Source organism: Macaca fascicularis, chromosome 20 (assembly GCF_037993035.2).
Source record: "Macaca fascicularis isolate 582-1 chromosome 20, T2T-MFA8v1.1".
NCBI classification, from domain to species: Eukaryota; Metazoa; Chordata; class Mammalia; order Primates; family Cercopithecidae; genus Macaca; species Macaca fascicularis.
Genome location: NC_088394.1, coordinates 20,146,847 through 20,197,858, shown reverse-complemented (window position 1 = coordinate 20,197,858; position 51,012 = coordinate 20,146,847). Strand labels below are relative to the sequence as shown.

Sequence of the window (51,012 nt, the reverse complement as noted above, 5' to 3'; positions counted from 1 at the left end):
TGGTCCTTCTCCGAGTCAGGTGCACCCCTACTAAATTAACACTATGAGCTAGTGTTCAACCGACCACCCCCAATCTTAACTCAGATAAAAGGGGATTTAAAATAAATTGGGGAATTGACCTTAAGAAGGCAAATGTAATCCTTAGGTGAGACCATGCAGGAAACACAAGAGTGGGTAAGAGTAAGAATACCCGTTAGCCTCACAGATGCAGTACATCCCTTCCAACCTGGAGACTCTGTCTGGGTCAAACGACGGAATCCAACTACCTTAGGGCCTTTATGCGATGGTCCCCATGTTGTGATCTTGTCTACCCCCACTGCTGTTAAAGTTGCAGGTATCACACCTTGGGTTCATTATAGCTGGCTGAAACCAGCAGTGACCACAACTCAGGACCAGTGGACCAGTCAACAAAACGCAGCCACCCGACACAGTTGATCCTGCAGCGAAATCAAGCCACTGCTGACAAGAACAACTGCCCTGGTCTGACCACACCAGACGCTGGTCAGTCCGTCGACGGCTGAAGCTTAAGGAAACATCAAGCCCTGCTCTAGTCACACAACTGGAAACTGACTAGTCTACGCATGGCTGAAGCCTGAGGAAGTCAACAATAGATAAGTAAGTGTGGATTGAATTTACAAGCATAGTTATACTCTTACTTGTACTGATTATTTTACTGTCATGTTATCTTTGCAAATGCTCCCAAGCTTGTTGCCCAGAAGAGTGCCCATGCATAGTACAAGTTTAATCATATGAGTAACACTGAAGCCACTGACACTTTCACCTATGGTTATAAAAGGGGACCAGGATGGCTGCCATCCCTGTATGATAGAAGCCTGGTCTGGAAAAGGTGTGACTAAAACTCTGTTATACCAGACCTACTATGAGTGTACAGGGACTCATACAGGAACTTGTGTCTATAACCAGACTAGTTATTCAGTCTGGGATCCTGGAAACGGGCAGCCCCAAGTATGTTATGACCCAGAGTTCTTGCCCTATGACTTCTGGTATGAAGTCCAAACTGGCAAACCCCTAATGCCATCATATACAAGCCCCACAGAAACCAGGGTCAGTAAACTTGAAAACAAAACAGAAGTATTCCCTTACTTGCATAAAGGGCCTGTCTCCATATATTTTGATGCCTGCCAAGCTGCACATCTCAGTAAACTAAATAATATTGGGATGATCTGTAAAAATCTAGGACAAGAAAGAGTCAGCAGCAGAGCTGCCAAGGCCATAATAGGAGAGTCCAAAAAGGACGGCCCTGATTATGATAATCAGTGGACCACATATCAATTTAATCACCACCTATAGACAGGAAAGGTTGCTCTGTTTGCCAGCCAAGAGGTAAAGACAGGGTGCAAAACTGGAACATGGAACCCACTCAATCTGACAATACTAAAGCCAAATATGCCTTTGTGGACTGAAGGGCTTAAAGGGCTACTAACCTTTAATCAGGCAGATGCTCTCCTGGGACTTGGAATTCCTCTGGTCATCATCAAGAAAACCCAAAGGACCCAAGTTCAAGTTAGCCCGATGCAACAGTTTAGGTTTCATAAATCTTTCAACAAACACTTTAATCCTGAAGTATCAAAAATTCAAATTCCTCCTATATCAGCGGAAAATCTGTTTGCCCAGCTAGCCAAAAGTATTGCTAACAATTTAGGAGTTACTTCATGTTATGTATGTGGAGGTACTAATACGGGAGATCAGTGGCCCTGGGAAGCCAGATAATTGATGCCACAATTTTACCTTGCCCGAATTTGTTACAAAATTCAATGGAAATCCAAGTGTTTGGCTAATAAGGAATCCCATCAACAGAAAATACTGTATCGCCCATTGGGGCAAGGCCTTTCAGAACCAGGTAGGGGAAACAACTTGCTTGAGTCAACAATATTTTGAAAAATCTAAGAACAGAAGACAGTGGAGAAGCTTTATAGACAATTCCTCTGTGTCAGACTTTAATCCCTTTTTGCAGTTCCCAACACTAAATCACTCATGGTACCAATTAGATGCTCCAGCTGTTTGGAGAGCACCTGCAGGATTGGTTATACTGGATCTGTGGAACAAAGGCTTATCAGTTACTACTCAATAAATGCACAGGGGCATGTGTATTAGGAACAATAAGGCCATCCTTTTTCCTACTCCCACTGCAGCAAGGGGAAGATCTAAGCTATTCAGTCTATGATGAAGGCAGAAAAAGAGTCAGAAGAAATGTGTTTATAAAAATAAGTACTGTGGAAAAAAATAAATACTAACATTAAAAAGGACATTAAAATAGGGAGCTGGCAAGATAATGAACGGCCCCCTGAAAGAATTATCAAACACTATGGGCCGGCCACCTAGGCACAAGATGGGTCATGGGGATACAGTACTCCTATTTATATGTTAAACCGCATCATAAGGTTGCAAGAAGTTCTGGAAATTATAGTCAATGAAATAGCCCAAGCCTTAGACTTGCTAGCCATACAGGCGACCCAGATGAGAGATGCCATTTATCAGAACAGGTTAGCACTGGATTGTCTTTTAGCTGCAGAAGGAGGAGTTTGTGGAAAATGAATTTAACAAATTGCTGCTTACAAATTGATGACAATGGAAAAGCTATCATGGAAATCACTACCAGGATGCAGAAGTTAGCTCATGTTCCTGTCCAGACATGGTCTGGTTGGAACCCAAGTTCACTCTTTGAAGGATGTTTTTCATGGTTTGGAGACTTTAAAACTTTAATAATAGGCTTTGTAGCCATAATAGGTGGATGCCTACCACTTCCCTGTCTCCTGCCACTTCTCACCAGAAGCATCCAATCTACCATAGAAGCAATAGTAGACAGACATACCACCACCTGAATAATGGCTCTGCAAAAGTACCAACTGGTATCCCCAGATGAGTATGTACCCACTCAAGAAATAGCTAACTGTGGTGCTCTTTACTAATCTACATTTGTGTTGAGCACCAAAGGGGGGAAATTAAGAAGGAATTAATGAAATCAACTATAACCTAATAGTAGTAGTAATAGAAATTTTTAAATCCTCTTAAAGTTGCTGCGAAGTGCGACCCCCACCTTACACACTCAAGTTAAAAGAGAGTATTAACGGCCTGTCTTCTCTCTGTGGTCAGTGGACCTTATCTATACTCTCCAACTCCACATTCCTCAAAGTTTATTATAGGCCCATTGAGTTCCTGCTTACCTCCCTAGCACGGCTGCAGGATCACAAGACCGATAAGTTTAGGTTGCAAGACATATTTTTCTCAAGATGTAAGAAATGTTGTAATGCTTGATTAACTGCCTTCATTTCTCTCTTCTGTAACTTACTTCCCGCCTCACATGGTTCCTGCCTTAAGATGTTTAAAAGTAGGGAAAGCCCTTAGTTCGGGGCTCCAACTTTCTGGACATATGTCCGGCTGAGCCAGTGATCACCTTAATAAACTCTCCTGAACCTTTTTCGGTCTCTCCAGTCTTGGATTGTCCCGCAACCAAGGAAGATGATTTTCCTACAGAATGCAACTTTTCCCCACAAGAGATAGCTTTGCAGGGCTATTTCAAAATGTGTCAAAGAAATATATTTTGGGGTAAAAGACTTTGATTTTCTTCAGGGCCTGCTATCTGTTATGTGATGCTGTACTGGAGTCATTTTAGAATTTGGATCCTATTGCTACAAAGAGTCTGTTTTGTCAGTTTTAAGATCTCTGTTTTAATGTTAATGTTGGTCGGTTGTGCTTGAACTCCAAAAAGGAAGAGAGTATAACGAGGCATGTCTGTCCCCCACACCCCCGTAGCTGCCCCTGCTGGCTTTCCATCATGGCCTGACTAATTTTTCAGATTTTCTTGGGTCCTCTTGCTCAAAAGGAGGGTCAATTCAGTCAGTCTGGGGGCTTAGAATTTTATTTTTGATTTACAAGTCCCAGGCAAGACTGCTCCCCACTTCAAGTGCCATAAGATTTGAGGTTGTAATCTGTACTTCTAACCCCTCTCCTTGAGTTCAATTAATTTGTTAGAACTACTTATAGAACAAAGGGCAACACTTACATCAACCCATTTATTATAAAGGATATTACAAAGGATACAGATAAACAGCCAGATTAAAGAGATGCATAGGGTGAGGTGTGGGAGAAGGGGCACAGAGCTTCCATGTCCTCGCCAGATGTTCTACCCTCCCAGAACTTCCTCATGTTCATCTACCCAGAAGCTCCCTGAACTCAGCCTTTTTATTTTATTTTATTTTATTTTATTTTATTTTATTTTATTTTTGAGACGGACTCTCGCTCTGTCGCCCAGGCTGGAGCGCAGTGGCGCAATCTCGGCTCACTGCGAGCTCCACCTCCCAGGTTTACAACATTCTCCTGGCTTAGCCTCCTGAGTAGCTAGGACTACAGGTGCCTGCCACTACACCTGGCTAATTGTTTTGTATTTTTAGTAGAGACAGGGTTTCACCGTGTGTTAGCCAAGATGGTCTCGATCTCCTGACCTAATGATCCACCTGCCTCAGCCTCCCAAAGTGCTGGGATTACAGGCATGAGCCACCACGCCCAGCCCCTTTTGGGTTTCTTAGAGGCTTCATTACACAGGCCTGATTGATTAAATCATTGGTCATTGGTAATCAACTCAACTTTCAGCTCCTCTTTTCTCCTATGAAGTAGGGGGATGGGGAGTGGCGTGGTGGTGGGGTGGGGGAGAAAGTCCTAACCCTCTAATCACAAGGTTGGTTCTCCTGGCAACCAGCCCCCATCCTGAACCCCTAACCCCTGGTCATCTCACTAGCATACAAAAAGGCACTTATCACTTCAGAAATTCCAAGTGTTTTAGCAGCTATGTACCAGGAAACTGGAATGAAGATGAAATATATATTTTACAGTATCATACCATCCACCAAGCTTTTGACTTCTCATTGAATTTTTTAGTTCTAATATTTTCATTTAGTTGTTCTTGATATCTTCTATTTTTTGCTGATTTTTTTTTTCATTTATTTCAAGCATACCTAATTGTTCACTGAAGCCTTTTTGTCAAGGCTACTTTAAAATCTTTGTCAGATAATTCTAACATTTCTGTCATCTCAGTGTTAGCATCTATCCATCATCTTTCTTCATTCATTTGAAACCTTCCTGGTTTTGGTATGAGGAGTGATTTTTAATTCAAACATGAACATTCTTGTAATAAGACTCCGCATCTTATTTAAACCTTATGTTTTAGCTGGCTTTGACATTGCCCAGGTAGGGGAGAGGGGAGGGGCACTACCTCATTACTGCCAGGTGAATACAGATGTCTAGCTTCTTTATCCAGCTTTAGATGACACCTGAGTTGCAAGGAGCTTCCTGCTGTTGTTGGGTGGGGACTAGAGTTCCAGCTCCCCACATGGTCTCCACAGACACTGGCCTGTTCCCTGCTTGGCCTTCTCTCACACCGTCCCCAGCCTGTTAGGACCTTCATCACAGTAATTCCTCTGCCCCTCTAAAATCTTAAGTCCACTGACTTAAACACATCTCCTTCATACCTTTACTTACCTTCTGCCCAGCTTGGATTATCTGTGCCATTCAAATCCTTTGTACTGCTCTCCCTCCACCATACTCATGTGGGAAAACCCAGCTCTACGCAAAACTCCAGATAAGTCTACTTATTTTGTGACACTTGAGAAGCTTAACATGGCTCTGGAGAAGTGCACATGGTATTTGTTGGTGGTCCTAAACTTAATGGTTACACTTATTATAAGATAGACTAAGGCACACTAAAAATTTAAAGCATACATGTGAGCAAACTGATTCATGAATCAGGCAGTTCCAAATGGGAAGTAATTCAGGGCTCTATTGCAGGGCACAAAGAGAGGGTGTTTATAGGGTGAATGTGGAAGCTGAGCAAAGAAATTACTTGATTGGTAAAAGTTTGAACAATTGCCTTATTTGGACTGTTCTGGTGGGAAGTTCAAGACAATATACTAAAGCCCAGTTGGCTGCCTGTGACTGGCTGAGCTTATATTTCATTTTCTTTTAAGTTCTGAGTTAGGCTTTAGTTTGCTTATGTGGGAACCCTGAGTATTGGAGCCACCTCAGTCTAATGGCCTCCTGTTTAATTATTTTAGCACACTTTAACTTCCTGACTGCAAAATATTCATGTGGGCCCTTCTCACCGTCTGACAGCCCCACTACATTTCTACAGTTGGAGATAACCATTTCACTCCTTCCCCCATTTCTTTAAACTAGTACCTCTCCTTCTCCTCTCTTATTTCACTGAGATTTATAAGTGAGAAAAGCCAGAAGACAATGTCCTTATTCCCCCTAACCAGATAACCAACCAGTACTCCTACAACTCTGCCCATACTTTCTGCATTAATTGTCCAAGGTCCTAGCTTGGGCCACCCTTTCCACTGTGGACTTGACACCATTCCCTCTCCCTTACTCCAGGATATTACTCCCTCAGCTATCCTTCCTGTCTCTTGCATCATCAAATTCTTTATTTTTCTCCCTTCCTTCTTTCCTTCCTTCCTTTCTCTTTCTTCTTCCTTTCTTCCTTTTCCCTTCCTTCCTTCCTTTCCTCCCCCTTCCTTCCTTTCCTCCTTCCTTCCTTTCTCTTTTTCTTTCTTTCTCTCCTTTCTTTCTTTCGTTCTTTCTTTCTTTCTCTTTCTTTCGTTCTTTCTTTTCTTTCTGTCTGCCTTTCTCTTTCTTTTTCTTTCTTCTCTTTTCATGTCTTTTTTGAATAAGAGTTGTAATAGAGAAACAAAGTCAGCCACAAATACATGGTAATATTTCCCATGTGAAAATAAAATTTCTTGGGCCATTTGTCTCCCTCCACCTCTTCATTCCTTGTCTCCTTTTTACAGCAAAATTTCTCAGAAATAGTTGTCTATATCTGCAGTTTTTACTTCTTTATTCTCTGTCTCTGTATCTGTATCTCTTCTCTCCGTCTTTCTTTTTCTTCCTTATTGTGGAAAATCCTTATGTATCTCTAAAAGATAAGGACTCTTAAAACCTAACCACAATACCATTTAACACCTGAAAAAGCCATACTAATCCTCTATTAATATAATTTTTAAAATTTCATGTGTTTCCAGATTCACTCTTTTTTTTTTTTTTTGACAGTCTCACTCTGTCACACAGGCTGGAGTGCAGTGGTGCAATCTTGGCTCACTGCAACCTCCGTCTCCTGGGTTTAAGCAATTTCTGTGCCTTAGCCTCCCAAGTAGCTGGGATTAGAGGCATGTGCCACCATGCCCAGCTAATTTTTGTATTTTTAGTAGAGACGGGGTTTCACCATGTTGGCTGGGCTGGTCTCAAACTCCTGACCTTAAGTGATCTGCCCGCCTTGGCTCCCAAAGTGCTGGGATTACAGGTATGAGCTATCCCACCCAGCCAGCCTTTTCCAGATTCAATTTTGTTTTACACATTTTTTTTTCAACTCAGTGTACAAACAAGGGCAACACATTGCATTTTATTGATATGTGTCTTAAGTTTTTAATCTATACATTCCATCTCTCTCTTCTTTTTCTTTGTAATTCATTGTAGAACATAGGGCATTGTCCTCTAAAGTTTCCCAAATTCAGTGTTGATTTTGCTAATTCAATGTGGTTGAGTTTAACATATTTTTCTGTCCCCTGTAGTTTCTATAAACTAATAGTTAAATCTAGAGGATACATCCATTTATAGCAAAAAGATTGCATAAATATCTTTGCAGAATTCTATTGCATCACATCTGGAGAATCATAATGTGTTGGCTCTCCTTTTGTGATGTTAAGGCATCACCTGATCCATTCATTATGTTTCCAGAAGCTTTTCACCTAATGCAGCTATTGATAATTGTTATCTATATCTATTATTTCATGAGGATCTCCATTTTCTCTGGAAATAGATCAGGTTTTCTTCTCTAGCGCTCAACTTAAATCTAATCTCCTTCAACCCCTACCCAGTTTTAATCCCAGAGAGTAACCTAGTGCCACTGAGGCTTTATGTAAGAAGGATTCTGACATAAGTGATTGGAATAATTCTTATACTCAACTGTCTTAAGAAAAACTCTAATAAATAAATGTAGTTCCCAGCCAAGACCAGGCTTTTGAGAGAGTCTTCTAACATCATTTTCCTCAACTGTTTTCTTTTATCATGAGACAACCACAAGAAAAACAATGGCAAGGAACAGCAACTAGGGTTGGGACCATTCTTTACATGGAGTAGAAGTGAATTTTTTTTTGAGAGACAGAGTCTCACTATGTTGCCCAGGCTGGTCTTGAACCCCTGGGCTCAAGTGATACTCTGGCCTTGGCCTCCCAAAGTGCTGAGATTACAGGCATGAGCTACCACACCCGTCCGAGTAGAAGAGAATGACCACTTTTGGAATGTTTGCTGTATGCCAAGTGTTTTAGATAGCTCATATCATTTATTTCTCACAGCAGCTCTGTAAGCTAAGTAGTACTATATATACATTTTTTTAAAATATGAGGAAACAAAGTCTAGTAGAGAGCAAACAACCTTGAAATAAGTCATAGCTTGAAAGTGACTCTGACAGAAGGTTAATGTCCTTTTGTTTTAATGTCAACTTGTTTGACTATACCTAGAATCAGTTTGGCTGGAGCAAAGATTTTGACAATGAACATGTCAATATATCCCTTAAATGTGATTTTTGCCTTCTTGTAAAACCCCCAAGGGAAGAGGAATGGAGAAGCCAAGGTGACATAACTGATGTGTAATGAAATCCTATCTTTCCATTCCTTTTCTTCCCAAGAGACCCTGGCTCCCACACAGACCAGCTCTGGTACAGCTAAGCAGAGGAAGAATGGCAGGGCTTCCAGAGCCCCACTGGCTCTAGTATCACTTGGCAGGGGGAGGATGAGGAGTGTTTCATGGAATTGGCATAATTTAGTCAAAATGGGGAAAAAAGGCACCTGGAATATTTTCCCAATTTCTCCTGGGTTTCTATCTATCATCAGCCAAGTTTGACTACATCTTTTCTTAAATGTAAAATAGCTTGAAGTTATGAATATTTTTTTCAAATACTTTAAACAACAATCAAAAAATGCTTTAAAAAGAAAAACATTTTAAAAAATAGTTCTACAGGGAAACAAGAAACAGGAAAAAGGACAAAGCTTTATAGAACTGTCAACTATTTTGTGAGTTACATACAGATAGAAGACCTTGAATTCTGTTTCATATACATTTTGTAAGGAAGGGGGAAGAGGTTCCTCATAGTGTTCTAGCAGAAATACAGAGGGCTGGCCACTGGTTCAGGACTTTCCACTGATTCTACCAAGAAAGTAACAGATCTAGACTTTCTATTAAAATCTGACACCAACTGGGCACAGTGGCTCACGCCTGTCATCCCAGCACTTTGTTAGACTGAGGCAGACGGATTTTGAGACCAGCCTGGCCAACATGGTGAAACCCTGATTCTAAAAATACAAAAATTAGCCAGACATGGTGATGTGAGCCTGTAATCCCAGCTACTTGGGTGGCTGATGTAGAAGAATTGCTTGAACCTGGGAGACAGAGGTTGCAGTGAGCCAAGATTGCACCACTGCACTCCAGCCTGGGCAACAGAGTAAGACTCTGTTTCAAAAAAAAAAAAAATCTGACTCCAAAACTCATATTGTCTCTACTACATTATGAGGTCTCTTGCTCTCTTAATTTGTCTGAAGCACAGTGTTTATAATCTTATAAAGTTATAACAAGAATAGTGAAGACACTCTGAACAAACTCTGGATTCTCGGTGTATTAGTCAAGGTGTGCTAGGCTAGGCTGCAGAAATAAACAAATCTAAAGCTCAGAGGCTTAAGTCTGATGCAGAATTTTTTGATTAATGGGCTTTCCTAGGTGGCTGTCACTTTAAGTAGTAGACTCAGGATCCTTATATTCAGAGGCTCCACTCTCCCCTAAGCCTGAGTCCTGGTTGGATCCTCTGAAATCAGATAGCTGACAACAAACAAGAGAGAGAGGTGTTTGGGGGAAAAGGGATGCATTTGTGAAGGATCTCATGAATTTAGGCCTAGAAGTAGCATGTATCATTTCTGCCCACATTTCAATAGCCTCACCCTGACTTTCAGGAACCTGAGAAGTTAGCCTATCTGAGGACCCAGGAGAAAAGAGAAATACTTTGGTAAGCAACTACATCAGAAGTAGTACATCAAGAAATAACACTATATTAACATATAAAAATAATACATGCATATGGTTAAAATATAATAAATTTTATATAAAATAAAGAGTAGTCTCAAGGGAATAAGTGGGATAGATATATGTAACTAGTTTTCCAAGCAAGTCTTAACACTTTTTCCCCCAACTTTTGTTTTCTCCCTTTTTTATCCCTTAATGTAATGACCTTTTGGAATGATTCCACAATTTCACAATCACTTTGTTTTTAAAAGTCGGTCCACTCAAAAATTTAAATCTCAAACTCAATGTATGTTGTACCTGTTTGCCTCTCCCCAGCATAGGCTTGACCTGTACTTCTGGGGACGTGTGGTGGGCAGTTTGGTTGTCCACTCTTCTCCTCTGGCTCTGACACCTGGAATAGAGACACGTGGCCTTATTTATCACTGACACCTTTCCCTTCTCCTTCTTTTAAACTCTGGATCCTCCATTGTTGAGGGTAAGGAAACAAGATTAAAGTAAGAGGGCTTACTATGCTGGGTGTGACTTTCACCCTCTGTCTGTTGGGTCTACCTGGTCAAGCCCAGGCACCTTCTGAAGATCCATTTGATGTACCAGATATGCACATATACTTGCAACACTCTCTCTTATGCTTCAGGCCTCTCCTCTGGTGTCCTCCAACCCTGCTCTACTGTCTCTGCCTTGCCATTCATCTCTACTTCTCTTTCTGGCTCAGTTTCTCACTCAGTCAGGCAGAAGGGGATATCAACCAAGGAATGTGATGCCAGTCTCTTCTTAGAACCATCTCTCACCTTCACAGGGGATTCCCTTGGTATCCCTGACAGCAAAGGGGGTGAAAAAAATACTCTTTTCCATTTTCCCCGGCTTCTAATGTAAGCTGAGAAGCAGGATGGTGAGTCTGGGAAATTGGTCGGAGGTAGTGGGGCCAGTTGAGCTACCTTTTCACAAACCCGGAGAGAGGTGCTTTACTTAGTCCTTGTTGACAATTCTCTTTAGAATGCAAAAATCAGAGGTTTAGTGTCTCTTCATTCCTATCTTTGGGCTTTAGTTGGGAAATGTGGAAAAATAGTAGGTCTTACTAACCATCATTTTGATATATATATATAGGATTAAAATATAACACACACATATATAAATTTGTGTGTATATATGTGTACATAGATATATAGATATTCCCCTTTAAAACATAAATTAGTTCATATTACACATACCTCACTTTGAAAATCTTTTTTCTTTTTTTTGGAGATGGAGTTTCGCTCTTGTTGGCCAGGCTAGAGTGCAATGGTGCGATTATGGCTCATTGCAACCTCCACCTCCTGGGTTCAAACGATTCTTCTGCTTCAGCCTTCTGAGTAGCTGGGGTTACAAGTGCCCACAACCACACCTGGCTGATTTTTGTATTTTTAGTAGCGATGGGATTTCACCATTGTTGGCCAGGTTGGTCTCAAACTCCTGACCTCAAGTGATCTGTCTGCCTCGGCCTCCCAAAGTGCTGGGATTACAGGTGTGAGCCACTGCGCCTGGCCAGATCTTTTCATATTAACATGTTTAGATATAATAGGGTATCTCTGGGGTACTGAGAACCAGCAAGAAGTGGCTAGAAACACATCAAAGCAAACTGACCAACACAAAAAGCCTGAGTCTCAACCTCAACTCTTTTTTGCTAAAAATTATCTCTACCAAACCTTCCAATTAGCAACAGCTACAACAAAACAGCAGCAGTGAACACTTATTGAATATTTGTATGTGCAACTGACACCAATATTTTATTCAATACTCACAATAACCTTTAAGATATATACTGTGGCTATTCTCATTTTACTGATGAGAAACATGAGGATTAGAACAATTAACTTGCCCAAGGTCACAGAACTACAATGTGGTGGACTTAGTATTTCAACTCAGGATGGTGTGACCCCTAAAATATATTCTTAATCAATTTGTCTTTGTTCATCTATACATTGAATGCTATACTCTCACTGAGGATGTGGCTTCCCTTCAATTTTTCATTTAAATATAAATTATTCAACCTGAGTATTCATGTAGATAATTCTTACTGAGGCCTCATTTGTACTAAAGAACCTATGAACTCCAGTTACCCTAGACTCTTTGTTTGTTTATTTATTTATCTATTTATATATTTTTTCAAGACATGGTCTAATTTTGTTCCCCCAGGCTGGAGTACAGTGGTGAGCTCATGGCTTACTGCAACCTTGACCTCCTGGGCTCAAACGATCCTCCCACCTCAGCCCCCCAAGTAGCTGGGACCACAGGTATGCACCGCCACACCTAACTTTTGTACTTTTTGTAAAGATGGGGCTTCACCATGTTGCCCAGGCTAGTCTGGAACTCCTGAGCTCAAGCGAGCCACCTGCCTTGGCTGCCCAAAGTGCTAGGATTACAGGCATGAGCCATCATGCCCAGCTAGACTCTTCAATGTACACTATACCTACCCTGAAATTTATATTTCTTACACTAGTGTTTTACTCAAGACTAGTGTTCTGCATTGGTAGAATATGCAGTCCATAGTATGATTTGAGTGGTAAATAGAATTATCTTTCTCTAACTTATTAAACTGAGATGCCACCATTGGTGATTCAGTCTTTGGAGCATTGACTAAAGTGAAAGTAAGAAGCAGGCAGATGATATAAAAGGGCTCAAACAAGTAAACTAAATAATAAAACTGTTGCAGGAATTAAGGGACAGGAGAGACCAATGGGTGGGACAGGAGGATTTTATTAGGTGAGCACCAGCCCAGAGGATTAACATCCAAAGGCCGAGCCCCAAACAAAGACAGGGCTTCACTTTTATACATGCATTTGAAAGGAGGTTGGTCAACTTCATGGTGTGAAACCTGTAGGGTGGGCAAGCAAGCTTACAGAAGCAGAACAAAGGCAGTTTGTTAAACAGTGACAGGTTTTGCAACTCAAGCATATCTTGTGACCTTGCTGTGCTGTACAGAAGGGAAAAACAGGAACTTATAAAATTTTGCAAAATAATTATGAGAATGATAAGGGGGAAGGGGGAAGCTGAAAGAGAAGAAAAACTTGCTTTTCTCATCCCTGCTCTGGGATGGGAGGGAGAGGCTCTGGAACCCATCCCTTGAGGGCCCTGGCTCTGCAGAGAGTGTTATCAAAGCCCTTCCAGAGCCCTGCCTATCACTGGTCTTGGAGTGAGTCAGCCTCCAAAAAAACTTGTTTTTTTTTATATCTCCTGCTTCAAAACAATTACTTTGGAACATAGATTTTTCAACCAAATCTCAAAGGAGTGGGCAGGAAGTACCCACAAAACACCAGGAAAAGTTTAAGAAGAAAGACTTGTATGTATAGAGTATAAAATTGAAGGAGAAAATTGGAGGGAAAGAGATTCATTGACTTTTGCCCTTAAGAACATAGGCCCTCAAAATGCCAAGTTTGCCATAGAGAAACATATCTGTCAAAACTTGGAACCAGGCACTGGTGGGATGAGATTAATTAGAGGTGATGGGGATCAGTATAGGACACCCAGCAGGGCTGAGTAGGTACAAAGGCCAGGCCAAATGTGACTCCTTTAGGGACAGACTCAAGTTCACATGGGTTTAAAATTGGGTTCCAGCCTGGGAGATGAGGCTGTTGGGTGAGTTTCTCACACAGAGTGTGAGTGTGATGAAAGCACAAGTGTGACAAGTGCTGCCAGTGAGGCTACAAAGCTAGTGAAAGGTGGGATGTCATTCAATCAAATGTGAGGCAGAAACCAGCTGGCAAAGGTAAAGCATGCAAGTCTTACGCATTTTATGTTATTTTACTTTACACTATATATATTTTTATTTATTTATTTTTATTTTACTTTAAGTTCTAGGGTACATGTGCACAATGTGCAGGTTTGTTACATATGTATACATGTGCCATGTTGGTGTGTTGCACCCATTAACTCGTCATTTACATTAGGTATATCTCCTAATGCTATCCCTGCCCTCCCCCACACCCCACGACAGGCCCCGGTGTGTGATGTTCCCCACCCTGTGTCCAAGTGCTCTCACTGTTCAATTCCCACCTAAGAGTGAGAACATGCGGTGTTTGGTTTCTGTCCTTGCAATAGTTTGCTGAGAATGATGGTTTCCAGTTTTATCCATGTCCCTACAAAGGACATGAACTCATCCTTTTTTATAGCTGCATAGTATTCCATGGTGTACATGTGCCACATTTTCTTAATCCAGTCTATCATTGATGGACATTTAGGTTGGTTCCAAGTCTTTGCTATTGTGAATAGTGCCGCAATAAACATACTTGTGCATGTGTCTTTATAGCAGCATGATTTATAATCCTTTGGGTATATACCTAGTAATGGGATGGCTGGGTCAAATGGTATTTCTAGTTCTAGATCCTTGAGGAATCACCACAGTCTTCCACAATGGTTGAACAAGTTTACAGTCCCACCAACAGTGTAAAAGTGTTCCTATCGCTCCATATCCTCGCCAGCACCTGTTGTTCCCTGACTTTTTAATGATCGCTATTCTAATTGGTGTGAGATGGTTCTCATTGCAGTTTTGATTTGCGTTTCTCTGATGGCCAGTGATGATGAGCATTTGTTCATTTGTCTATTGGCTGCACAGATGTCTTCTTTTGAGAAGTGTCTGTTCATATCCTTTGCCCACTTTTTGATGGGGTTGTTTTTTTCTTGTAAATTTGTTTGAGTTTTTTGTAGATTCTGGATATTGGCCCTTTGTCAGATGAGTAGATTACAAAAATTTTCTCCCATTCTGTAGGTTGTCTGTTCACTCTGCTGGTAGTTTCCTTTGCTGTGCAGAAGCTCTTTAGTTTAATTAGATACCATTGTCAATTTTGGCTTTTGTTGCCATTGCTTTTGGTGTTTTAGACATGAAGTCCTTGCCCATGCCTATGTCCTGAATGGTATTGCCTAGGTTTTCTTCTAGGGTTTTTATGGTTTTAGGTCTAACATTTAAGTCTTTAAAACCATCTTGAATTACTTTTTGTATAAGGTGTAAGGAAGGGATCCAGTTTCAGCTTTTCTGAAATAGCTAGCCAGTTTTCCAAGCACTATTTATTAAATAGGGAATCCTTTCCTCATTTCTTGTTTTTGTCAGGTTTGTCAAAGATTGGATGGTTGTAAATGTGTGGTGTTATTACTGAGGGCTCTGTTCTGTTCCATTGGTCTATATCTCTGTTTTGGTACCAGTACCATGCTGTTTTGGTTACTGTAGCCTTGTAAAATAGTTTGAAGTCAGGTAGCGTGATGCCTCCAGCTTTGTTCTATTTTCTTAGGATTGTCTTGGCAATGCGGGCTCTTTTTTGGTTCCATATGAACTTTAAAGTATTTTTTTCCAATTCTGTAAAGAAAGTCATTGGTAGCTTAATGCAGATGGCATTCAATCTATAAATTACCTTGGATGGTATGGCCATTTTCACGATATTGATTCTTCCTATCCATGAGCATGGAATATTCTTCCATTTGTTTGTGTCCTCTTTTATTTCGTTGAGCAGTGGTTTGTGGTTCTCCTTGAAGAGGTCCTTCACATCCCTTGTAAGTTGAATTCCTAGGTATTTTACTCTCTCTGAAGCAATTGTGAATGGGAGTTCACTCATGATTTAGCTATTTGTCTGTTATTGGTGTATAAGAATGCTTGTGATTTCTGCACATTGATTTTGTATCCTGAGACTTTGCTGAAGTTGCTTATCAGCTTAAGGAGATTTTGGGATGAGACAATGGGGTTTTCTAAATATACAATCATGTCATCTGCAAACAGGGACAGTTCGACTTCCTCTTTTGCTAATTGAATACCCTGCATTTCTTTCTCCTGCCTGATTGCCCTGACCAGAACTTCCAACACTATGTTGAATAGGAGTGATGAGAGAGGGCATCCCTGTCTTGTGCCAGTTTACGAAGGCAATGCTTCCAGTTTTTGCCCATTCAGTATGATATTGGCTGTGGGTTTGTCATAAATAGCTCTTATTACTTTGAGATATGTTCCATCAATACCGAATTTATTGAGAGTTTTTAGCATGAAGAACTGTTGAATTTTGTCAAAGGCCTTTTCTGCATCTATTGAGATAATCATGTGGTTTTTGTCTTTGGTTCTGTTTATATGCTGGATTACATTTATTGATTTGTGTATGTTGAACCAGCCTTGCATCCCAGGGATGAAGCCCACTTGATTATGGTGGATAAGCTTTTTGATGTGCTGCTGGATTCAGTTTGCCAGTATTTTACTGAGGATTTCTGCATCGATGTTCATCAGGGATATTGGTCTAAAATTCTCTTTTTTTGTTGTGTCTCTGCCAGGCTTTGGTATCAGGATTATGCTGGCTTCATAAAATGAGTTAGGGAGGATTCCCTCTTTTTCTGTTGATTGGAATAGTTTCAGAAGGAATGGTACCAGCTCCTCCTTGTACCTCTGGTAGATTTCGGCTGTGAATCTGTCTGGTCCTGGACTTTTTTTGGTTGGTAGGCTATTAATTATTGCCTCAATTTCAGAGACTGTTATTGGTCTATTCAGGGATTCAACTTCTTCCCGGTTTAGTCTTGGGAGGGTGTATGTGTCCAGGAATTTATCCATTTCTTCTAGATTTTCTAGTTTATATGTGTAGAGGTGTTTATAGTATTATCTGATGGTAGTTTGTATTTCTGTGGGATCAGTGGTGATATCCCCTTTATAATTTTTTTATTGCGTCTATTTGATTCTTCTCTCTTTTCTTCTTTATTAGTCTTGCTAGCAGTATATCAATTTTGTTAATCTTTTCAAAAAACCAGCCCCTGGATTCATTGATTTTTTGAAGGGATTTTGTGTCTCTATCTCCTTCAGTTCTGCTCTGATCTTAGTTATTTCTTGCCTTCTGCTAGCTTTGAATGTGTTCACTCTTACTTCTCTAGTTCTTTTAATTGTGATGTTAGGGTGTCAATTTTAGATCTTTCCTGTTTTCTCTTGTGGGCATTTAGTGGTATAAGTTTCCCTCTACACACTGCTTTAAATGTGTCCCAGAGATTCTGGTATATTGTGTCTTTATTCTCATTGGTTTCAAAGAACATCTTTATTTCTGCCTTCATTTCGTTATTTACCCAGTAGTCATTCAGGTTGTTCAGTTTCCATGTAGTTGAGTGGTTTTGAGTGAGTTTCTTAATCCTGAGTTCTGGTTTGACTGCACTGTGGTCTGAGAGACAGTTTGGTATAATTTCTGTTTTTTTTACATTTGTTGAGGAGTACTTTACTTCCAACTATGTGGTCAATTTTGGAATAAGTGAGATGTGGTGCTCAGAAGAATGTATATTCTGTTGATTTGGGGTGGAGAGTTCTCTAGATGCCTATTAAGTCCACTTGGTGCAGAGCTGAGTTCACTTCCTGGATATCCTTGTTAACTTTCTGTCTCATTGATCTAATGTTGTCAGTGGGGTGTAAAAGTCTCTCATTATTATTGTGTGGGCATCTAAGTCTCTTTGTACATCTCTAAAGACTTGCTTTATGAATCTGGTTGCTCCTGTATTGGGTGCATATATATTTAGGATAGTTAGCTGCTCTTGTTTAATTGATCCCTATACCATTATGTAATGGCCTTCTTTGTCTCTTTTCATCTTTGTTGGTTTAAAGTCTGTTTTATCAGAGACCAGGATTGCAACCCCTGACTTTTTTTGTTTTCCATTTGTTTGGTAGATTTTCCTCCATCCCTTTATTTTGAGCCTATGTATGTCTCTGCACGTGAGATGGGTCTCCTGAATACAGCACACTGATGGGTCTTGACTCTTTATCCAATTTGCCATTCTGTGTCTTTTAATTGTAGCATTTAGCCCATTTACATTTAAGGTTAATATTGTTATGTGTGAATTTGATCCTGTCATTATGATGTTAGCTGGTTATTTTGCTCATTAGTTGATGCAGTTTCTTCCTAGCATTGATGGTCTTTATAATTTGGCATGTTTTTGCAGTGGCTGGTACCGGTTGTTCCTTTCCATGTTTAGTGCTTCCTTCAGGAGTTCGTGCAGGGCAGGCCTGGTGGTGACAAAATCTCTCAGCATTTGCTTGTCGGTAAAGGATTTTATTTCTCCTTCACTTAGTTTGGCTGATATGAAATTCGGGGTTGAAAATTATTTTCTTTAAGAATGTTGAATATTGGCCCCCACTCTCTTCTGGCTTGCAGAGTTTCCGCCGAGAGATCCGCTATTAGTCTGATGGGCTTCCCTGAAACCTGACCTTTCTCTCTGGCTGCCCTTAACATATTTCCTTCATTTCAACTTTGGTGAATCTGACAATTATGTGTCTCGGAGTTTCTCTTCTCGAGGAGTATCTTTGTGGCATTCTCTACATTTCCTGAATTTGAATGTTGGCCTGCCTTGCTAGGTTGGGGAAGTTCTCCTGGATAATATCTTGCAGAGTGTTTTCCAACTTGGTCCCATTCTCCCCATCACTTTTGGGTACACCAAACAAACATAGACTTGGTCTTTTCACATAGTCCCATATTTCTTGGAGGCTTTGTTCATTTCTTTTTAGTCTTTTTTCTCTAAACTTCTCTTCTCACTTCATTTCATTCATTTGATTTTCAATCACTGATACCCTTTCTTCCAGTTGATCAAATCGGCTACTGAAGCTTGTGCATTTGTCATGTAGTTCTCTTGCCATAGTTTTCAGTTCTATCAGGTCATTTAAAGACTTCTCTACACTGGTTATTCTAGTTAACCATTCATCTAATATTTTTTCACGGTTTTTAGCTTCTTTGCAATGGGTTTGAACTTCCTCCTTTAGCTCGGAGAAGTTTGATTGTCTGAAGCCTTTTTCTCTTCATGTAAAAGCCATTCTCCATCCTTCTTTGTTCCATTGCTGGCGAGGAGCTGTGTTCCTTTGGAGTGGGAGAGGCACTCTGATTTTTAGAATTTTCAGATTTTCTGCTCTGTTTTTTCCCCATCTTTGTGGTTTTATCTACCTTTGGTCTTTGATGATGGTGATGTACAGATGGGCTTTTGGTGTGGATGTCCTTTCTGTTTGTTAGTTTTCCTTCTAACAGTCAGGACCCTCAGCTGCAGGTCTGTTGGAGTTTGCTGGAGGTCCACTCCAGACCCTGTTTGCCTGGGTATCAGCAGCAGAGGCTGCAGAACAGCGAATATTGCTGAACAGCAAATGTTGCTGCCTGATCATTCCTCTGGAAGCTTCGTCTCAGAGGGGTACCTGGCCATGTGAGGTGTCAGTCTGCCCATGCTGGGGGGTGCCTACCAGTTAGGCTATTTGGGGGTTAGGGACCCACTTCAGGAGTCAGTCTGCCCATTCTCAGATCTAAACTCCATGCTGAGAGAACCACTACTCTCTTCAAAGCTGTCAGACAGGGACATTTAAGTCTGCAGAGGTTTCTGCTGCCTTTTGTTTGGCTATGCCCTGCCCCCAGAGGTGGAGGCTACAGAGGCAGGCAGGCCTCCTTGAGCTGCAATGGGCTCCACCCAGTTGGAGCTTCCAGGCTGCTTTGTTTACCTACTCAAGTCTCAGCAATGGTGGGTGCCCCTCCCCCAGCCTTGCTGCCATCTTGCAGTTCTATCTCAGACTGCTGTGCTAGCAATGAGTGAGGCTCCGTGGATGTTGGACCCTCTGATCCAGGTGCGGGATATAATCTCCCGGTGTGCCATTTGCTAAGACCATTGAAAAAGCACAGTATTAGGGTAGGAGTGACCCAATTTTCCAGTTGCCATCTGTCACAGCTTCCCTTGGCTAGGAAAGGGAATTCCCTGACCCCTTGCACTTCCCAGGTGTGGTGATGCCTTGCCCTGCTTTGGCTCACACTTGGTGGGCTGCACCTACTGTCCTGCACCCACTGTCCCACAAGCCCCAGTGAGATGAACACGGTACCTCAGTTGGAAATGCAGAAATCACCCATCTTCTGCGTCGCTCACGCTGGGAGCTGTAGACTGGAGCTGTTCCTATTTGGTCATCTACACTATGTACATTTTTAAATTCCCTTTTCCACAGAGGAAGTCTATAGAAAAATAAAATAAAGTCCCTTTTAGTCTCCTAAGTAAAAGGATTCAACAGCTTTTAGTAAGCCAAAAATATAAAGAACCATTAAATTAGAGAATAATAGACAAATAATGAGGTTAGCTGATCAGACTGAAGGATGGACACTTACACCGAAAAAAAAAAAAAAAAGGCTTCCATGAGTCATGACTGAGTCTGAAAGCAGTTATTTTTAAGCACACGTTGACTGAACAGTGGCTGAGAGCTAAGCACTTGTCATGCCTGATCTTACTGGATTTTCCTAATAACCCATGATGTGAGTATTATTATTTCCATTATTGTTACTATTTTTAAATCTAACAGGGAACCTAAAACTTGGCTTGGGTAACTTACTCAGAGTTTCACAGCCAGGTCATGGCCAAAGCAGAATTTGAACTTGGTTTGACTTTAGAACCTGGGGTCTTAATCATACATGATACCTAATCTGAAGGCAGCAGATATTGGGAATCAAGTCAGAAGGAGACTGGGATTCAGTGCCAGGATATCCATTCCCTAAAGATGCTGGGTAACAAGAGAATAAGGCAGGAAGTGTGGATGGGGAGCAAGGTCAGAACAGGAGGAGTGTCTAAGAGCATCTCCTACCTGGATTCTGTACTGAACTTCAGGGACAGTAACTTTGAAGGTTAGGAAGAGAAAGGGAAAGGGAATCTAGAATGTGTCACACCATTCCCCCCTTGCTTGGCTATGAGGCCTTCTGAATATCTGAAGCAAATAGGTTAATTAAAACAAAATGTAACTTCCTCAGATCACCTTCATCTACTGTACATGGTGCCACAAGGTGCCAAGTGGTCTCTTCTTATTTATTTATTTAGAGACAGAGTCTTGCTATTTCGCCCAGGCTGGAGTGCAGTGGCACGATTTCAGCTCAGGGCAACTTCTGCCCCCCAGGTTCAAGCAACTCTCATGTACAGCCTCTCAAATAGCTGGGATTACAGGCATGCACCACCATCCCCGGCTAATTTTTGTATTTTTAGTAGAGATGCGGTTTTGACATGTTACCCAGGCTGGTCTTGAACTGGTCTCAAGTGATCTACCCTCCTTGGCCTCCCAAAGTGCTGGGATTACAAGTGTTAGTCACCGCACCTGGCCCCAAGTGTTCCCTTCTAAGAGAGGTTTTCAAGTGACAAAGTCCTTGGTGTCTAAGGATAGACATCAGGCCATTGTCCATGTCTGGGAGGTAACCTGAGGAGGTGAAAGTTCACACAGCCATGAAATAATAGATGTAGTCATAAAGAATAAGCAAAAAAGAACAAAGAAGAATAATAAGGAATAAATGAAGGTTGAATTATTTAGAGCTGGGCAAGGGCCTGGTTCAGAAGAGGAAGTAAGTGGATGCAGCTGCCACAGGATGAGGGTGTGATTTAGATAATTCTGACATCTAGACTGAGAGCTACAGGGTTGCAAATTATTCTCACTTCATTGGATATTCTCAGCACAGTCAGCAACCATGAAATACAATAAACTGTTAAAAAAAAAAACTTTAGATGAATTAAATTTAACAGAATTAAATTGCACAAGAAACAATTCTCAAATCAGGCAGGCCCCTGATCCACCAACCAGATTAGGTTTAGAGACATCCAGGTGCTGCCACGTGGTCAGAGATGACTTACGGACATAAAAAGAAAAGTGAGGTGCAGGAAACGGAAGTAAGGTACAGAAGCAGCCCAATAGGTTACAACTCAGTATTTGCCTTATTTAAACATGGTTTGGCCAGGCACGGTGGCTCATGCCTGTAATCCCAGTGCTTTGGGAGGCCAAAGTGGGCAGATCACTTGAGGTCAGGAGTTCGAGATCAGCCTGGTCAATGTGGTGAAACCCCATATCTACTAAAATACAAAAGTTAGTTGGCCATGGTGGCATGCACCTGTAATCCCAGCTACTTGGGAGGCTGAGGCAGGAGAATCGCTTGAACCCAGGTTGCAGTGAGTCGAGATTGTGCCAATGCACTCCATCCTGGGTGACAGTGAGACTCTGTCTCAAAGAACATAAAAATAAAAAACACGATTTGAACAATCAGCCACCTGTGAGTAGTTGAGCATGGCTTCTGTGATTGACTGAGATTTGGCTACTTGTTACAAGAGCAGTTACAGTCTGTTTACACATCCAATTAGGTTATAGTTCACTATGTATGGAGAAATCTGTAGGCCAGGGATGTCCAATCTTTTGGCTTCCTTGGAAGAATAATCCTCTTGGACCACCCATAAAATACACTAATGCTAACAATAGCAGATGCATTTTAAAAAATTGCAGATAAATCTTATAATGTTTTAAGAAAGTTTATGAATTTGTGTTGGGTTGGTTGAATTTCAAAGCCGTCCTGGGTCACATGTGAACTGCGGGCCAACAGGTTGGACAAGCTTGATTTACACCAAACTTAAATTTAGCCTAAAGCTGCCTCCTCACGTATTTCAACAAAACTGAGTTTTGGTTTTTCAAGTTTGCCTCCATGTAGTACTCAGATATGCTTGGGACTTGAAATATATATATTTTAACTTGTTATCTGTATGCTAATATTTAATATCCTAAGGACAGGTGGCAGAGTGTGGGCAACTGAAATCCAGCCAGCAGAACAGAGAGAGATTTGGGGGAACGTCAATGCCAGTGTCATGACACTGCTCTTCAGAAACAACTGAGGAGTTCTAGAAATCTCTGCTGTGCAGTCTTCACCAAAGAAATTCTGAAAATTGAATACCGTATTGAATACACAGGTAAAAGCAAATAGTAAGATGATAAAATTTTTGGACATAGTGGTAGATCTGGGGTTAGAACCTAGGGTTATTGACTGTGAATTCAGCGTCCCTTTCAAAATATCAGATTACACCTTTAGGGCTTTGTAGGAACTCAAATCTGCTAATAGGTTTGTACCTGAAGAGTAATATGAGAAACATTTGTTTTTTAAACACATTCTTCAAAAGTGGCATCTTTTCAATGATTTTTAAAAAGACAGTAACATGATAATTGCCAAGACTATGGATAAAAGGCTGCAGAGAAAGCAGCATGAAACACTTAACACTAGGCAACATCCTTGGTTGTAAATGAAATAGAAACATAGCCTGAAATGGAATTTACTGGAAGCCTTTTGAGTAACTGTTCTGTGTGGGAAATGTGCGAGGGGAAAAGACAAACATACGGCCGGGTGCGGTGGCTCACGCCTGTAATCCCAGCACTTTGGGAGGCCCACGCCTGTAATACCAGCACTTTGGGAGGCCAAGGCGGGCGGATCACGAGGTCAGGAGATCGAGACCATCCTGGCTAACACGGTGAAACCCCGTCTCTACTAAAAATACAAAAAAAATTAGCCGGGCATGGTGGCGGGCACCTATAGTCCCAGCTACTCGGGAGGCTGAGGCAGGAGAATGGCATGAACCCGGGAGGCAGAGCTTGCAGTGAGCCGAGATCACGCCACTGAACTCCAGCCTGGGTGACAGAGCAAGATTCCCTCAAAAAAACAAACAAACAAACATACAATACCTTTGAGGGTAAACAACCTTTATCCCACGTAAATGGCAATGCAGATATAATAAACAAATTGCAATGGGAAGGGAAGAAGGGAAAAAAAAAAAAAAAATATATATATATATATATATGCACCAGACTATGGAGGATGCATCACCATACCGGAAAGCAACAGCCTGGGCTCCAGAGTCAGCCACTTGTCTGTGCACAGAGGAGGAGAGAGGTCTCATGAAGCCTGGGACCCTGGCTCTTTTTTTTTTTTTTTTTTTGAGACAGAGCCTCTCTCTGTCACCAGGCTGGAGTGCAACGGCGATCTCCGCTCACTGCAACCTCTGCCGCCAGAGTTGGAGTGATTCCCCTGACTCAGCCTCCCGAGTAGTTGGGACTACAGGTGTATGCCACCACGCCTGGCTAATTTTTTGCATTTTAGTAGAGATGGGGTTTCACCATGTTGGTCAGGCTGGTCTCCATCTCCTGACCTCGTGATCTGCCCGCCTTGGCCTCCCAAAGTGCTGTGATTACAGGCGTGAGCCACTACGCCCGGCCACCCTGGCTCTTTTTGTAATGCGTCGATTGGCATGACGCCCAGTCACGAGGGCCCTTCGCGACTGGGCTCAAGGAACACATAAAGGTCAACTTGTTTTTGCGATTGTCTGTTTTTCAACAACTCAAGTACAGGCACAGAGTTATCTGTAACAGTGCTGGATGAATGAATGCCTCAAGGGGCTCATGCAACCTGTTCCGGACTTGATGACCATTGTGTCTACGTTCAATTGAGTTCAAATTTAACATTTTACTTTTCCTCCACAGTAACTGGCAGAATTATAGGGAAGGCTGGAGGAACACGTACCAAGGTTGGGTGGAGGAAGCTACGAGGCTGGAGCCAGCTTCAAGGGTGGGGAGCCACTGACACCACGTCCAGAATGGCTGCCATGCTGCCTCTACTGGATTCAGGTTGCAATTGGGAGTCGGGGAAGGAGGAGGGGTTTGGGCGGGTGTCACTCCACCCCTTTGACGGATACAGACCGGCCTTAGGACCCGGCGCAGCACGGCATGAAGCTTGGAAGCGGGCTAGGGGAGGCCGTCGCTCATATCTGACGTCACCAGCTCGCGCCGGCGGTAGTCGAGGACGCCAACAGCAGCCGAGAAACGTTTCTCTTTCCTCTCAGCTTGCGCACACGATGGCGGCCCCCGCCCAGTCGACTACGCAGCCTGGCGGCGGGAAGCGCAAAGGCAAGGCTCAGTATGTGCTGGCCAAGCGCGCTCGGCGCTGCGACGCTGGCGGGCCCCGTCAGCTAGAGCCCGGGCTACAGGGCATCCTCATCACCTGCAACATGAACGAGCGCAAGTGCGTGGAAGAGGCCTACAGCCTGCTCAACGAATACGGCGACGACATGTATGGGCCAGAAAAGGTACCGGTACCGGGGCGGGCGGGCTGCTAGGCCTTGCGGGAGGAGGGAAGGCTGGAGGGTTGGCTGTCGGTATGGGCATGCGCGCTTTGGGTCGTCGTCGTGACGGCTGTAGGGGCGTGGTCTCTCCGGAGTTTACCGTCCCTAGCCCTGAGACGTTCGCAGACTTCGGCGCTGTAGTTTTTTGTGCTTGAAGTGTTGCACCTTTTCTTTCCATCATTAACCACGGTAGGTCCCATTACTTTTATGTTTATTTTTGTGAGACAGGGTCTCGCTCTGTTGCCCAGGCCGGAGTGCAGTGGCGAGATCATAGTTCAAGGGAGCCTCGACTTCCCGGGCTCCAGCGATTCTCCTGCCTCAGCCTCCCGAGTAGCTGGGACTACAGGTGCGCTCCACCACTCTCGGCTAATTTTTGTAATTTGTAGATAAGGGGTCTCACTCTTTTGGTCAGGGTAGTCCTAAACCCTACACTCCAGCGATTCTCCTGTCTCTGCCTCTCAAAGTTCTGAGATTACAGGCGTGAGCCACTGAGCCCGGCCTAGCTCCCACTTAATGGACTGCTCACTGAGGGCCAGGCGGTGTGCTGAAGCTCTTTTAGAAACACATTTCTCGGCCGGGCGCGGTGGCTCAAGCCTGTAATCCCAGCACTTTGGGAGGCCGAGGCGGGCGGATCACAAGGTCAGGAGATCGAGACCACAGTGAAACCCCGTCTCTACTAAAAATACAAAAAATTAGCCGGGCGCGGTGGCGGGCGCCTGTAGTCCCAGCTACTCAGGAGGCTGAGGCAGGAGAATGGCGTGAACCCGGGAGGCGGAGCTTGCAGTGAGCCGAGATCGCGCCACTGCACTCCAGCCTGGGCAACAGCGTGAGACTCCGTCTCAAAAAAAAAAAAAAAAAAAAAAAAAAGAAACACATTTCTCATGACAGCCTTGTGAAGTTGGAATAACAATGTGTTTACCTGAAGCAATATCTTTGAAATAATAGGTTTACTACTAATGCCAGTTACTGCACTTACAATACATTTTAGAAAGTAAAAACTTTTTTACCATTATCACCTAAAGTCTTACTGTTTGGAAATCATATTACTGTCTTAGAATCTGGACCAATACCCACATGCACTGTGAGGGATTAAATGAAGAAGGGTAATAATACAGAGGGAATTTAAATTCACGGCTCATCCTTTACCAGCTGGGGACTCGGACACGGGCACATTATTTGATGCTGCTGAGCTAGATAAAAAGGCGAATACTTTAAGACTGGCTAGTGGGTTGCTTATGTACATAAAGTACATACTGGTATGTAATAAAGTTTCAGTAAATGTGTACAATTATTGTGCCTGATTGGCGATTTCATTGGGCACTGGGGGGCAGAGAAATGGGCAACAAGTACATATCCTGTCTACTCCTGTACTTTGAGCAAATTCTTTTTTTGGAAACGGTCTTGCTCTGTCACCCAAGGTGGAGGCTGGAGTACAGTGGCATGATCTTGCTCACTGTAACCTCCACCTCCGAGGCTCAAGCGATCCTCGTGCCTCAGCCCCCGAGTAGCAAGGACTGCAGGCATGTGCCACCACACCCGACTAATTTTTTGTATTTTTTGTAGAGAGGGGTTCTCAGGCCATGTTGTCCAGGCTGGTCTCAAATTCCTAGGCTCAAGGGATCCGCCCATCTCCGACCCCCAAAGTACTGGGATTACAGGCGTGAGCCACCATGCTTGGCCAAAATTATTGAACAAGTATTTCTGTGCCTTGTTCCTTAATAGAACAAGAGTAAGGCTTTTTAATTCCACAAGTATTTGGTCTAATCTCACCAAAAGGAGAGTGTCATGTCAGTCACACAGATACCTGGTCAAGGTGTTAAGGTCCACCCTGAAATGATTGATCTGGTCAGCACATTTCTCTCTGTCTCAAACTGTCAGGATGCTTTTGAAAACATTTTCAAATTTTACATACTATATCTGTGGGAATTCCTTCTTCCTCCACATTTTTTTTTTTTTTAATTTTTTTGAGACAGAGTCTTGCTCTATCACCCAGGCTGGAGTGCAGTGGTGCAATCTCAGCTCACTGCAACATTGCCTTCTAGGTTCAAGCAATTCTCCTGCCTCAGCCTCCTGAGTAGCTGGGATTACAGGCGCCTGCCACCACACCGGGCTAGTTTTTGTATTTTTAATAGAGACGGAGTTTCACCATGTTGGCTAGGCTGATCTCGAACTCCTGACCTCAGGTGATCTGCCTGCCTCAGCCTCCCAAAATGCTGGGATTACAGGCGTGAGCGACCACTTCCGGCCTTGCTCCATGTTTTGAAGGGTGTGGTGTCCCAGTTTCGTAAAAAAAGGCTTTATTATCAATACTGAGTTAGCTGGGCATGATGTCTCACGCCTGTAATCCCAGCACTTTGGGAGGCTGAGGCGAGTGGATCACCTGAGGAGTTCAAGACCAGCCTGACTGACATGGCGAAAGCCCATCTCTACTAAAAATACAAAAATTAGCTGGGCGTGGTGGCATGCGCCTGTAATCACAGTTATTCCGGAGTCTGAGGCAGGAGAATTGGTTGAACCCAGGAGGCGGAGGTTGCAGCGAGCCAAGATCACACCACTGCACTCCAGTCTGGGAGACAAAGCGAGACTCCATATTAAAAAAAAAAAATCAATACTGAGCCGCCTGCCACAAGGGATTTCACATAAATGATTACTTACAGTGTTTAAATGTGAGCTGTTGTGTCATTTCTGCTCATTAGTTTTATGCAAACAGTTTACAGACAAGGATCAGCAGCCCTCTGGAAGTGAGGGAGAGGATGATGATGTGGAGGCTGCCTTGAAGAAAGAAGTTGGTGACATTAAGGCATCTACAGAGTTGAGGCTAAGAAGATTCCAGTCAGTGGAAAGTGGAGCAAATAACGTCGTCTTCATCAGGACACTTGGGATAGGTGTGACGAATACTTGTTAAGATTATTGATCTTACAACATCTGGGTATATTCCTCTCTCAGGGAATACTGCTTACAAAATGGCTCCTTGGGCATGACTCAATCATTTGATGGCAGCTTCTGTACACTATATTAGCAGTTGGCCTGTGGAGAGGTAGAATGGGGTGGTGGATGTAGCATTGGCTTAAGAGTGGAAACCTGGCTTTGCTGCTTCCTTCGTATATATCTTAAAGCAGAACTAGAGTGCCTGTTCTGTCTAAAAGGGGCAGCTGCTACTCAGCTCCAGCCAGTTGTTGCTCTTTGGGAATGCAGGACCAGGTATTCGAATTTCTCAAAATAAGTTGGAAATCTGGAGTTTTTAAATTTTTCAATGTGGTCAACTAATTTAAAAATTTTCAGAGCAACCCCAAATAGACTTGTATGTAGGCAGGTTGCAGCCTGAGGACCTCCCTTTCATGATCTCGTGCCCAATATGGTTCTGGGATTCCTCCTGGGTCTGAGATTTAGAGTTCTGTGCTAACTTAGCTAATGGATTAATTATATCTTTTAAAGTGACTCACAGATTTTTTTTATTTTTTATTTTTTGTTTTTTGGTAAAAAAGTATGTACTGTTTAATGTACTCTGATAGTTGTTACAGGAAAACAAGAGCATGGTGTTCAGGTTGGATAACTCAGGACGTCACAAAAAATGACTGTCTAAACAGTCATTTCTAGTGCAAGCAGTAATGATGAAAAGTTAAAAATTAGGTACATTATAGTACATATTAGGCACTGAAGAAATACTAGTTGGAAAAACGACTAGGTAGATTCATTTAAATTCATTATCAGAATTTCTTCTGTCAACTTATGTCATTGCCAGTGAAAATTCATTTTAGAGTTCAGTGTTTAGGATGTCTGAGAAATTACCTTCTTAACTTTTTTTTTCTGTTTTTTTTTTTTCTTAAGAACCTGAGAAATTGGTGCATCATATTCTCCAGGATATGTACAAAACCAAGAAGAAGAAGACTCGAGTTATTCTACGAATGTTACCCATCTCAGGCACATGCAAGGCTTTTTTAGAAGATATGAAAAAATATGCACAAACATTTTTGGAACCCTGGTTTAAAACTCCTAACAAAGGGACATTTCAGATTGTGTACAAATCTCGAAATAACAGTCATGTGAATAGAGAAGAAGTTATCAGAGAATTGGCAGGTATGTTTCTCTTAGTGATTTTCCGTAGGCGTTCAATAGTAAATACTTGTTTTTAAAGGATTTTTTTTTCTTTTTAAAGATTTAAGGCTTACATTTTTGAGTGTAGAACAAATATATTAAAATGTTCTTAAAATAATATTAAATCAACTGATTTCAATATGTTGGATATGAGATTTTCTGGTAGTTAGATAAAGTCTTTTTTAACTAAAAATTGAATTTTTGTTTGGAAAAAAATATTCTTACTAAATGTTGTAGGGTTTCATTTGTATTTATTTATTGTAAGAGTTCAGAGTATTTGAAGTCCACATAGAGGAGTGGATTACTATATGTCTTATTTTAACAAGAAACAGACAAAAGATTTTTTGTATCTGGTATCCTCCTCAGCTATGTGTTTTTCTGTTTTTGTTACAGGAATAGTGTGCACCCTCAATTCAGAAAATAAAGTGGATCTCACCAATCCACAGTACACGGTGGTAGTAGAAATCATCAAAGCTGTCTGTTGCCTGAGTGTTGTGAAAGATTACATGTTGTTTAGAAAATACAATCTCCAGGAGGTGGTGAAGAGCCCTAAGGATCCATCACAGCTTAGCTCAAAGCAGGGAAATGGGAAAGAAGCTAAATTGGAATCTGCTGACAAATCAGACCAAAACAACACAGCAGAAGGAAAAAATAACCAGCAGGTACCTGAGAATACTGAAGAGCTGGGGCAGACAAAACCAACGTCTAATCCGCAGGTGGTAAATGAGGGAGGAGCCAAACCTGAACTTGCAAGTCAAGCCACAGAAGGATCCAAGTCAAATGAAAATGACCTCTCATAGGAATTCATTCGGTGTTGGAGGTGGGTTTCTCACCTGGGGCTCTGTGAGATGTTGCTGGGGTTTTACCTTAAATTGTGACTTAAAAACAGTTTTTTATTTGTGTGCTGCATTAGGCTGTTCTCACAGTAGTGAACAATGATTGCGCAGCCCTGTTAACAGTTTTGTTAGGGATCTTTCAGCCCTTATGGTATTATGTAGAGGCAGACCCATGTGCTGCTATTGCAAAGAGGGGAGGATAGGAGGAGGCGGATGTTGACCTCTCCTAGGCTCCTCTTCTGCAGTGCCAGCTGACTTACGGGAGTGAACTGACTGTGAAGCAGAAAATCAGAGGGAAGTTTTCATTCTAAGGAAGGTGTTTTTACATGCCACAGCTCAGCTGTCCCGCTGCCACTGTGCTGTAAACATTGCAAAAATGTGGATCATGTAGGTTAGAAGTGAATTGTTTAGTGAAGTTTTTGTACTTTTGTGATTTTCTTGTTTATGTCTGTTTTTATTTTTTAACATTTGAACATTTGTGTGTAACAAAGTTGACAGTCCAGTGCCGCAATTTTGGAAGGCAAGATGTGAGAGAGAAGAGAACCATTTAGGCATAGAGCTACAGACATTTCTGAAAAGGTTGGTGATGAAGAATTTCAGTCTTCTGAGTATACTTCAGTATACTAGTGCAACAAGGGACACAAAGAAATTCTGTCTTTATAATGAAAGCTACTTCTCAAGGGTTTTATATGGACTCAGTCCAAGCTGTCCTATCCTATTGTGCACTGTCTGTGGCATGCAACTTATAAAACTAGCAATTGTAACTAAATCGCAGCCACTTGACAAGAAAGGATATTCATTATTTTCAAATGGCTTTTGGACTATCAAAACAAAAACAGTAAGGCTTTTGTTCAGAAATCACATTTAGTCAAAAGGTTTAAGAAGCAAACTATTTAGTAGCAGAACTTATCTCAGGAAAGGAAAATATGCATAGTTGGTGAGAATCTAGTAACATTAAAATGCTGGGGCAAGATGCAGTACAAAATTGAAAAGACTTTATTTTCTCAGTAAGTTGATTTACTGATGATATCTCATATGGTGCAAGAAAGGTTTGGTGTCATTAACTGAAAAGTGGCAGCTTCTCTATCCAGGATGATGAGTCAACAGGTTTCACTAATACTTGGAATGCTGTAGCATTTGTAAGATTTATAAATGATGAAATTCAAAGAAAACTTTTTCTTTTGCTAGGAGCCTGCCAAAACAAAGGCCAATATATAATGTTGTGACATCATATCTGATAACCAGAGGTCTGTTATCTACACTTCTGGTGCCCCATCAGTGGTTGTCTCCATAAGTCATTTTGCATTATTAAAAAAGAAATCCTGATGTTGACATTATAGCACACTGCTTTCTTCACAGAGATGCTGATATCAAAAACTTGAAGATACAGTGACGTTCTGAATAATGTTACAAAACTGGTTACCTGTGTCAAAGACCCATTTATGCAAAAATGTTAAAAAAAAAAAAAAAAAAAAAACCCAAAAGAAAAACCTGGACAAACAGCACATAAACCTCCCCGCACCATACAGACATCCATTGGCTTATCAGAGGAAGAGTTCTCTACAGGATATTTGAATTGAAAGGTGAATTACCAGAGTACTTACAAGAAAACAGCCAGCTTTTGCTGAGTGCTTTGGAAATGAAAAATGGCTACAGAAACTAGCCTGTTTTGCAGACGGTTTTCATCACATGAACACATGGACAAGTCTCTGAAAGGTTCAGGAGAAAATTTTTTTTCTTAAAGTGACAAGAGTCTTAGATCTAAAAGGAAACTGACTTGCCACCTTGCCAGAAGAATCCTTGAAATGTTTCTGCAGCCACTTGGACTTGAAAATGAAGGGTACAACTCTCAAATCTTCTCTAACCCAACTGGAGGAACCACAAGACCCAATGAAATAGCATTTTCTCTCCTTTTCCCAGCACTAGTATATAACTGTATGAGGAACCCTTGTCTATGAATCTGCTCAGCTTGAAATTTTGTCTCTGAAGGAAGAGAATGAACTCAGCCCTAGTCTGACAGTCCTGAATTTCTGTGAAATAAGAGTATTCTTCAAGTTAATGCTCACATTCACATACCATGAGGGTTCTCTGCAGGGGTTTCCTGAATCTGAAGGTTTTTTCAAGGCCTATTTTTGGGTAAAACAATTGAAAAGGCAGACACCAACAAAGTCTGCAAAGTAAACTGTCCAGATTAAGAATATTAAGAAGCTGTAAAGTTAGCTTGTAGAAATGGGCATATCCTTAAGTTTTAAAGTTAGGAATTGCTAAAAATGTTAGGGTTCCTGCACAAGTGGCTATGTTTATTTAATGGCTAGTGAACATGGGAATATATTTTTATCCTAGCTAGTGGTTCTATTTGGCAAACTAGACTAGAATGATTTGAGAGGGATAAAGAGAATAGGCAGGACCTTCCTTCTGTAGCTTTACATATTTCAAATGTTAATTCTTAATGACATTGAAGTTACTTTGAAATGATTGATAAGAGGATTATTAATATCATTTAGGGGAATAGGGAGGATAGGATTTTGGTGCCTTCTTCAGCAGACTTGCTCCAAGACAAAGATTCTATTTTGATAGTGCAAGACAAAAGGACTTGGAAAAAAACTGGCCATATGCCTACAGAACATACAACTCTGTGGAACTAAATTGTTTTTACTTTGTGAAAGCTGCTACTTTACGGAAAGACTTTGATTTTATAGTTTTGTTTTTAATTGCCTTTTATATTTATTTGTATTTGGTAAGACTCAGTTGTTATACAAACTATTCTTTCCCAGTTACAAAATCCTGTGTTCGGTTGTAACCTGAACTCATTAAAATAGTTGTTTTCAGGTTTATCAACTGTTTATTTTCACTGACATTTGAGCATGTTATTTTATAAATGACGAGATTCCAGAGTAGGAAGTAAGTGCTTTTTATTCTCCTTTTGTTTTTTCTTTTAAAAAATTACGTCAGTTAAAAAAAAAAATAAAACTACAGTCTTGTCGTTTAGAAAATGTTTAGTTCCATAGAGAAAAGAATGTTAAAGTTTGTATTTTAAAACATGATTCTCTAAGGTTAAACATGGTTTTCAAATGTTATTTTTACTTGTATTTTGCTTTTGGTACAGCCAAATATCAAGCTTGTTTTTCATAGTTCTGATATTTTCAGAAAAATCAAAATAAATTTGTTCCCTAAAATTGGTGTTCTGTACTTTTTCTTTCTTTCTGACTCTTAGTAAATCTGTTGCTTTATAGTATATATATATAGTATATATGTAGTATATATATGTATCATGAAAGATGTTTATATGTCAAATTATAAAAAGTCATGGACATGAACCTAAAAAGTATAGAAAATTTATTAATTACCCTTGATCCTTAAATCCAAGTTTCAGATATTTTACAGTTAATTTGCTTCAAAATGAGCCACAGTAATACAGTACTTTTATTAAATTCACTTACTGATTTTTGAATTATTTATACTCCTAATTTTAACAGTATTTTAAATGTCTTAAAGTTTGGTCTCATAAAGTTGTTAAGCAGAAGAAATTGTCTTGAACATTTAGGGTATATCTTTATTTTTAATTAATCAGGCACAAAATACAGATTCATTGTGCACTTTCTTTTTCTAAGTAATCATTTGACTCCTATTTTAAACACTAGAAACCATTATTACCTTTGTCAGTTTGGTTATTAAAACAATTTTCATCCATATATTTTTAGACTTTTATTTTTTAATTTTTTAGCTAAGTAGAAAACAAAAACTTCAACCAGGAAGGATCTTAAACATTTTAAGAGAGTAGTCACGGAATTATCAGGAACAAATAATGAGAGAAAGCAATCATATTACTACTTAACCCTTCAGTTTTTTTTATCAAGCTATGTTCGTCCCTATTCTTGGTCTCTTAAAACATTGTGTTTGATTTTCCCAGTGATTGGGAGTTCTTGAACAAATTCCACCTAATTGACAGAAAAACATTATGAGACATTTGATTCCATTCTTCCAGTTAGTGCAATAGGAGAGAGCTTGCATGAAACTCAGACTGAATTTTAAAGTCTAGATTATCTTGATAATAAGCCTAAGCTTATTGAATCTCATGGACACTAGAAACTGTTCTGTTTATATAAGAAGGGTGACAGTGTAGTGCAAATTCACTTAAATGCTTTGCCACAAGAAAGTAATAATCCCTTTACCCCATTGCTTTCCCCTAGTTCAAACTAGTCCTAGGTCTCTACTGTTCCTGGAAAATGGAGACTACACCTAAATGCGAAAAGAACACTTAGTTCTTGTCTTTTCAGAGCTGGATCCTGGAGATTGAAGAAGATTTTTTAGGGATAATTTGGAATATATATAGTTTTCTGCCCTGGCTTGACCATAAAAATCCTCTTTTTGTTCTGTTCTCTCAAAATAAGACTACTACTGTATTTTAAAATGCCCTCAAATAGCCTTTCTGAAAGTCAAAGTTCATTAATTTAGTGAATGTAATGGAGAAAATGTGAGTAGTTCTTAGGTTGAAATTAACTACCTTTTGACTGAAATGATGCTAACTGAACTAGAAGTTTCATGCAGACGATCAGTCAGTATCAACCAATTCCACGGTTAGAGGGAAACTACAGGGCCATCTTCATGTCTTTATATAGTATTGTTCTTAAATCCTTATTCGATGAAAGTTTCTGGTTTCTTTGGATATTCTTTCTGAATATTAAATGGGGCCCCTTGATATGTACAGTCATGTTCTTTGAATTTATAGGGACATTAGGGCCAAGAGTCCTAGGATAGATGTCAAGTGCTGTCCCTAGAAACAAGGCAGTTGGTCATTCTTGGCCACTGTGCTTTTCTCATACAGAATGGGACAAAAGATTTCTAGAAAGATTCTTAGTAGTGATTCAGTATTGCAGAGTTGATTAAAGGCTCTAGTTCATCATGCATTTATACTGTTGTAACAAAACATATTCAGGTTCTTAGGGCTAAACAAAAAAAGGTGCCTTCTATCTATATAAGGAGCTACTATATGGTCAACATAGTGAGACCCCATCTCTACAAAGACTAAAAAGAAAAAATTAGGCAGGGCACGATGGTGCACACGTGTAGTCCTAGTGACTCAGGAGGCAGAGGCAGGAGGATCGCTTGAACCCAGCAGTTTGAGGTTGCATTGAGCTATAACTGCACCACTGAACTCCTGCTTTTGCCTGGGTAACACAGCAAGTCTCCATCTCAAAACAAAACAAAATGAAGCAAAAAACTCTCAGGAAAGATTGATGTGTCTCTACAAGGTCGTTTCTTGCCTCATATTGTTTGCTTCTCTTTGTAATACTGTTTAAAACCTACCAATTAGATAATTCCTGAGGTTAGTAAGCATAATTTATATTATTCATTGTTCATACATTGATTCTAATTGGTGGTTACTTTGTTCAGCTGAAATCATTTATATTGAGAGAATGAGAACATGGCAGCAAAGGGAAACTATTTCTGAGAATGGAATAAATGGGGAGTGGAGGGGGTATAAGAGGTAAGAGTAGGGGACCCGTAGTGTCACTGTAGAGGCTCACTGGTGTGTGAGAGGGAGAGGTACACATGTGGGAGGATGCTGACAAACTTTTGAAATTTTGTCACTTGCTGTGTCTGTAGGAAACGTCCATGAGGAAAGGAAATTAGGAAAATAGGGCTTCTTCCTAGAAGTAAGACTATTATTGTCATTGCCAGAGTTTCCTTTCCATTCTTCCTAAACAGTCTCATGAGACTTGTTTGGGAAACTGGCCACAATTTTCTGTTTGCCTTGTTTCTGTGAGAAAATGTATTCTGAGTTCCATGGCAGTTGTCCATTCAGTGAAATGTGCTGCCTATCCAGTGAAATCTGCATATGCTTATACAGTATCTGTTCCCCCTTTTTAGTAGCTACTGTAGTTTTTCCTATAGAGTATTACCCTAACTTCTCTCTGGTGGGATTGACACCAACCCCTATCTCCAATGATAGACATATTGAGAGGTGACAGCGTGCTGGCAGCCCTGGCTCACTCTCAGTGCCTCCTTGGCCTCGGCGTCTGCTTTGGCCACACTTGAGGAGCCCTTCAGCCCGCCACTGCACTGTGGGAGCCCCTCTCTGGGCTGGCCAAGGCCAGAGCTGGCTCCCTCTGCTGGCAGGGAGGTATGGAGAGAGAGGCGCAGGCGGGAGGCTTAGCACCTGGGCCAGCAGCTGTGGAGGGTGCACGGGGTCACCCAGCACTGCCGGCCTGCCAGGCTCGAATTCTCACCGGTCCCCCAGCACTGCAGCCTGCCATGCCCATGCTGGAGCCTCCCCTAGAGGTGCTGCCCCCTGCTCCCCGGAACCAGGTCCCATCAACCACCCAACGACTGAGGAGTGCAGGTGCGGGGCAGGACTGGCAGGCAGCTCCGCCCACGGCCCTGGTGCGCGATCCACTAGGCTAGCCAGCTGGGCTCCTGAGTCGGGTGGGGACTTGGAGAACTTTTATGTCTAGCCAGAGGATTGTATATGCACCAATCAGCACTCTGTGTCTAGCTTGGGGTTCATGGTTGCACCAATCGGCACTCTGTAGCTAGCTAATCTGGTAGGGACCTGGAGAACGTTTATGTCTAGCTAAAGGATTGTAAATACACCAATCAGCACTCTGTGTCTAACTCAAGGTTTATAAACACACCAATCTGTACCCTGTGTCTAGCTCAAGGTTTGTAAATGCACCAGTCAGTGCTCTGTGTCTAGTCAAGCTGGTGAGGACTTGGAGAACTTTTATGTCTAGCTAGAGGATTGTATACACACCAATCAGCACCCTGTCAAAATGGACCAATCAGTTCTCTGTAAAATGGACCAATCAGCAGGACGTGGGTGGGGTCAGATAAGGGTATAAAAGCAGGATGCGTGACCCAGCCGTGGCAGGGGCTGTCATCCTTTTTCACACTGTGGGAGGTTTGTTCTTTCGGTCTGTTTAATAAATCTTGCTGCTGCTCACTTTTTGTGTCTACGCCTCATTCATGAGTTGTAATACCACAAAGGTCTGCAGCTTCACTCCTGAAGCCAACGAGACCATGAACCCACCGGGAGGAATGAACAACTCCAGATGCCACCGCCTTTAAGAGCTGTAACATTCACCGCGACTGTCCGTGGTTTCATTCTTGAAGTCAGCAAGACCAAGAACCCACCAATTCCGGACACAATATGATCCAAGTCTGGCCCATCAGCATATACAATTACCCTGAACCACACTGGTGAGAGATGTGATCTAAGGTGGGCAAATGCAGTCCTGAGAGGTGCTTGAAATGATTGAAAACAGAGCTCTGTCCTTTCCTGGAGGAATGGAGGGTTGCTACCCTGTGTAAGTCTGGAGTTGATTACTATCAAATAGGAAGAACCCGCTCAAATAGAGCCAGCATAAAGAACAGCAGAGCCAAAAATGGAGAGAGACTAAGTCTTGCCAACCTTACATGAACCCTTGGATGTGGCTGTACTTGAATGCTTGTCACTTACCATGAGCCAAATGTCTTTTTTTTTTTTTTTTTTTTTTAACTTAGGACAGTTTGAGTTGAGTTTCTGTCACTTGCCTTCAAAAGAATCCTAATAGCTCCCCTTTGGGACACAACTTATTGTAAAGTTGGTTGCCTGGTTTATATTTTGACCAAATGCATGCCTCATAGTGAAAATTAAATGACCACTTTTGGTTCAGCCTTTACTGTAGTCAAATGGACAGAACTCGAAAATATAAAGTTGCTACTTTAATTAATGACATTCATCTACCTCTCCGCAAATTGGATCTGGACTACTGACAACAGCCGATTCAACAACTGCTGGGTGCTCCGCAAGCGCACTCTCCACTTCAAATGGCCCAATATGTTACCTGAAAAGGAAAAGAAGCCTTTGACCACTACATGCTCCAGTAGGAGCTCTCCCTTCCTGTCAATCCTTGCCTCTTAAGAGTGGCAAATCTACAAGCTCAGAGGAAATAATGACATCATCAACTCTGCCGGCAAACCAGAAATCCCCATCGCTGTCCATCATTCCTCTGTCTCCAGTGACATAAAAATCTCCCTTTACCATGGCAGCAGTTTTCTCTGGACTGTCCTAGGAATCACAGATGACATTTGGGGATTAGTTTGGTCAGAACAGAGACGGGTATGGCACTTATTAAGTGACAAATTGTACTTCTAAAGGAAATTGTTTATTTTATATTTTGAGACGGAGTCTGTTGCCCATCCTGGACTACAATGGCTTGATCATAGCTCACTGCAGCCTTGACCTCCCAGGCTGTAGCAATCCTGTCATCTCAGCCTTCTGAGTAGCTGGGACCACAGGCATGTGCCACCACACCTGGCTAATGTTTTATGTTTTTGTAGAGATGGGGTCTCGCTATATTTCCCAGGCTGGTGTTGAATTCTTGGGCTCAAGTCACCCTCCCACCTCGGCCTCCCAAAATGTTGTGATTACAGGCATGAGCCACTGTCCCTGGCGGGAAATTAATTTTTTTAAAAAAGTAGTTCCTAGTGTAAAATACAAAAGGTCCCAAAGAGTATAATAAAAAGCCACTCTTCTGCCTCTAGCACCCCCCAACTGCACCCCCATCCTACCCTGTCCAGTTGTCCTTTCTGAGGATAACTACTGCAACTGGTTTGTTACATTTGGAATTTCATCTTTATAATACTCAGATGATAGATGATAGTCTCTGCATTTTACTGCTGATGAAACAGATTTTGTTGTTTGCCCAAGGTTACATAGCAAGACATAGTGGAAATGAAATTTGGACCGAGGTCTGTATTAAGGCATGACTAGCACTTTCTATCCTCATACCACATATTCAGAGAAGAAACAGAAGGGCAGTGTAGACTTTAGTCTGAGGGCAATTTCCCCTTCTTTGCCAGGTGGTAGAACATTGCCATTTTCATCTATAATCTAGAATGAAAGACAATTGATGTTCTTAAAATTTTCTTTTCACAAAATGACAGCAGGTTGTGAAGAGTTGTACAGTGAATAGCAGAAAACTGTAAAACGTTCTTTCTGCTTTATCGAAGCAGTCAGATATTTTCTCAACCTCCTGGACATCACAGTGCAGCATTCTTTTCCCCATTGAGCCTGGTTTAATTTTTTTTCCTTTCTAATCAGCACAAATTATTCCCTATTGAGAGGACAAATTTTGCATAAGTAGACAAAAATTTATTTTCTGAAATGATATGACAATGAAACTTAAGTTCAATTTGGACTGATTTTCCCAGTATTTAAGCACACCTTCTGAAATACGCTATTTGAGACCAGGAGTTCTCAAACATGGGTGTGCTTTAGAATCAAATTGGAGATTCTGGAGCATTGTTGAAACACAGATTTATGGGCCTCATCCCAGAGTTTCTAATGCATTAGGTGTGGAGTGGGGCCCAAGAATTTGCATTTCTACCAAATTCCCAAATGATGCTGATGTTGCTGGTTTGAGGACCACACTTTGAAAACTTCTCCTTAGACTCCATTAAGTGCACCTTGGAATAAATTCCCCACAGAGGCTCTCAGATGATTCTTCCCAGCACAGTTGGAAAGATGAGCTGCTCAGTTCTGAGCCTCACCCACCTACTAAAGCCCTTAAGATTTCTCCTGCATGAAGGGGAGGCGAGTATGGTGGAATAATCATCATCACCCCTTTAGCAAAACCTAACTGAGCAGTTTGCCGGTTTTGGTAACTACTGGCAAGATGAGGTGTACTGGGAAACTCTGTAAAAATTTAGAGTGGGATGGAGGCACTTCAGGGGCTCAGGTTGAAAATCCTGGGGCAGAAAGGCCCCCACATACATTAAACATAAATGTTGCTCTTTAAATATACCACTTTTGTCTGTCCATAGCCCTCATGTAGCTCCAGCCCAGTTTGCGCCCTCCACTGCTCCAGCACCTCTGGGGTGAGTGCCTCCTCTCCTGTCAAGCAGTGCCGCAGCCTCTTGAATTCATAGAGAGACAGAGTTGCACGGGGCCTTTTTGAGAGGAACCTGAGTGCTTTCCCTGCAAGATAATTAGGACATTCAAGCAGCAAGCATAGAAGCTAGGAGAGGCAAGTCTTAGGAAAGTTCCTTCAACAAATACTTGTTGAACACCTACTGTATTGCCCGACATTATTCTAGGCATATGGGGCACATTAGGGATTATAACAAAAATTTCTGACAGCTTACGTTTTAACAGATGGAGGAGAACTCAGCTATTAAAGATGTTAAAAGGTGGGACAAAATGCTATTAATGACACTAAGTGCTTATTACGAGCCACATGATATAACAGCTAATATTGATTGAGCAGTTGCTAGGTTGTAAGGGCTTTAGAAGCATTCTTAGACTCTTCTCAACCCCTACTTTACACATGAGGACACTGAGGCTCAGAGAGTTTAAAGAACTTGCCCAAGGCCTTCCAAATAATAAAAGGCTGAGTTGACACTCATGATATTGTGTACCAGGCATCTCCCACTCGTCAGGGTGATCTCACCAAGCAACTCACTTACATTAAATTCTCACCACAGCCTTGTGAGGTGGCTCTTAATCTTCTCTTATAGATGGAGTTGATGGAGGTTTAGGAAGGTTATCTTGAGTGTCCGAGGCCACGCTATTAGTAAGTAGCAGGGCCCTGCCTGTTTGATTTGGAGCTTAGCTTTTAACCACTGGCCTTACTGAAGACAGGTGAGAAAGCCTAGAACAGCTTGCTTCTCAAACACTGAGGCCCCAAATGAACCAGAGGGTGTGGGTAGAACACAAACCATATGCATTCAGAATAATCATTGAATAGTCTCTGAATTACTGTTGAAACACGAGCAAGATGCTCACATAGGACCAAAGGCGTTGACACTGACTAGGAAAAGAGAAAATTTGTATTTGCATTATTCTGTCTTGCGTAGCACTTTCCCTCTTGGGCATCCGCACTTTGGTGGCAAAAGAGGGTGGACAAGCCTGCACTTCTTAAGTTGCTCCTCTCTTCCTTTCTCTCCTCATGTATTAAGTTTGAATGAAACAAATATACATTGTAACTCTACTGGATGCTCATGTGGTGTGGCTAAACTGAATATAACCTTCAAGTCAAACTTTGTTAGCTTCTCTTCAAGGCAGTATAAATATGCTTTTCTTTCTTTTTTGAGGGCTGGTTCTAAATGACAGTGTTTCTAAGAAAGTAGTACTAGAGGATAAATTTTTTGAGTGGGAGCTCTGGGATTGTAGAGCTCTGGTTGTCCCTGGAAAAGTGTCCAGTTGTCCTAGAGGATATACCAGTAGTTTATAGACTAGGGGGCAATTTTGTGCCCCAGGAGACATTAGGCAGTATCTAGGGACAATTTTTTTTTTTTTTTGAAATGGAGTCTTGCTCTATTGCCCAGGCTGGAGTGCAGTGGTACGATCTTGGCTCACTGCAACCTCCACCTCCTGGGTTCAAGCGATTCTCCTGCCTCAGCCTGCGAAGTAACTGGGATTACAGGCGTGTGCCACCACGCCTGGCTAATTTTTGTATGTTTAGCAGAGACAGGATTTTGCCATGTTGGCCAGGCTGGTCTTGAAGTCCTGACCTCAGGTGCTCTGCCCGCCTCAGCCTTCCAAAGTGTCGGGATTACAGGTGTGAGCCACTGCGCCCAGCCTAGGGACATTTTTGATTGTCACAAATGGTGGGGAGGAGGTGCTGCTGGCATCGAGTAGAGTCTTGGGATGCTGCTCAATATCCTGTAATGCATACTTTCAGGAGTTTGGGCCCATGGCACAGGCAGGTCATGGGTCGCTGGCTTCCTGTGACCTTTACCCTCCTTGCCAAGGGAAAATGCGACCCTCCAAAGTGAGAAACTTGAGGGCATGGGTCACCCCAGACTTGGCATCTACCCAGAGCCTGAGAAGGAGGGAACGATGATCCTCCAGCTACCTCATAGGGCTGGCATAGGTGGTCACTGCCCTGAGGATCACCCAACTGTGTTGGGCAACCTGGACCCCATCTGCAGGAATATGAGGAAGAGAATACAAAAGTCTTTATATGGGCACTGAGAAGCCAGATGCAGAAGAAACCTCCAGGCCTTAACTACCCAATTCTTGGACCTTGGGTGGAGAAAAGAGCATAGTTGGTGATCATGTGCACTTACACAGTAGGGTCAGCAGGTGGCACTCGTCTGTGGCTCTGAAAATAGAGATTTGGAAGGAGATCATCACAGTTAATATTTAACAAGCCCCTGTTGTGTGCCAAATCATTCCCCCCTCGCAACAACCTAATAAGCTAGGGATTCTTATATATATTTTATAGAGAAGGAAATGCAGACATAAAGAGGTTAATTATCTTGCCCAGATTACATAGTTAATAAGTGGTGGAGGCAGAATAGAATCTAAACAGTGTGGCTCCGGAGTGCACATGCATTGATTCGACAAGTGTTTATTGAGCACCTGCCATGTACAAAGCCTTGTGTGACTAAAAAGGGTTATAATTAATAAAAATGACAAATCACTAGCACTTTTTAGAGTTAACTTTTTTTTTTTTCCCCAGACGGAGTCTTGTTCTGTTGCCCAGGCTGGAGTGCAGTGACGTGATCTGGGCTCATTGCAAGCTCCGCCTCCTGGGTTCATGCCATTCTCCTGCCTTAGCCTCCAGAGTAGCTGGGACTGCAGGTGCCTGCCACCACGCCCAGCTAATTTTCTGTATTTTTAGTAGAGATGGGGTTTCACTGTATTAGCCAGGATGGTGTCAATCTCCTGACCTTGTGATCTGCCCGCCTTGGCCTCCCAAAGTGCTGGGATTACATGCGTGAGCCACCGCGCCTGGCTGAGTTAACTTTTTTTCCTTTTTTTTTTTTAATTGAGACAGAGTCTCACTCTGTCACCCAGGCTGGAGTGCAGTGGCGCGATCTCGGCTCATTGCAAGCTCCACCTCCTGGGTTCACGCCATTCTACTGCCTTAGCCTCCAGAGTAGCTGGGACTACAGGTGCCCGCCACCACATTCAGCTAACTTTTTTGTATTTTTTGTAGAGATGGGGTTTTACCGTGTTAGCCAGGATGGTCTCAATCTCCTGACCTTGTGATCCACCTGCCTCGGCCTCCCAAAGTGTTGGGATTACAGGCGTGAGCCACCACGCCTGGCGAGTTAACTTTTTTTTTTCTTTTCTTTTTTTTTAAATTGAGACAGAGTCTCACTCTGTCACCCAGGCTGGAGTGCAGTGGCACGATCTTGGCTCACTGTAACCTCCACCTTCCAGGTTCAAGTGATTCTCCTGCCTCAGTCTCCAGAGTAGCTGGGATTACAGGTGCCTGCCACCACATCCGGCTAATTTTTATATTTTTAGTAGAGATGGATTTCACCATGTTGGCCAGGCTCGTCTCAAACTCCTGACCTTAGCTGATCCACCCACCTCAGCCTCCCAATGTGCTGGGATTACAGGTGTGAGCCATTGTGCCTGGCCAACATTTTCTTTCTTTGTAGGCTTCAGGCACAGAACTGTATATACAGTAATAGTGAAATTGATCCCACTGTTGTGGAAAATCGGGAAGGCAAGAGAGACCTTGGGGTTTATACAGGAGAATCTTTATTGAGTGCACTCAGACCCAGCGGACTCAGCATCCAAAATCTGGGCCCAGAACAAAGATGAACAAAGACAGCACTTGACTTTTATACACACTTCAAAAAGGGGAGTGGGCTAGCCTGAAACAAGCTTACAGTGGCACAAAGCATAGTGGCATAACAGCAAGGATGCAGAGGCAGAACAAAGGCAGTTATTTAAATTGTAACAGGTTCATAACTCAGGATTACACATGGCCATGACCGTTGCTATGCAACCCAGGTGTCTGTTATCTAGGTTTGCCTAGGCACAGTCTTATCCTATAACCTTCACTATGGTGCCCAGGTGGCCGTAGCTCAGGTCTGCTCAGATGGCTCATGACCTTCGCTGTGCTACTTAGATGAAACAGAATACTTGAAGTCACTAACAGAGAACAGGAATCTATAAACTTATACCATAAAACAAAGGAAAATTTGTTTTTTTTTCTCGCTATGTTGAGGGAGTGCTGGGAGAGTCTTCAGAGCACATTAGATAGTATTATCAAGGCTTTTTCTGGGTCTGGGCTGTGCTTGTTGCTGCCTTTGGGAAAAGTCAGCCTAATATAAGGAAGCTTATTTCTCTTTCTTTTTAATTTTATTTTTCTTTAATTTCCCACCTCACCACTACTAATTATGAGAGGAATGATTATACATTTAAATGAGTTGGATGTTTTATATGTATTATCTCATGAAATCTTGACAGAAACTGAATGAGGAATGAAACTTCATTGTTCCATTTCACACAGAAGGAAACTGAGGTTAAGAGGGGTAAAGTAATTTTGCATGGCATGAAGCACAAATTCAAAGTACAGGGATTTGAACTTGGTCCTGTTTTTTTCTGAAGCCCTCATGCTCTATGACCACTATAGACTCAAACATCACCTTTTTTTCCCACTAATTTGACAAACGTTTTCTCTTAAAACTATATACTAGATTGGCACTCATCATGAGCCCCTGTTCTCATTCTGCAGGTGGTGAAGCTCTTCATTGTCCTGACTCCACAGTTCTTGTCCCATGACCAGGGCCGGCTCACCAAGGAGCTGCAGCAGCATGTAAAGTCAGTGACACACCCATGCGAGTACCTGAGGAAGGTGAGTGAGCACAGACAGATGGGGTCCGGTGCCCTTGAACAGTCAGTGACATCCCCCATGCGAGTACATGAGGAAGGTGAGTGAGTGCAGACAGATGGGACCTGGTGCCCTTGAGCAGTTCCCAGTTCTTGGCTGTCCCACGTCTCATAGCATGGCCATGCTTGGGGAAGCTTCGGCAGTCACAGTACTGGCTTTTTCTTCTATCTGAGTGGCTTAGGGATGGGGTGAAGGAGTTGACTTATTTGGATGAAAACTGCTATCTTATGTCAGAAACCCAAAAGGAATTATTGCTGACATGCTCACCTAAAAAAAAAAAACAACCAGATAAGGGCCCAGCAATACTTAAAAAGGTTATTTATAATCTTGCAGAATTTGAAAAGGAAATCCAAATCAGCAGCTTCTAAACTATTTTTTAACGTAACTTATAATAAGAAATGCATTCTTTATTATATATATGTCCTATACATATGAATAAAAGAATTAACAAAATCATATTAATTTTACAATATGTAATACATTCTTTTTATTTTTCTTCAGTTGTTTTAAATGCTGTGTGCAACCTACAAAAATCCAATAATAATAATTAAATTATTCACTAAATTGAACATTATCATGTAATTTAAAATGATAATCTCAAAAAATCTTTTATTTTTGAGATAAAAATATTTTAACAATATACTATCAAGAGAAAACACTGGCTATGAAAAAAATACATAGTTTTATCCTATCTGTTTGAAAATAAAGTTTGAAGAAATACATATGCAAAAAAGTTTACATTTCCTTCTTTGTAATACTTGGTTGCATTATTTGAGTACTGACAGTACACATTATGAAGCTACATGGCTGACATTGAGTACTCACTGTGCGTGCCAGGCCATGGGCTCAATGCTCTACATGCATTTTTACTTCACTTAATGCCCTCTACAACCTGAGATAGTATAGCCCGCTTCACAGAGTGTGGAGTAGATGGTGCGTGTCTGCTAGGATGGGCTAGGTATCACTGTAGGTAACAAACAGCCCCAAACAATGGAAATGTACAACACTGAAAGCTCTTTCCCGCTCATGCTGCATGTCCTCCATGGCTCTCCTGGCCCCTGTGCTCTATATCCCCTCATTCTGCCATGAGAATAAAGGAGCAGCCTCCATGTGGGACCTGCCAGCTGCTCTGAGAGATGAAGGAGAGGGTGGTCAGTCTCAATGACTCCCAACTCTTTTGCCTCAAGGTTATATGCTTCACTTCCACTCACATCTCCTGGGTCAAAGCAAATCCCATGGCTACATCCACCTTCAAAGGGTCCAGGGGAGAGCCTGAAATACTTGGGGACTCAATTAAGGCCAACATATGGTGTCAGCCTATGTGGGAGACTGTGGAGGGGCAGAGGAGAAGAGTGGGGAATTGATGGGAAATGACAGCAGGACTAAGTCACCGTGGATTTGCTTTATCCTTAACCAGGTGTAGTTTGTCCCAGAGCTGCACAAAATTATCACCAGCAAGATTAAACAGAGTGAAGTTTGGAAAAAGGAGATTGGTCAGACGTAATCAGCAGTGAACTTAGAATCGACTGAGTGACATTAAGTCAGTAAATCCCTGACTGCCCCAGTTACTCACATGATAGTGATAAGGATGGGAGCATTGAAAGAGTTGACTTGGAAGGGTGTAAGGAGTGTAAAAATTCCAACGTTTTAGTTCCTTTAAGTTAAATTCAGACACTATCTTTCCTGAAAGTCTCCCGTTTCTTTCAGTTTGCACAGGTGAGAGTGCTCAGATTAGGGCTGGAGTTCATAAAATATTAGCTCCCACAATATTAGTGCCCCTGTGTTGTGTGTGTATTCTGTGCTTTGCTAAACACTTTCCCAAAACATCTTGGGGTCTGATTTTCCCTCCTTGTTCCAATAGCCCTGAGTGACTCAAGTACCCATTTAATGACACAGAGGTCTCAGGGATGCTCCATGAGGCTCCAGGTGCCAGCCTCTGCCCTGCTGGAGTGTGAGGCAAGGGACAGAGCATCTTCTGTGGGAGGTAGTGGTCAGCCAGGCTTGGTGACACTACTTGCTTACCAGATCATCCCAAACCTGCCACCTCTGTTGGATCCACTGCCTCTGTGCCTGCCTGTACTGCTGATGCTCCAGTGGCTGCCTCAACATCCCGGCCTAGGCCCAATGCCACTGAAGATGGACCTGCCCCAGGAGACCTATGAGCCCTACAGGACTCACTCAGCTGTCCCCAGGAGTGTCCAGACACTCATTCCTATCCAGGACATAGAAGCCCTACCCCTTGGCTCTCCCTCTTCAGCAGTAAATGATGATTTACTGCTGTTATCATCATCACTGCCTTTAGTGTCCGAGGACCTTCCAAGGCACGAGTTCTGGAAGGAAAGATGCCCTTGGGAGGTGACGATACTCAGGTGCACAGGGGCTCAATAGATTGCTTCCTCCTATCCTCAGACAGTCTTTGCATACAGCCACTGGCACTCTCATTGTATGGAAGGAAATCAGTCCAGGGTCACACAGCTGGTCTCAAATCCAAGATGCCTGGCTCTGCTTCCATAAGGGACCTGCCTGCAAAGGAGGTTGACCCTGCTTTTGGGAACCTTTCCTAGGCTGCATGAATAACCTCCCCTGTTTGAGGCCTCAAACTCTGCTCACATCTCCTTTCTTTCCCTGTCTCTGCTTGGGCTATAATCAAGACGATCCTGGCAAACTTTCACGGACATCATGGTACTCTGTACCATTCACTTTTGGGCTAATCTGACTTCAACACCCCCTTCACTTGATCTCTTCTTTTACAACTAAGACAACCCAAATCTGGGGCTCTTTATGCAGGCAACAGCATACAGGTAGAATTTCATTCCAGTGTTTTGTTATACCTGTTTTGTTTTTGTTTTGCTTGTTTCTTAGGGTTTCTTTCTATTTTTGGTAAAGGCATTGACTATTTGTAGCATCAACAGAATATTTCCTGTTTACAATAACTTTATGTTCTAGTAAATGGTAAAGGGATTTCAAGCAGTGGTTTTAAGCTGCCAGAGGCCTGAGTAAGTTTAAGCACATTCTGTGCAATCAGGTAGAAGAAGGCCTTTGGGAAATTTAGCTGAGGACAGGGCCAGAAAAGGTGATGGACAGTGGGGGTCTGTTCTCATCACCGGGCCCGTGGGTTCTGTCTACCTGTCTGACACTCCCCACTCATCACTCATGAGGCAGCCAAACCCTCTGGGTATTGTGGCCAAATGGCCCAGGAGAGAAGCTGAAGATCTTTGTCTCTCGAAAAGTACAGAATCCTTGGACATCCCTGGGAGGTCAGCCATGGAAATCAATTTGGTTTTCTTCCCCTTATTAGGGTTCAAAATTTAAAGACCACACTCACAGGCAGTAAGATGACACAGATTAGTGACATTATCACTCCATTTCAGATGTTAAAATACCTAGGTGGGTTGGGGTGATTTGAGATCACACAACCTTGTGCCACAAAGTGGATTACCCAGGCCAGAGAGAAACATTCTATTGCCATATTATGATCCTATCAATGAGTGCAAAGGCGGTTTTGTTTCATTTTGGATTCTTTCTCATGTTTATATCTGACTTATAAGGGCACTTTAATTTCCGAGCATATAAAAATTTTTGCTTAGCTTTTTATCATTGTTTCTCGCACAATTATATGATCAGAAATATGCTATGTGATTTGATTTCTCTTAAATATATTGAGATTTGCTTGATTAACAAAACAAGTCCGGTTAATTTTTGTAAATGTACCACATTTGCTTAAAATGAATGTATCTCCAACATTTGTTCCCAAGATACAAGGATGATGGATGGATGGTACATGTATGTGCTGGAGAGGGTTCGCTATTCAGACCTTCTGCATCCTACTGATGTTTTGTTGCTTGTAAATAGCTGAGAGGGGGCTATGGAGTCTCGTGCTCTGCTTGTACATGAGGTTCTTTCTGCGATCCTGCCATCATTTGGTTTTTATGTTTTGCAGCCAAGCTCAGGAAAGAAGAAGTGGACCAGAAGTAGGAATAGGGAGCTGGGTTGGGGAGGACCAGAAATCTGAAGGTCTGAGAAGGTTCCAGAGAGGATCTGTCCTTGGGATGGTGCTTGGGTTCTCAGGTTGGGGAGGGGGTGTGGAAGAATTCAGGCACCACGTGGAATGTCCACTGTAAGGCACCACATTCTGGGGCCAGGGATTGATGGAGAGGAGGTATAATGCCCTAGGGTTGCTAAGGCAGCACCAGACAGGAGAAGGTTTGGCGGAACCCAGAGCCCTGGTCTTCCTCCAACTGCTCCTAAGCCTCCCGCTCTCCTGCCCTGTGTGTCTCATTGCCTTGCTGATCGACTTTCTCATTGACTTGTAGCTGGTCCTCCAACCAGTGCTTGAGGGCTTAGTTTGAACTGGATACTTTCCCAGAACCCCTTCTCTTCCTCCTCCTCCAGGTGCCCAACAGCCATCCCTTCCCTTCCCTCCTTTTCCCTTCACTTCTCTCTTCCACCTCAACTGCGATCCCACTCTCATCCCCATTCCTTTCCCTTCCCCAGCCCTAAGCCACTCCCACCTTTGTCCTGGCCACCTCAGGGTGCCCTGAGAGGACCAAGACATGCGGGTGTAGTGGGTGCTGTTTTGGCTTCTCTTGCTGGGGTTTTCCAGCCATCAGTCCACCCATGTGAATAGATACTGGACCCACAGGGTTTCTTATTTTTCGTTGGGCTGTGTCATGAGGCATGAAATTACACAGCTCATACCTACAATCCCAGCACTTTAAGGCCCGAAAGGCGTGCAGATTGCTTGAGTCCGGGGGTTCAAGACCAGTCTGGGCATCACAGCAAAACCCCGTATCTACAAAAATATTCCAAAAGAAAATCAGTTGGGCCTGGTGATGCATGCCTGTAGTCCCAGCTACTGGAGAGGCTGAGGTGGGAGGATTGCTTGGGCCCAGGAGATGGAGGTTGCAGTGAGCCACGATCACCCTATTGCACTCCAGTCTGGGCGACAGGGTGAGACTTTGTCTCAGACAAAACAAAAACAAAGTGAAATGTCACTTGAGTTCTGTGTCATCCAGTTTGATAACTTTTTAGGAACTTCTGATTCATCCATGTCTTCTGCTCTTGGGAGCTGCCTCCAGGGAGTCTGTGTGAAATTAGTGTGATGGGAAACTGAGAAGCCCATCAGGTGACAGAATAAAGGGCTGTATTCTTTGGGTATGTCTGCAGTATGGGAGTCACTCGGAGTGACATGAGCAGGATGTGAATGAGAACTCTATTGTCCTTTGTTTTGTAAATGTGTCGAGTGCTGATCATTGATTTACTCAAATCAGAAATGTTTTTAAAGTCCTTATGGTTGTCCAAATATAAAGAAATGACAGGTTTTCACTTTGAAAGTGTTCACTCTCACATTATAAAACCTCACTGCTACCCTCAAGGAAGGTGACCTTAGAGAGATGAGAGTATTTCTTCTGACCAGCATCCACTAGATTCTTAGGGAGGGATCTGGAAAAGTCTAGTGATGGGGAGCAGCCACTGCCTTGAGGCAGAATCACCTCACATGAGTACCTCCAGTCAAAGAAGAATCTGTTCTTTCTTTTGAGCTTATGAAGGAGGAAATGACTTGATAATCTTTGTTGGAATTTTTTTCCCTTTACCTGGCTGCATTTTCATGGATCAGTTAAACTCTCTTTGCCTACCTCACCTTTGAAGACTTTGTAAATTTCCTTCATTGCATTTTCCACCTTCACCCTTGCTCATGGCCATTGACTGTCAGAACCCAAGCTTTACCAGCCCCATTGGATCTAATGTAGGTAGGAGCCCAATACTGATAAGCTGCTTCCAGATAGTTGTCAGATGTGACAAGAGTGCCCAAGATGGGGGAGGTTTTCCTGGCCAATGACAAGATGGCCTTTGTCCTTCTTGTGCATTTGATCCACATCTTTAACCATTGTGTCCAGAGCTTCTGGTCCCTTTCAGACAGAGGCTACTCAGAAAGAGTGTGTCCCTCCCAGGAGCCCAGGCTGCACTCACCTCCACTGTGAGGCTGAAGATGAAAGTGCTACAGAGCTCTGAGGCTGCTTTTTAGAGAGGTTTTGTTTGCAAAAAACTGAGTCTTGGTATGTGGATTGGTCTGAATTACATTTGTATTCATTTTCTCCCCCAATACTTGTAAATCTAATGTTTGTAAAATAATATGTGTGCCTTTTGTGGCAGTGGCTATACATTCCAGAAAGTTTGTATTGCTTTCCATATGGATTTCCAAGGTTGCTACTGATTGCTTTAGGTGCAATGCTCTAAAATATGAAGGGGAACTCTTGTTATTGGTGTCTTGGTATTGCGTTTTTAACTAACTTCAATTCTCTCAGTTTGAATTACAATTCCAGGAAGACTATGTTATGCAAATCTTTATGGACTTTGAAAATGTGACATGAAGTGCAGCTGTTTCACCAGCAAAGTGAACATTAATTTTCAAAAGTTAACATTTTTATAAACTTGGGCTAAACAACAGTCTGTGTTTATTTTTGTTGAAATATAACCTAGGTATTATTATTACA

The 51,012-nt window shown here is 42.2% G+C and overlaps 1 protein-coding gene and 1 long non-coding RNA gene across 5 annotated transcripts; one reads left to right on the top strand and one right to left on the bottom strand.

Moving 5' to 3' along the window:
• Positions 1-10,379: 10,379 nt before the first annotated feature.
• Positions 10,380-25,003, bottom strand: LOC135968918 (uncharacterized). The gene is made up of 3 exons (XR_010583949.1): positions 24,369-25,003; positions 19,898-20,024; positions 10,380-10,474 (listed from the first exon to the last, which is right to left on the bottom strand). It is a non-coding gene; the product is annotated as an uncharacterized lncRNA (long non-coding RNA).
• THUMPD1 (THUMP domain 1 NAT10 acetyltransferase adaptor) lies at positions 24,618-44,735 on the top strand. Of its 4 annotated transcripts, none has more exons than XM_074027988.1 (5): positions 24,618-24,930; positions 27,677-27,851; positions 28,795-29,043; positions 29,455-29,881; positions 44,363-44,735. In XM_074027988.1, the coding sequence occupies exons 1-4, from the start codon at positions 24,700-24,702 to the stop codon at positions 29,859-29,861; spliced, it is 1,062 nt and encodes a 353-aa protein (XP_073884089.1). In that variant the 5' UTR covers positions 24,618-24,699; the 3' UTR covers positions 29,862-29,881; positions 44,363-44,735. The 4 variants fall into 4 exon arrangements, with proteins under 4 accessions (XP_073884089.1, XP_005591457.4, XP_005591458.4 ...); XM_005591400.4 differs by lacking the exon at positions 44,363-44,735 and adding an exon at positions 31,257-33,073; XM_005591401.4 differs by lacking the exon at positions 44,363-44,735 and adding an exon at positions 31,086-33,073.
• The last annotated feature ends 6,277 nt before the right edge of the window (positions 44,736-51,012 follow it).

Coding starts and splice junctions, on each gene's coding strand:
- THUMPD1 (XM_074027988.1), top strand. CDS start 24,700: ATGGCGGCCCCCGCCCAGTCGACTACGCAGCCTGGCGGCGGGAAGCGC. Junction 24,931..27,676: donor ACATGTATGGGCCAGAAAAG/GTACCGGTACCG, acceptor TTATGCAAACAG/TTTACAGACAAGGATCAGCA. Junction 29,044..29,454: donor AGTTATCAGAGAATTGGCAG/GTATGTTTCTCT, acceptor TTTTTGTTACAG/GAATAGTGTGCACCCTCAAT.